We start from the raw sequence: 72,089 nt of genomic DNA, 5'->3' as shown, positions 1-72,089 counted from the left end.
GTTCACAGATTAATGTAACCACGAGATACACTCCTGCAAATGTGAAATGCTGGTACGTTAATAACCGGTGTAAGAGCCAGAATGGTGAATGCGAGCATGCAGACGTGCATACATTGCGACGTCAGTTAGTGGTCGGTCAACACAGGGACAGTTAATGCTGTCTGTGGATGACGCTGAAGTTGTCGCCCAATGACGCCCCATATGTGTTCAACTGGAGACAGATCTGGCGATCGGACAGGCCAAAGCAACATGTCGACTCTCTGTAGAGCATGTAGGGTATATAGACTAGCATTATCCTGTTGGAAAACACCCCCTGGAATGCTGTTCACGAATGGCACCACAACAGAACAGGTCGAATCACCAGATTTATGTACAAATTCGTAGTCAGAGCGCGTGGGATAACCACGAGGTTGCTCCATATGAAATCGCACACCAGACCATAACTCCAGGTGTAGGTCAAGTGTGTCTTGCACATAGACAGATGGGTTGAAAGCCCTCAATTAGCCTCCTCCTAACAAATACATGGCCATCATTGGCACCTAGGGGCAAACAGATTTCAACAGAAAATAGAACAGGCCTCCACCCCGCCCTCCAAAGAGCTGAAGACGCAAATGGTGGTGGTTTGGCACCAGTGGAATGGACGCTACAGGGCGTCTGGTTCAGAGCTGTCCCTAAGCAAACGATTTGTAACAGTTCATTGTGCCACTGTGATGCCAACTACTGTTCATATTCACTTCTGCAGATGCAATACGATGCGCCAGAGCTATGCGCCGAACACGAAGGTAGTGCCAAGTGCCTGTCCGGAGCCCGGTATTCTTGATATTGTACATTTGCGTGACCATCGTTGCCAGCAGTCATGTACAGTGGCTACATCCCTGCCAAGTCTTTCTGTAATATCGCAGATGGATCATCCATCGTCTTGTAACCCTATCACACGATCTCGTTTAAACTCAGTGAAGTGTTGATAATGGTGTCTTTGTCGCCTTGAAGGCACTCTTGACTAACATCAACTCACCACATCCAGTGTCAAAGCTAACTAACGCTCACACCCGTTACAGCGTGTGTTTCAAGCAAACCTGATCTGCATCGTCATAGTGGCGCTTCCAGTATCACTCTTGTACGACTGATGCAGAGTTTGAACTGACGTCGTCTTTCAGATGTAGAAAGAGCCTACCAACTTTCGTTTATGTCGCACAACTCCTTCTTGATGCTGCGATTTTTTTGCCACCACTGTGTGTGAAAAAAACATCAGCTTTTCTTCTTTGAATTCATAACATTCTTTCGTCTGAAACTTGACCGGAACAGGTGCTGACCACAAACATATTTGACAGAGGCATGTCATGAATGAGATGTGTCAGCAGTGTCTTAGACCGGAGGAAACTTGCAAGTTTGATGGGTAGAAAAGAAACTGGCGATGAAAATACTATACTGTAGGGAAACCCGTATAACAAGTCTTCAGGTTTTGCTTCTTGTCAGCGTAGTGCAGCCTAGCCTGCTAGTTAACAGACTTGGAGAACGGCACGCCAAGAAAGAGAGATTTAAAAAGTCTTAGTAAGTGCCCCCAAGGAGTTGGCTATTAAACGGAACTACGTCGTTGGATGCAGCCGCTGGCTCCGTTCCAGCGAGCCAGGACGGGTGAGACTAGGGGAGCGTTGCCCTGCTAGCAGACGTGTGGACGAATAAAAGAAAGGCATTTACGATCATATTAATGTCTTTCTACAAGTAACATTAAAAAATCTCACTTATCTCGTATCACTCTGCCAGGAAACAGAAGTTGTCAACAGGAAAGGATCCGCAGTAAGCTAAAAGTTATCATACAACTGAGAACTGATTATATTTTGTTTCCATCTTAGGACTGTCACTTTCTCTTATATGTATGAATGACCTTTCATAAGTAACAGTGCCCGAAACCAACACATATTTATTTATTTATTCCTTTTATTGCAGACGATCAAATGATCTGCAAAAAAAAGATGAAAATCCCATGAACCATGGACCTCGCCGTTGGTGTGGAGGCTTGCGTTCCAGAGTGGTACACATAGCCGTACCGCAGCTGCAACCTCAACGGAGGGGTATCTGTTGAGAGGCCAGACAAACGTGTCGTTCTTGAAGTGGAACAGCAGTCTTTTCAGTAGTTGCAGGGGCAACAGTCTGGATTATTGACTAATCTGACCTTGTAACATCAACCAAAACGACCTTAGTGCGCTGGTACTGCGAACGGCTGAAAGAAAGGGGAAACTACAGCCCTAATTTTTCCCGAGGGTATGTAGCTCCACTGTATGGTTAAATGATGATGGATACGTCTTAGGTAAAATATTCCGGATCTCCAGACGGTCACTACTCAGGAGGATGTGGTTATTAGGAGAAACAAAACTGGCGTTCTATGGATCGGAGCGTAGAATGTCAGATCGCTTAATCTGACAGATTGGTTAGAAAAATGAGCAGGGGAATTGACAGCTTAAAAAGCTAGCTCTAGTGTGAGTTAGTGAAATTCGGTGGCAGGAGGAACAGAATTTATGGTAAGTTGAATAATGGGTTATAGATACAAAATCAAATAGGGGTCATGCATGAGTAGGTTTAATAACGAATAAAAAGATAGAAATACGGATAAACTACTATGAAAAGCAGAATGAACACGTTATTGTAGCCAAGATAGACACGAAGCCCACAGCCATCAAAGTAGTACAAGTTTATTGCCAACTAGCTCCGCAGATGATAAAGAGACTGAAGACATGTGTTACGAGAAAAAAGAAATTATGCAGATAATTAAGGGAGAAGAAAATGTAATAGTGATGGAGGATTGGAATTCGATAGTAGGAGAAGAAAGAGAAGGAAAAATAATGGGTTTGTAGGAACTGGGGGAATGGTATGAAAGAGGAAGCCGCTTAGTAGAATTATTCACAGAGCACAATTTAATCATAGCTGACACTTGGTTCAAGAATCATGAAAGAAGGTTGTACACGTGGAAGAGATCTAGAGACACCGGAAGATTTCAGATTTATTATATAAAGGTAAGACAGAGATTTCGGAACCAAATTTTAAATTGTAAGACGTTTTCTGGGGTAGATGTGGACGATGACCACAATTTATTGGTTATGAGCTGTAGATTAAAACTGAAGAAACTGCAAAGAGCTAGGAATTAAAGTAGAAGGGACCTGGATAAACTGGAAGAATCAGAGAGTTTCAGAGGGATTAATAGGGAACTATTGACAATAACAGGGGAAAGGAATACAGTAGAAGAAGAAAGGGGAGCTTTGAGAGGTGAAACAGTGAAGGAAGCAGCTGATCAAATAGTTAAAAGGACGAGGATTAGTAGAAATCCTTGGGTAACATAATAGATATTCAATGTAATTGGTGAAAGGAGAAAATATAAAAATGCAGTAAATGATGTACGTGAAAGAGAATATAAACGTCTAATAAGTGAGATTGACAGGAAGTGCAGAATGTAAGGATTTAGACTTGTGTATCGCTAGGGGAAAGATAGATGCAGCCTACATGAAAATTAAAATACCTTTGGAGAAAAGAGAATCACCTGTTCGAATATCAAGAGCTCAGATGGAAAACCAGTCCTAAAAAAAGAAGGGAAAGCAGAAAGATGGAAAGAGTATATAGAGCGTCCATACAAGAAAGATGATCTTGAGGGCAATATGGAAATGGAAGGGGACGTAGATAAATATGATATAGGAGATATATGACACTACGTGAAGAATGTGACAGAGCACGGAAAGACCTAACTCGAAACAAGGCCCCAGGAGTAGACAACATTCCATTGCAACTACTGGGAACTTGGGAGGGACAGTCATGACATAATTATTCCATCTGGTGAGTAAGATGTATGAGACAGGCGAAATACCCTCAGACTTCGAAAAGAGTATAATAATTCCAATTCCAAAGAAACCTGGTGCTTTTGAAATTGGTGCTACAGAAGAATTAGATGGGTAGATCACGTAGCTAATGAGAAGGTATTGAATGGAACTGAGGAGAAAAGAAATTTGTGCACAACCTGACTAGAAGAAGGGGTCAGTTGGTAGGTCGCATTTTGAGACATCAGGGGCTCCCCAATTTAGTGCTGGAGGGAGCCGAAGGAGGTAGTAAAAATCATAGACGGAGACCAAGAGATGAATACAGTAAGCAGATTCAGAAGGATGTAACTTGCAATAGTTACTCAAAGATGAATAGGCTTGCACAGGATAAAGTGGCGTGGAGAGCTGCATCAAACCAGTCTTCCGACAAAAGAGAACAACAACAAACATTGCACTAAAAAGTAATAAGCAAGTATACTTTTATAAAGCACTGTTGATGAAAGTTTCGTGGACGTTAATAAAGAACTTCCTAACCTAAGCAGTTCAGTACCTGTAAAACGTCTCCTCCTGGTATATCTCTAAAAGCTGACAGAAGAGATTGAGAGTCTTGAGTTATCAGGATTACACCTTGGTGATAAATTGTGTTGCAGGAGCATATCAGAGAATTGCAGAAGCACCTGAAGAAATATTTACTTGCACTGCGAATGTTGTACGACATAGGTGAAATAAAAATAAAAAAGTTATCGTACTTTGCTGACTTTCATTTCATGATGTGATACAGAATCATTTCTTGGGGTAAGAATTCAAGACACGTTAAAGGTTTCCAAGTTCAAAAGTGAGTAGTAAGATTTATTTCTGGTGTAAAATCGAGAAAGTCCTCCAGTCACCTGTTCAAGAAACTGGGGACTTCCTGTTTTGTCGTTTTCATATTTCGCACACCAGTTGCTATGAAACATCACTACTGCTGTCGCACTAACTCCTGATTTTATGTAACCTCTGTTGTAAACGTATGTTCATTTGGTGCCTGCTTTCTTATTTTCTTTACGTAAGTGCTGTCAGTCTAACGAAATAATTGTTGCCAAACTAACAACTGTTCATTTCCGCTCTCTCAGTAGGTTGACTGTTAGTTCGTCAACCTACTGCCTGTGTGAGTTGCCGGAACGTCAGAATTGTGGCTTGAGTGAAGGAGTATAACAAGTATTGAACTGAGGAAAGTCAGGTAACTGCTTTACGCCATGGGACATATATAGCTCCTTCAACAACCGCCTCTTGGTACACCTAGAAATGCTAAATAGGATATAAAATAGGTATCGGAAACTGTCTAGTACTATTACTTTTCAATTAGAGACAATAAATTGTAGAAATTTGGTGGAGTTGAAAGAGAAGTTCATTAACATCAAACGGAAAGCAGTAGTATTACCCGAAATAACAGAGGAAAAACAAATACTAAATAGAATTAAAATAGAGAAATGCTACTACGGAGAAAAACAGTAAAGAGGAAACGTATGAGCAGGCTTTATTGTAGACATCATTGCTTTGATAAAATACAGATTTAATGATAAAAGTGTTATTTTTTTAAAAAAAGTTCTCTTATGTGCGGCATTGGCCATCTCCGCTATCATACGCAATGATTCACACAAAACGATCGTTCCTTTTGTCCTGACTTTGGATTAGAACCAGATGCTGATGTTCTTTGTGAGATTCCACAAATAATACTAATAATACTGTTTTGGAAATAAGCGAAATATATTTAATGGAACTCGTTCAAGACTGCGCGCGAATATTCTTTCGGTTCTACGAAGCGAAGTGGGATGTCTAGAAAAACCGTTGGCATTCGAAACACCTTCCATTCGTCTCGGAATGGATGAATACAGTCCTGCATGATTTTCAAGGGACTCTCATACCATTCTTCCTGCAAAACAGTGTCAAGTTTAGGTAACTATGATGGAAGTCGATAGAGATCACGCACCCGTCTCCCTAAAATAGACCACAGAATCTCAATAATACTGAGACCTGGCGGCTGTGGTGGCCAAAGGAGATGTGACAGTTCATCCTCGTGCTCACAAAACCAGTCGTAGACGATGCGAGCAGTGTGAATTGGGGTCCTGTCGTTCTGGAACACAGCACTATCACTCAAAATATGATAGAAAACCCAAAGAGATTCTGGTCGTGTGTAAAGTACACCAGTGGCAAAAAAACAGTCAATACCGTCACTACGTGATAGAGATGGAAATGTTGCCGATGATGGTGCCTCGAAAGCGGAGTTACTAAGTACAGTTTTCCGTAATTCCTTCACCAAAGAAGACGAAGAAAATATTCCATAATTCGAAAGCAGAACAGCTGTTAGCATGAGTGACATAAAAGTAGATATCTTAGGTGTTGCGAAACAACTCAAATCACTTAAGAAAGGCAAGTCTTCCGGTCCAGATGGTATACCAGAAGGTTCCTCTCAGAGTGTGCAGACACAATAGCGCCTTTCTTAGCAATCATAAACAATCGCTCACTTGACGAAAAGTCTGTTCCTAAAGACTGGAAAGTAGCACAGGTCACACGAATAATCAAGAAAGGAAATAGGAGTAACCCTTTGAATTACAGACCCATATCACTCACCTCAATTTGCAGTACGATTCTGGAGCAATGACTTATTGATATATAACCACCACGGACTCAGAAAATATCGCTCTTGTGCAACACAGTGAAAGGTCTCTGTTGGATTCCTTTCATGTTAATTTCTTAAATGTGTTGTCATTTACGGCATAAATTACTCTTCTAAATTTACTGTGGTGTTTCTGAGTATCTGGGAGGAGACTGAGCAATGAAACGCGTTACTTTTACACATAAACAAGAACGATCTGTCACACTACTACACTTTAAAACACAGTTTATATGTAATTCATGTCACACAGTCTCATACGGAACCTACATCCGCTTTCTTTTATATACTGTATATGATAAGATACTGTCATCCCCCTTCCTTTCTGTGTGAGAGGATGATGTATTTCTGGTTGCATGCTGGATGGTAGCAGACAAGCCTGTCTGCTAGAGAACTGTAGGACCAACGTCGGAACAGGTAGCTACGCTTTCTAAAAGCAAAGAGGTTTCTATCCTTAGTATGGTCCCTTGTCATGTTGTTATAGGAAGCTGCCCCTCTGGTCACTTCCGTTTTGTATACGGAAGCACCCTTGGTAGGAGCCCAGGTCAGTCTGTCCCCGGTGAGCGTCTGAAGTGGTAAGATCTCCGGCTAAGCGCGTGTCTGTTAAGTCCGTAGGACAATGGATTTCTTAAGATCAGCCTAACTGAAAATTTAATCACCTTTATTTCAGGTTTAGCTCTAAAATATATAATGTTATCTTAAATTGCAACGCAGTGTAATTCGAGTGTGAAGTTCAGAAAATATTCCGGTAGTTGCTTTGTCACTGCTTTGTGAGTAAAGTGGAACCAAGTGTTGATCAGTAACTCTAACTAAGATCATCAATCTTAAATGCAAATGTGCGTGAGATAATAACGTCTCGTCTTGACAATATTTTTGAATATAGCAACTTTTCTTTACGTTCAACCCACGTGGGGTGTACTTTATGAGACCAGTACCACGTGCTTATACAATTGTTTGACCCATTAGGTTAATAGTAAGACGATAGTAACCAGTTCGAAGTTATTCTTTTGTAAATTGCTTTTCGATCTAATGTATTTTAATTATCAAAAATTATTGTAGAGTTACACTCTTTCTGTAAACAAAGTTGACCACTTGAAGCATATGGTGTAATTATCAAAGTAGCCCTCAGCTATTATTTTCGGGAAGATTTTACGGAGAGTTAGTATGAATTTAGTATCCCAGTGAGTGGTAATTACATGACGGACAGGATTGCGCTACGAACGTAACTTCTTTGGGTGAAAATTGAATCGGTTGGTTGTGGTTAATTTCCTCTTGCATATGTTTCAACGTTCTTCGTGTGTTATTTTATGAATGCAGTGTTGTATGCAATCTCCCAATCTTGGTTCCATATTTGATGTGTTCCGTAAGATTACAATGTCACATTTTCACAATCCTAAATAAGACACCAGTTTAGTTATGAATTCAGTTTAGTATGTTGAAATTTCAATGGTCAATGTTAAAATAAATTTCCAAATATAAACTGATTTTTTTCTTTCTATTTAAATTCTCCTTTTTATATATATAACCCCGTTGTCGTATGACTATTAAAAGATTATAATTAATGTTAGTCTGGTTGGGAATTTGGTTAACTCCCTCAGATAGCTCACAGCTTTTAACCCACTTTTATGGTCTTGAATAGCAGCACCGCTTGCAGAACAAATTAAAGCAATAACATTACACATGGCGACCCTGTTATGTGATTCCGCTAGACTCTGGAATCTCTGAAACGTTAGATTGCGAGCGTTGTATAATCTTAATTTTTTTCCCTGCGGCCGGCCGCGGTGGTCTCGCGGTTCTAGGCGCGCAGAACGGAACCGTGCGACTGCTACGGTCGCAGGTTCGAATCCTGCCTCGGGCATGGATGTGTGTGATGTTCTTAGGTTAGTTAGGTTTAAGTAGTTCTAAGTTCTAGGGGACTAATGACCACAGCAGTTGAGTCCCATAGTGCTCAGAACCATTTGAACCCCCTTTTTTTTTCTCTCTGCAGCGCTCAAACAACTTCTGCGTTGTTTCTGAACAGACTTTCATAAGATTCACGGCGCTGTTGAGTGGCGTTGTGTTGTTTGTCTTGTTTTGTTTGCTATATTCGTGTGTTTTATATGTATGTGTTTTTTTTTTCTCCCTTGTAAATTGCACTGACTTCGATCAAAGATATAAATTTGTTTTTGAGTGTGAAAAAGTGCGTACTAGGTTGGGTACCTTTCGTGTGACTGTCGTAATTTTTGGGGGATACATTTATTTTCATTAGTGTGTTGCGTACCGGGTATAAATTGAACTAATGCAGACACGTAGCCAAGCTAAAAGTAGGCGGTCCAACAACTTAAGCAACATGGACCAAGGGGATAATTTGATTTCGAATATTAGCGCGTCGGACGGTTCCAAAAATGCATTGGGGAATACAACAGAGATAATGCAAAACAGGACGAACGGGCTCACATCAGAGCCAGAAATTAATTTGCCTCCAACTAACCAAATTGATTTGGCAGAACTCATCAAAGCCTTATTGCAACAAAATAAAGAAAACGCTGAGAAATCTGAAAAATCGATCCGGGAGCTAGGCGAACAAATGACGCAGAAAATTAAAAAATCGATACGCGAGCTAGGCGAACAAATAGACGGCAAACTAATCCAGCAGACAAATAAAGTCGACAAGTTGATGCAGAGAGTGTCCGATGATATCTCACAAAGAATAAACAATCTGGCAAGTGAAATAAAAAGTGATATTATGAAAGAATTAGGCCGTTAATTTGAACAAATCGATAATCGTCTGCAAGCCTTAGAACAGGATAAGCGGAGTCGCGATACGGAATCGAAAGGGAGCGAAGAACAGCTACTTAGGAATTTCCAAGCGCTGAGAGAAGAATGCCAAAGTAAGCACCAGCAGGTACTTTCCCGGGTCCAGGAGGCGGAAACGCATTGTCCGCGTTCATTAGCAACATAGTAGCGGACAACAGTCAAGCGATTCCCGCACTCGAACAGGAAGTAGAACAATTGAAGCAGGCTGGGGCGGAGGACAACAGACAAATACATGATAAGATTGCGGCATTAGCGGACATCGTAGGCACGATGAAGGTGATGGAGAGCGATAACTATACTACACCGGTAGTGGACGCAGAGACCGAAGAAGTGCGTTCGCTTCTTAGATTTCAGAAGGGAGAGTTCGAAGTGAACAGGCGACACAAAGCTGTAACAAGCGAATTACAAGAACGCGTGGCGCATCTGGAAAGCCGCATGGGGTGTGATTCCGAACTCGCAAAGAGCACTAAAAATAGCTCTACGAACAGTGCAGAGAGGGACTCCGGCCACGAGGAAGATTTTGACGACAGGGAAAAATGTATTTTGAGGGGCAGACATGAGAAAAATAGGAACATACAAGGGCCTCGCCGGGAGGAAATGCGGGTATTTGATTTCAAACATTTCCTCACGGTGAGAAAGTTTGAGATATTTCGAAATTCGCAAAAAAGAGTACATCCACGATCATGGCTCGAGCAATTTGAGTTCTGTCTTCCCCCCCAACTGGGCAAGTTCACATAAGATAGAATATATGTGTGGCTATTTGGAAGGCGAACCGGCGATTCGCATGAGGGCAGCGCGTCATTGCAACTCCACTCGGGAGTTTCGACAAGCCTTTCTGTCCGCCTATTGGTCGGAAGCGGCACAAGATAGGGTCAAGCATGGCATAATTATGCTGCCAAATTTGAACCAATTTGGTTTCGGCAGCCCAGCACACCTATTTGACCACATGCTGCAGGCGAATCAATTTCTATACGATCCATACGGGCCTGCGGAACTAATTAGGATATGCATCACCAAATTGCCGATGCACTTGCGCCACGTCATTCTCGCGGGCCGATGCAAAGAGGGCGTGGAAACGTTTAAGACACTTCTCCAAGAGTTGGAACACAATACAGCAGAATGCCCGCCTAATCAGGCACAAAGTTATTACGGGACACAGCAGCGTGACCGCAGTCGTGGCCGTATTACTAATCAAAGGCGTGACTGGTCGTCGCGACGCGAATGGAACATTAATCGGGACCAGCCGTATAGAAACTGGGGTGACAGTCGCGAACACAGGTGGAACAACGGAAATGATCGAAGACGTGGACAGGATCGTGAACGCAACAGGTACGGCAACCAGTATCGATACTACGCTGAACACGGTGGGAATAGGACTGTAGGCGGAGCACCAAATGATGTTGAAATTCGGCCGGCTAATCCTAGACATAATCCAGCAAATTGAAATGAACAAAACCGGCAATGACAAATGATAAGCGCAGAAGACGCCCAATTGGAACAAATGAGCGACAATGCAAATGAGAACATAAGATATATAGAGAGGGAAGATATTAGAGAGGACGGCGAGGAGAATGAATTGATTAGTTTACATTTGTAACCCATGCATTTTGAATAATATGTTGGTAAAAATAATCATAAAGATGTTTCTATGTGATTGATGGAAGTGATCTTTTTAGTTTTTTTTATTTTCTTTCCTTGTGCAATTAGGATTTAGGTTGGTTCAAATGTGAAGATAAAAGATTTCTTTGTGAAAGAGTGAAATGCTGTTTATGGTTTTTTGTGTAAATTGAAAAGAGTCGCTCCTAAGAGAAGCAAGATCTGTGTTGAATGAATGCAAAACTCAGGGGAATATCCGATCTATGGGTATTGTGGGTGTGGCAAACCCAGGTTCCCAGCTGTTAGTAGCCGTGTTTCCGATTTTCTGCTTTCAGTGCTACTATCTATCTATTACTATTCTATATCTGTCAGTATAAGTGAGGATCTCTTACTACAGTATGCGTGCTGTATGAATATTTTAAGATAGGAGAACTCTGAGAAAGGAATGAGTAAGTTCAGAATCTTCAAAACAAGATGCGATAATACGATTGTTTAACATTGGGTTCCCAATATGCGATGATATGTTAATACTGATGATATATGTCTTTTTTGTTCTTTATAGCTGAGTATGTAAAGTGCTGTCTGTGGATTTCGTCAGTATATTGATTCCCTTCAAGGTGAAAGAAGAATTGTGGTTTGTGTAATTTACCTGGCCCTGAAATATTTTGTGGTAGTCAAATACGAGCAGTTTTTCAGCAAATGGAGAATGGAACAGAAATATGGATCCTTTCTGTAGTCTTGATTGATGTTGATCCAGAGCCTGAAAACTTATTCTGCGTTAATAGTTGTCCCAGTTGTTTATGTATTTTGCTGATGCTATGAGCATTACAGCTTACTGTTTTCGCTAGTGCGGGATGCACTGCAGCCTATATGAGTTGAACTGAAGAAATTTCCCTCTTGAAGGTAGATGAAGATTAAATAATTTTGATTATGGGACCGAAGGAAAGCTTGGTTTTATTATGTAATATAACCTGTAGGATAAAAATTTTTTTTACCCTTCTCAGAGTCATCTGCGTTATTAATTCTTGTGATAACGTAATTTTAGATGAAAATGTCTTACTGTTTTATGTATAAACATATGAGTATGATAAATGTATAATTGCGAGTCTCTTATCAGGTGTGTCAACTGGTATAAATGTTTTGGCGTGTAAATAACCATTGTTCTTTTTACTGTGTGTGTTTAAGGAAAGTTTTCCATATTTATCATGTGACAAGACATATGCCACGAGCGTCAGGAAGAGGACGAATTAGAACTATGTTGTAGTGGTATAAACACTGTGTTGGAGTAGCATTAAAGTAGCTTGTTGGATTAACTAGTAGTGGATTGAAGTAGAATTTTGAGTAATCCATGTTTATGCGTAGTTATTTTGTAGTATAGACAACAGGTGTGCATGTGTGTGTGTGTAAATAACATGTGAACCCTATGCTGTCCTGACCTATACTTCCACATGGCATAATCCTATTCATTTTAGTGAATTAATAAGTAGAATTTGATTTCTTAAAACGCAAGTGAACCACATTAGTGATTGTCAGTTCATTTAATTTTTATTTTTATTCTGTCAAATCATTTCACTTTTATTTTTTTTTTGTATTGTCAAGTCATTTAACTTTTATTTTTATATTGTCGATTCATGTAACTTTTTTATTTTTAAAAAAAGTATAAGTTTCACTTTTGTTCTTAAAAATTGTGAAAGACAATACTAAACGGTATTATGTGTGACATTTTGTAGTCACATAACTATGATGAACAATTTCTGTGAATGCAGTTGAGAACCTGAAAGTGAACCGGCTAAACTCTTACGAGACAGCGGGAGCAGCGAGGAGGAGGGTTTCCCAGCAGGACACACTGTCAACCGGGCCACTTCGGGAGCGCGGTCGACAACAAAAGAAGGGTACGCGGCAAACACTTTCCCTTGCACCCTAAGCTAATGGCCGGCCTCACCAGTGCAACCCTCCGTGGAGGCGATGACCTGAGATGGCCGAGCGGTCCACCGCGCGGAAATCCATCTGCTGGCAACGCACCGCGACGACACGGGCGCGGTGAAACGACAAATGACAGGGGATAAAGGGGCGAGGAGCCTTTTGACAGGTACTGTCCAGAGAAACTTGCAGACGTCAACGACGCCTATCGACATTTCCTGACGGATGCCCACTGTCAAGTGACAGTAAATCATAGTTCGATGTTCTCTGGTAGCTAAGGGTGGCACAAAGATGAGCCATTAAGTGTCATCCTTGCCCAGGAATATCAGCCTGGCGTGTCAAACGAGGATACCGCATGAATTTGACAACACAAACATGGAACCAAATCAAGATGTACGTGACACGGGCGACCAAGAGAAACTTCACGAGAGGGCAGATGGACAAAAATCCCTACTGACAGCTGCGGCGACGAACCCCCCCCCCCCCCCCCCCCCGCCCCTTCTTATATTGTGCCTCGGAACAGTGGAACTACTGAGTGTGATTATACAGTTGTTAGTCCAATGCATATACGTGTGTTCTGTCAGAGAAACTTTGACTCGTGTGTTTTGCAGGGGTTCGATTTATTGGTGTTTATTAGACTGACTCTTGTATTTTTCAGGTGTTTTATTTATCGGTGTTTTTTTAGATGTTGACTATTGTACTTTCAGAGCTGTTTTATTGATAAATGTTTGTTCCTGTGTGAGGTATTAGATCTGTGATATTTTGTTTCGTAAATTCATTCTCATTGAACTGTGATCGTACAGCCTGTGCAAGTGGCATATTTATAGTGAGGAACCCCTTAAGGGTAACAATCACATTGTTTGCTAACTAACTGAAATATAGTAGAGTGATTAAATTAGTACCACAAAGTTATTTTAATTCTACAAATTATTAGTTTTATAAGTCATAAATTTTTTTGCGATAACCACTTTGTAAAGCATATTTTTTGTCGTATCTTTTTTTTTTTTTTTTTTGCTTTTGCGGATTGTGCATTGAAATGTTCTGCTTTTTAATACTGATGTTATTTTCATATTTTTTAATTGCTGTGGCACCTTGGCTATTTTCATAAATTTTACTTGTTAATAAACAGTCATAAATTTTCCTGTGATCAGTTGGCTCTTGCAATGAGTAAATACTGGTGAACTCCATAAGGGTAACAACCAGAAATTGTTTTCATATTAATGACACAGGAACCATTGTTTTTACTTGCTGACCAAATTAGGTCTGCACTATCTTTTAAATAGGTGTCACAGATTGTTTTTTTTTTCTTTGGAATTGGTAGATTCTAAAGATGTGTTGAAATTATTGTGTTTTAGCAAGCAGCTGGTGACCTTTTGCCTTTTCTTTACATTTTTGGTTTAAATTGGGTGTGAGAAGCCTGCTTGGGAATGTCCTAGCATGGCCAGAAAATTCCCTGCACAGTCTTTTCCCGGAGCGTTGGGGTTATGAAAGGTCTCTGTCGGATTCCTTTCATGTTAATTTCTTAAATCTGTTGTCATTTACGGATTAAATTCCTCTTCTAAATTTACTGTGATGTTTCTGAGTATCTGGGAGGAGACTGAGCAGTGAAACGTGTTACTTTTACACATAAACAAGAACGATCTGTCACACCACTACACTTTAAAACACAGTTCATAAGTAATTCATGTCACACAATCTTATATGGAACCTATATCCGTTTTTTTATTTTACTATATATGATAAGATACTGCCATCCCCCTTGCCTCCTGTGTGAAAGGATGAATGAGCAAATGTATTTCTAGTTGCATGCTGGATGGTAGCAGACAAGCCTGTCTGCTAGAGAACTGTAGGACCAACGTCGGAACAGGTAGCTACGCTTTCTAAAAGCAAAGAGGTTTCTATCCTTAGTATGGTCCCTTGTCATGTTGTTATAGGAAGCTGCCCCTCTGGTCACTTCCGTTTTGTATACGGAAGCACCCTTGGTAGGAGCCCAGGTCAGTCTGTCCCCGGCGAGCGTCTGAAGTGGTAAGATCTCCGGCTAAGCGCGTGTCTGTTAAGTCCGTAGGACAATGGATTTCTTAAGTTCAGCCTAACTGAAAATTTAATCACCTTTATTTCAGGTTTAGCTCTAAAATATCTAATGTTATTTTAAATTGCAACGCAGTGTAATTCGAGTGTGAAGTTGAGAATATATTCCGGTACTTGCTTTGTCACTGCTTTGTGAGTAAAGTGGAACCAAGTGTTGATCAGTAACTCTAACAAAGATCATCAATCTTAAATGCGAATGTGCGTGAGATTATAACGTCTCGTCTTGACAATATTTTTCAATATAGTAACTTTTCTTTATGTTCAACCCACGTGGGATGTATTTTGTGAGACCAGTACCACGTGCTTATACAATTGTTTGACCCATCACGTTAATAGTAAGACGATAGTAAACAGTTCGAGGTTTTTGTTTTGTAAATAGCATTTCGATCTAATTTATTTTAATTATCAAAAATTATTGTGGAGTTACACTCTTCGTGTGTGGTAATTACATGACGGACAGGATTGCGCTACGAACGTAACTTCTTTGGGTGAAAATTGAATTGGTTGGTTGTGGTTAACTTCCTCTTGCATATGTTTCAACGTTCCTCGTGTGTTATTTTATGAATGCAGTGCTGTATGCAGTCTCCCAGTCTTGGCTCCATATTTGATGTGTTCCGTAGGATTACAATCTCACCTTTTCACAATCCTAAATAAGGCACCAGTTTAGTAATGAATCAAGTTTAATATGTTGAAATTTCAATGATCAATGTTATAATCATCAACAAAAGCAAAACGAGGATAATGGAATGCAGACAAATTAAATCGGGTGATGCTGAGGGAATTAGATTAGGAAATGAGACACTTAAAGTAGTAAAGGAGTTTTGCTATTTAGGGAGTAAAATAACTGATGATGGTCGAAGTAGAGAGGATTATAAAATGTAGACTGGCAATGGCAAGGAAATCGTTTCTGAAGAAGAGAAATTTGTTAACATCGAGTACGGAGTGTAGCCTTGTATGGAAATGAAACATGGACGATAACTAGTTTGGACAAGAAGAGAATAGAAGCTTTCGAAATGTGGTGCTACAGAAGAATGCTGAAGATTAGATGGGTAGATCACATAACTAATGAGGAGGTATTGAATAGAATTGGGGAGAAGAGGAGTTTGTGACACAACTTGACAAAAAGAAGGGACCTGTTGGTAGGACATGTTTTGAGGCATCAAGGGATCACCAATTTCGTATTGGAGGGCAGCGTGGAGGGTAAAAATCGTAGAGGGAGACCAAGAGATGAATACACTAAGCAGATTCAGAAGGATGTAGGTTGCAGGAGATGAAGAAACTTGCACAGGTTAGGGTAGCATGGAGAGCTGCATCAAACCAGTCTCAGGACTGAAGACCACAACAACAACAATGTTAAAATAAATTTCCAAATATAAACTGATTTATTTCTTTTTATTTAAATTTTCCTATATATATATATATATATATATATATATATATATATATATATATATATAATTTTCCTATATATATATATATATATATATATATATATATATATATATATATATATATATAGGAAAATTATATATATGTGTAACCCCGTTGTCGTATGACTATTAAAAGATTATAATTAATGTTAGTCTGGTTGGGAATTTGGTTAACTTCCTCACATAGCTCACAGCTTTTAACCCACTTATATGGTCTTGAATAGCAGCACCGCTTGCAGAACAAATTAAAGCAACAACATTACAACAGTTATTCCCATGAAGTAATGAGTGCTGTCGACAATGGATCTCAGATCGATTCCACATACCTAGATTTCCAGAAGGGTATTGATACCGTTCCTCACAAGCTACTATTAATCAAATTGCGTGCGTATGGGGTGTCGTCTCAGTTGTGTGACTGGATTCGTGATTTCCTCTCAGAGAGATCACAGTTTGTAGTGACACACGGTAAATCATCGAGTAGAACAGAAGTGATATCTGGCGTTCCGCAAGGTGGTGTTAGAGGCCGCCTGCTGTTCCTGATTTTTTTAAAAAATGGCTCTGAGCACTATTGGACTTAATATCTGTGGTCATCAGTCCCCTAGAACTTAGAACTACTTAAACCTAACTAACCTAAGGACATCACGCACATCCATGCCCGAGGCAGGATTCGAACCTGCGACCGTAGCTGTCACGCGGTTCCAGACTGAAGCGCCTAGAACCGCACCGCCACACCGGCCGACGTTCCTGTTTTATGCAAATGGTCTAGGTGATAATCTGAGCAGCCCCCTTAGATTTTTTGCAGATGTAATTTACCGCCTAGTAAAATCATCAGACGATCAAATCCACTTACAAAATGATCTAGAGAGAATTTCTGTATGGTGCGAAAAATGGCAATTGGCACTAAACAAAGAAAAGCGCGAGGGCATTCACAAGGGTACTAAAAGAAATCCGATCAATTTTGGGTACGCGATAAATCGCACAAATCTAAGGGCTGTGAATTCGACAAAATATCTAGGAATTACAATTACGAGCAACTGAAATTGTAAAGAGCACATCGATAATATTGTGGGGAAGGCGAAACAAAGACTGCGCTTTGTTGGCAGAACACTTAGGAGATACGACAAACCCATTACACTTGTCCGTCCTCTGCCGGAATATTGATGCGCAGTGTGGGATCCTTACCAGGTAGGATTGACGGAGGACATCGAAAAAGTGCAAAGAGGGCAGCTTGTTTAGTGTTATCGCGCAATAGGTGTGAGAGTGTCACTGATATGATACGCGAGTTAGGGTGGCAGTCTCTGAAATAAAGGCGGTTTTCTTTGCGGCGAGATCTATTTACGAAATTTCAATCTCCAACTTTCTCTTTCGAGTGCGTAAATATTTAGTTTACGCTCACCTACGTAGCGAGAAATGATCATCGTAATAAAATAACAGAAATCAGAGCTCGAACGTAAGGATTTATGTGTTCCTTTCTCCCACGCCCCATTCGAGAGTGGAATGGTAGAGAAGTAGTACGAAAATGGTTCGATGGACCCTCTGCCAGGCACTTAAGTGTGAATTGCAGAGTGACCATGTAGATGGAGATGTAGAAACAAAGACTGTAGTTTAGGACGGACCTCATCAGCCAAAATGATCGCATAATCCATGACAGTAACGCGACGTTGCAAAGTAACCTTGGGCGCCATGCAGTACCACGTCATGGCTCCCCAAATCATCACCGAACCTCTGCCAAATTTCACTCATCATCATCATCATCATCATCATCATTTAAGACTGATTATGCCTTTCAGCGTTCAGTCTGGAGCATAGCCCCCTTATAAAATTCCTCCATGATCCCCTATTCAGTGCTAACATTGGTGCTTCTTCTGATGTTAAACCTATTACTTCAAAATCATTCTTAACCGAATCCAGGTACCTTCTCCTTGGTCTGCCCCGACTCCTCCTACCCTCTACTGCTGAACCCATGAGTCTCTTGGGTAACCTTGCTTCTCCCATGCGTGTAACATGACCCCACTATCTAAGCCTGTTCGCCCTGACTGCTAGATCTATAGAGTTCATTCCCAGTTTTTCTTTGATTTCCTCATTGTGAACACCCTCCTGCCATTGTTCCCATCTACTAGTACCTGCAATCATCCTAGCTACTTTCATATCCGTAACCTCAACCTTGTTGATAAGGTAACCTGAATCCACCCAGCTTTCGCTCCCATACAACAAAGTTGGTCGAAAGATTGAACGGTGCACAGATAACTTAGTCTTGGTACTGACTTCCTTCTTGCAGAAGAGAGTAGATCGTAGCTGAGCGCTCACTGCATTAGCTTTGCTACACCTCGCTTCCAGTTCTTTCACTAAGTTGCCATCCTGTGAGAATATGCATCCTAAGTACTTGAAACCGTCCACCTGTTCTAACTTTGTTCCTCATATTTGGCACTCAATCCGTTTATATTTCTTTCCCATTGACATTACTTTCGTTTTGGAGATGCTAATCTTCATACCATAGTCCTTACATTTCTGATCTAGCTGTGAAATATTACTTTGCAAACTTTCAATCGAATCTGCCATCACACCTAAGTCATCCGCATATGCAAGACTGCTTATTTTGTGTTCACATATCTTAATCTCGCCCAGCCAGTCTATTGTTTTCAACATATGATCCATAAATAATATGAACAACAGTGGAGACAGGTTGCAGCCTTGTCTTACCCCTGAAACTACTCTGAACCATGAACTCAATTTACCGTCAACTCTAACTGCTGCCTGACTAGCTTTAATTGCTTCCAAAAGTTTGCCTTCTATTCCATAATCTCGTAGAACAAACAATAACTTCCTCCTAGGAACCCGGTCATATGCCTTTTCTAGATCTATAAAGCATAGATACAATTCCCTGTTCCACTCATAACACTTCTCCATTATTTGCCGTAAGCTAAAGATCTGGTCCTGACAACCTCTAAGAGGCCTAAACCCACAACTAATACTCGCACTTTCCTTTCAACAATACCTGAGAAGATTTTGCCCACAACGCTGATTAAAGAGATACCTCTGTAGTTGTTACAATCTTTTCTGTTTCCATGTTTAAAGATTGGTGTGATTATTGCTTTTGTCGAGTCTGATGGAACCTGTCCCGACTCCCAGGCCATTTCAGTTATCCTGTGTAGCCATTTAAGACCTGACGTTCCACTGTATTTGATGAGTTCCGACTTAATTTCATCCACCCCAGCTGCTTTATTGCACTGCAATCTATTGACCATTTTCTCCACTTCCTGAAATGTGATACTATTTCCATCATCATTCCTATCCCATTATACCTCGAAATCTGAAATATTGCTGATCGTATTTTCACCTACATTGAGCAACTCTTCAAAATATTCCCTCCATCTGCCCAAGGCATCCACAGGATTCACCAGCAGTATATTTCACTGTTGGGACGAAAACTCAGCCAGAAGCTGTAAACTTTTTCCATTGCTCCATAGCCCAGGTTTCATTGCTTCGGTGCCATATCAGTGATGAGTGCTTTTGGAATTCTTTGTTTCTGGGAATCCCTTCGTGTTGCTTTGGTGCCGATAGGGTTCGAAAGTGCGGCATTCAGTTCTGCACTGACTCTTCTAGCTATCGTCCTCTTAATTTTCGTCACAATCCTCTTCAATGACCATCTCTCACGATCACTCAAACACACTTTCGTCAGGCTTAGCGGATGACGATTTTCCGCTTTCGCCGTATGAGGTATAAATGTTCGATATGGTGCCTCTTCAAGCACCAAGCACTTCGGCTACCTTCACGCGCCGTACGAGTACTGACAATCTGGCCACAATCGACTTCACTTAGCTTCGACACAATGCTCTCCCGGCTACACATATCTCTTTCCGACCAGCACTGGCACTAGAAACGTACTATGGATATTGCACAGGCGCCGTTCGTGATCAAATACGGCAGCGAAAACTGCAGGCTTCGCTAGCATCTGCATTTATGTTCATGCCTGCATTTCTCGCCATCGTTGCATATTTTGTCCAGCCACTGCATCATTCCTGGCGTCGATGTTGTGACGTCCTCTTTCCTGTTAGCGAAACCAGAGCCTGTTTCCGCATCACATAAAATACGGCTTTGTAGATGTTCCAGATGACGTGTTATCTTTCTGTAATCCATTTTAGCGGTTTGCTGGCCTAATAATTTGCGACCTTCCCGTGAGTGCAGTTGTTTCTCATACCCTGCTGGTAATAAACACGCAAGAAATTCTGACAGTAAGCAGCACTTTCCAGAGGAGTTCTGTGACTGTGATCAAGAAACGGCCAATGAAAATACCTCCACTGAAGCTGTGGCAGATTGGCCGAAAGACCTGTATGTTGAAAGATTTTTGTTAATGCTAGACGGAGTTCGGATAATCGGCATCCTTCGCAAATTATTGGAGACGAGTCGTATATCCTCTGGGGTGAAAGTGATATTTTAAAGTTTTTTAACATTCTGTGTTGGGAGTCGCTTACCCGACAAGATCAACAAAATAAATTAAAAAACTAAACTCTTTCAGAATAGGCCATGAAGGCCCAACGGCACCGTCCGGCCGCCGTGTCATCCTCAGACCACAGGTGTCACTGGATGCGGATACGGAGGGTCATGTGGTCAGCACACCGCTCTCCCGAGCGTATGTCAGTTTATGAGACCGGAGCCGCTACTTCTCAATCAAGTAGCTTCTGAATTTGCCTCACGAGGGCTGAGTGCACCCTGCTTGCCAACAGCGCTCGGCAGACCGGATGGTCACCCATCCAAGTGCTAGCCCAGTCGAACAGCGCTTAACTTCGGTGATCTGACGGGAATCTGTGTTACCACTGCGGCAAGGCCGTTGCCAACAAAATGTAGAAAAACTTCAAGAATCGTAAGGCCGTTTTTGTGTGTGGGTGTGCTGAGTCATTTCCCGGTTTTATAGGCCAGTCTCCTGTATTGATGCGCTTTCACACGCTTGGTACGGAGAGGCCACACATCAGAGCCTAGAGCCATCAGCTGGCTGGAGGTGGTGTTTATTAAAAATAATGGACTTGGAAGGATTTAACCGAAGCCAATAAATTACATTAGTTCCAATGTAAATTTAAAGAGTATGGTTGTTGTGTGACTTTTTACCTGGTGACTTTGAACTGTTATCCAGTTTTGTCTTTGTAGGAATTATAGGTAGAAATTGCTAGGAGTCCGCTGGAGGTACTGACTGTTAGCAGTCGAAAACGTTTCGAGGCTAGATTAATGAAAAATACTGGATTGTAAGGCATGCCCTGGAAAGATAAACTCTCAAATTATAATTCAGTAGTGGTGAAGAGTAGGCTGAAGTTTAAGAGACAAGCCAGGAAGAAACAATTGAAACGTCCCCTTTGTAAAATTTATACAAGACTGTGCTTAAACTGACACACAATATTTTTAGCGCAACACAATCTGACTTAAGTGGGATACGGAAGTACTAAAATTTGAAGAGATAGACTTGAAATTCTCTGAGGCTGTAGATACTGCGCTAGAGAATAGTTCAGTAGACAGTTCAACGGAAGAGGCATCGAGATCTCTAAAAAGGGCAGTTACAGGAAATGGAAACAAAAACGTAGATGCAAGGGAAAAAACTGCGAAGAAGCCATGGGTACCGAAGAAATACTTCAGTTGATCGATAAAAGAAGGCCGCGCGGGATTAGCCGAGTGGTCTTAGCCGCTGCAGTCATGGACTGTGCGGCTAGCAGCGGGGGAGGTTCCAGTCCTCCCTCGGGATAGGTGTGTGTGTTTGTCCTTAGGGTAATTTAGGTTAAGTAGTGTGTAAGCTTAGGGACTGATGACCTTGGCAGTTGAGTCCCATAGGATTTCACACACATTTGAACATTTGATAAAAGAAGGAAGCACGAAAATGTTCAGGGAAATTCAGGAATACAGAGACATAAGTCACTTAGGAGTAAAATAAATAGGAAGTGCAGGGAAACTAAGGACAAATTGCAGCATTAGAAATTTGAAGAAATCGAAAAAGAGTTGATAGTCAGAAGGGATGGCCAAGCATATAGAAAATTCAAAACAAGGTGAAGGTTTAGAAGCGAGGGTGGTAACATTAAGACTGCAATGGGAATTCCTCTATTAAATGCAGAGGAGAGAGCGCATAGGTGGAAAGAGGACATTTAAGGCCTCTACAAGAGGGAAGACGTGCCTGATAATGTGATAGAAGATGAAATACGAGTCGATAGGGAAAGATATGGGGGATCCAATATTAGAAACAAGTTAAAGGAGATTTGGAAGACTTAAGATCAAATAAGGCAGAAGGGACAGGCAGCATTCCATCAAAATTTCTAAAATCATTGGCGTAGGTTGCCACAAACCGACTACTCACGTTGGTGTGCAGAATGTATGAGACTGGCGGTATACTATCGGAAGAACATCGTCGTCACATTTCCGAAGATTGCATGAGCCGACAAGTGCGAGAATTATCGCACAATCAGCTCATGCGCCCAAGTTGCTGACAAGAATAGTATACAGAAGATTGGAAAAGAAAATAGAGAGTATGTCAGATGCTCAGTTTGAGTTTAGGAAACGGAAAGGCACCAGGGAGGCAATTCTGATATTGCGGTTGATAATGGAAGCAGGCCTAAAGAAAAATCAAGAGATGTTCATAGGGTCTGTTTACCTGCACAAAGCGTTCGGCATTTTCATAGGCTGTAAGACCTTCGAAATTCTGAGAAAAATAGAAGTAAGCTTTAGGAAAAGAGAGATAATATACAATAGGTACAAGAACCAAGAGGGAACAATAAGAGTGGGAGACGACGAACGAAGTGCTCGGATAAAAAAGGGTCTAAGACAAGGATGCACACTTTCGCCGCTACTGGTCAATCTATGCATCGAAGAAACAACGATGAAAGTAAAAGAAAGGTTCAAGAGTGGAATTATAATTCAAAGTGAAAGAATATAAATGATAGGATTCACTGATAACGTTGCTGCCCTCTGTGAAAACGAAGAATTACAGGATCTGCTGAACGGAATGAACTGTCTAATGAGTGCAGAACATGGACAGAGAGTAAATCGAAGAAAGACGATAGTAATGAGAAGTAGCAGAAATGAGAACTAACATCAGGATTGATGATCACCAAGGAGATGAAGTTAAGGGCTACCTAGGCAGCAAAATAACCAGTGACGGATGGAGCAGGGAGGATATCAAAAACAGACTACAACTGGTAAAAAGAGCATGGCTGTTCAAGAGAAGTGTGCTAGTATCAAATATAGGCCTTAATTTGAGGAAGAAATTTCTGAGAATGTACGTCTGGAGTACAGCACTGTATGGTAGTTAAACATGGACTGTGGGAAAACTGAAACGAAGAGAATCGGAGAACTTGAGATAGGATGCTACAGAAGATTATTGAAAAATAGGTGGGCTGATAACGTAAGGAATGAGGAAGTTCCCCGCAGAATCGGAGAGGAAAGGAATATGTGGTAAGTACTGACAATGAGAAGGGACAGAATGATAGGACATCTGTTAAGACAACAAGGAATAACTTCCATGGTACCCCAGGGAGCAGTATAGGGTAAAAACAGACTGGAATACATCCAGCAAATAACTGAGGTTGTAGGTTGTAAGTGCTACTCTGAGATGAGAGACGTTGGCACAAGGAAGACGAAGAGGAGATTTGTGTTTAACGCCCCGTCGACAACGAACATTAGAGACGGAACACAAGCTTGGATTACGGAAGCATAGAGAAGGAACCATTCCGACATTTGCCTGAAGCGATATAGGGAAATCACGGAAAACCTAGCTGGCCGCTGTGGCCGAGCGGTTTTTGGTGCTTCAGTCCGGAACCGCGCTGCTGCTACGGTCGCAGGTTCGAACCCTGCCTCGGGCACGGATGTGTGTGATGTCCTTAGGTTAGTTAGGTTTAAGTAGTTCTAAGTCTAGGGGACTGATGACCTCATATGTTAAGTCCCATAGTGCTTCGAGCCATCTGAATCAATTGAACGTAAAACCTAAACCAGGATGAACGGACGCGGGTTTGAACCGTCGTCCTCCCGAATGTGCTCACCACTGAGCCACTTCCCTCGGTAGGCTGGCACAAGACAGGAATTTGAGCAAAGCCGCATCATACCTGTCAGAAGACTGATGACAAAATAAATAAATAAATAATAAATATGTTCATACACCAATGTGAGACTGTGAGGATGGCCGTCTTTGGGATGTTGTTCATTTCGTACATGACATTCCTAACTTCTTCGGTCTCTGTGGTACATTCGTATTGATGACACCATTTCTCGTCACCCGTGATGACTTTTCCAGAAAAGAACTGACCGCGCTTTACACTTCCATCAAGTCGTGGCAGGCGTCCACACGTCGTTGTGTTTTGTCCCGAAATCGACGTGAGCGGTACAAACTTCACCACTTTTTTCCCTTCTTCAAAACATTCTGAAAAATATCTTGAACACTTGATTTGTTGATGTTCAGTTAGTTGCTCGATTGCCATTTGTGACGCAACAACGTTGACACATTAGGGTCGCACGCTCGCTACTTAAGACTGCTTGCTCACAGCTGACTGGTCGAATGCACATCTGTTGCCTACCGCTCTTCGTTCAAGCTGCCTATGTAGTTACTGCGCTGACGTTGCTTATACGCCAGGAATCAATACTTTTGGACTAACGGTTTTCCATTGCAGTGGTTGTATCAGGGAATCTTTCTCAACGCGTTTTTATAGCTTTGGGACATTAAGCACTGATTCTTGAGCACTGACAGGATGAACCCTGCTTGCGGATCAGAGCGAGATAGGCGACTATATTTGACAGTTTTTGAACTATAGAGGTGCCGAGCAATGACACAAGTTCGCTGAAAAACTCTTCGTATAGTCCGGTAAAAATTACGTGATAACTGACACTTCACGCATTGCAGCTGGTTTCCTGCACCCAGATAGCTCAACGTCACGCCCGGACCGTTCGCCGTTGCCAAACTGTCACAACTATGAGTTACTTCCAATGCCTTATCTGGGATTCTTTCTTGATGTGTTTGGTTCCCGAATCATGGGTCTGGTCCTTTTGTTTCGTATTTCATCATACATGATAACCACACGAAAAACAAAAGACACACACACACACACATGTAAACAGCAATGATAAGGAAATACACACGTTTCATATACAGCACTAACCAAACACTACTGGATCGTTCCGCACAAGACGCAATTCAGCAGCATTTATACAGTTACTACAAATACAGAGATCAGCTGACATTACATAAGCTTCGCACGACGTTGCCTGAAGCCGAATTTTTGAACGCTGTCCAATTAATCGTTGCGACTGGGACGCCAGAGTTATAAATTAATTTTTTTTCAGTGTAATGGAGTAGAGTAGTAGTGAGCGCATAAACTTGAGGTGTAGAACATCGAAGAACCGAATCTCGTCAAATGCAACGAATTTATTTGTTTTTCTACATCTAATCACTTTTACTCAGTTAATTGGGTTAAAGTTTTTTTCTAATTCTTTTCCGCCACTTTTTCACCGTCGTCCTTTTTATTTTATTTTTCTTCCTATTATTCTTTTTTCTTTTGGAATCTGCTTGTGTCGCCTACCATCTGCAACCAAGTGCCAAACCAGGACTGCACACCGGTTGCTAGAGCGGCATCTGGTGTAGACAGTGTGAGGATGGTTTCAGATAACCAAATGCAGCGAGAAATTACAGTTTGCTTTTACTGCTAAAAGTGAAATTTTGCTGCGGAAAATGGCTATGCAAACAAACATATTGTATTATGAAATTTTTCTGTCTTGAGTTTGCTCTTAGAGTCTACCCTTAAAACCTGTGAACAAAGCGATTGTCAATTTAGTTCTGCTGCTGATTACTGATCGCCGTTTTCGCGGATACATTGCACATTATGAGGTTACAGTTCGATTGGACATGAGTTTAAATTCAGCATTACATTAACCATCATCTGCTGCAGGTCAGTCATTCGTTACTTAAAATCAGCTCTTGGCAGCCGCTTCCAACACAGCTTCGCTTTAGAAATTAACAGCATTTGTGAAGTGACCACAGTATTGGGACAACAGCGGTACCACCCCACATTCCATTGTTGCCAGATGTATCCATGATGGTGGCGATTACGTCATCCAAGATGGCGGCGTGTAGACTTGGCAAAACCGCATGACATCATCCAAGATGGCTGCTATGACATCATTCAATACGGCGGATTTTGGCGGGAAGTTTGAATTTTAGCAGGAAAGTGCCACGCCCCCTCCCCTCCCCACCCACAGAAAAATGGCGGAAGTTCACATTTTAACAGGATAATGCATCACACCACAGTTATCTATACCAACCTAAGAAAATCGCAGGAAGATAGGTCACCTGGCCTACCTCCACTAACTTAAGTCACCTGACTTCACCTCCTCCTAGGAAATGGCGCTAAGTTTGAATTTTGCCAGTAAAGAAAGGTCACTTGGGATTTCGCTACTAAACTAAGAAAACTGCTGGAAAGAAAGGACACTTGGACTAACCTCAGTCACCTGAACGCCACCTCTTCCTAGGAGCCGGCAGCAGATGTGGCAATGCTGTAGCAGCAAGTGACAGACATCAATTATCAAGGAATTTTAAACAGACTATAGTTAATCTTCGAAACAATACATGACACAATATGTCTTCTGTAGGAAGGGTATTTGGATTCTGGCTGTAGTTATGGAAAGGCTTCTTGCATTACCTTGAGGCTCCTACTGCGAAGACTTCAGTGGCACAACACTTTAGGCAAACTCATGAAGCTCTTCAGTGGCACAACACTTTAGGCGAACTCATGAAACTGTGTACAGATTGATGGCTGTTGGAAACAATGCTCGAAGACTTAGACAACACTATGATTAAACTCAGTGGTCAAAATGTTAGTTGCTCCCTTCAAAAAACACACAGGTCGTTTTGGAGCGCTGTGGATCGTATAGTATTCATAGGAACGATCCTATCTGTAAATCATATAAGTGAATTGGCGCTAAACGCCTGTTTGTCATGGCGTGAAATGGTGAGATACACGGCTAATGGAATTAGTGCAGTAAGGTGTCAGAAAGGAGTTGTAATGTTTCAACGCACCCTTGACCATACCCTGAATAAAGTTGTCCGCTTTCTTGGTATACCGAGTACTATCAAATATGTCTACGTGATATGCAGTTGCCACTCCCTGTCAAGTGATACGGCGTAATAAAAGGGATCGTAAAAAGCACCTAACTCGTGATGAGTGTCGCGCCTCGTCATTGACGGTCGGTTTCAAACCAGACAGGAATCACTGCTGTGATGGAATGCAGATGTTCATCTCAACCAGTTTCCAGGAGGACATTGCGAAAGGATCTGTGTGCAATGGCCATTTGGAGTCAGGAACCACACGAAAGGTCATTTCTGGTAGCGTGACATAAAGTTGCACATCCTATTTAAAGGTTTTTTTTTTTTAATTACCGCTACCAGTCACAGATTTCGTCAACTATTGAATTATTTATTTAGCGACATTTTGCGAGGGTTGTACCTCATCTTCAGGCTAAATGGCATCACAAAAACAACTTTACAATAAGGTCATACTGATGTTACATAGTCTTTTCGTAAATGTTGTGGTCATCCTGTGGAAGAAGGGAAAACTTAGTAAGAGGCGATGTCACTTGGGAAGCTGGACTGATGTTTGCACGAAAATGTCTTTGTGTGCCACGCCAGAAGAACGGTGCGGTTTTTGAATGCGGAAGGAGTGTCAGGAAATGACATTAACGCTCGAATGTCTGATGTGTATGGAAAACACAGTTTATCATATGCGCGTGTGTTTGCGTGGAATGAATGATATCAAGAGAGTCGGATGTCATTAAAAGACAGCTGACGAAAAGGACAAACTCATTTTCATAGATTCATGTTCCATGAATAATTTACTCTGTAAATCGTAATGATGTGGAACGAGTCATTTTACATTCACACCTAAATTAATTCGTAAATGAGCTTCATGCTGAACATTCTTTTGTTTGAGTTAGTAATTCCTACCCAGCACCACCTTTCAAACATTACAACAATAGAAGTTAATTCCATGGAATAGGAGGAGTTGTTAAGAAGAAACTTTGTCAATTTGTTTTCAAATTTTACTTTGCTGTCTGTCAGACGTTTTATATCACTGGGTAAGTTACTATAAATTTTAGGTGCAGCATAGTGCACCCCTTTTTGTGTAACGGCAACTTTAATGTGGAGCAATGAATGTCATTATGTTAATTATTGCTCCTTTTGAACTACACTGGATTATTTACAACAAACGTCATAAGGGAATACATATACTTTGAAGCAGTAGTCAGCCCAATTCCTTACAGAGATGTCTACAAGATGACCGTGTGTGAGCACCGCATTTTATTCTTACAGCGCTTTTTTGAGCATTGAAGACTTTCTTACTTAAAAATGAGTTACCCCCAGAACGATATTCGAAATAACATCACTGAATGAAAATATATAAAATATGGCAACTAACTGATTTGTCTCTCCCCAAGACTTGCGATGATTTTTAAGTGCAAAATGTGGCTGAACTAAATTTTTTAGAAGTTCTAAAATATGCTTTCTCCCAGTTCATCAGTATAGGCACCTAAGAAAATTAAAGTTTCCACCCTATGTATTATTTCCACACCATGTATTACGCTTATCTTTAGTGTAGTATCCGGAGATGTGCAGAACTGAGTACATTGCGTCTTTTTAAAATTGTGGGTGAGACTATTCCGAGAAAACTAATCAATGATCCTTTAAAGAATATCATTTACCTTTTCTTCTGTTTCTATTTGTATGTTTGTATTGATTACAAACTACTGTCATCTGCAAAAAGAACTAATTGCCGGCCGCGGTGGTCTAGCGGTTCTAGGCGCGCAGTCAGGAACCGCGCGACTGCTACGGTCGCAGGTTCGAATCCTGCCTCGGGCATGGCTGTGTGTGATGTCCTTAGGTTAGATAGGTTTAAGTAGTTCTAAGTTCTAGGGGATTGATGACCAGAGTAGTTAAGTCCCATAGTGCTCAGAGCCCTTTGAACCATTTTTGAACTAATTCTTCTTGTTGTGACTTACATGGAAGATCGTTTACGTATATGAGAAACAATAGTGGACCTAAGACTGAATTTCGTGGAATCCCATCCGTCATTTCTCCCCATCAGTTCTCCGGTTACATTAATTGAATTACTAAGTACAACATTCTGCATTCCACTGGTTCTATTTGACATCTATACCATCAATCCCATAAAATCTCAATACCGACATTTTCACAATCAGACGCCTTAGATATCTCGCAAAAAATACCAGCCGGCGCTATTTTATAACTTAATGCTTGTAAAATATGGTAACTGAGTGTGTAAATGGCATTCTCGGAAGAGCAGTTCTTCTGAAATTCAAATGTGATTTGCTGGGGATATAATTGTTGCTCAGGTGAGATACTGTCACCTTCTCAAAAATTTTGGAGAATGATGTCAGCAGTGAAACAGGTCGGTAGATACTGACACCTTTCTTAAAGAGGGGTTTGACAACGGCATATTTAAGTCTCTCTGAAAAAACTGCCTCGAGTGATGCAGTTCCTCTTGTAGATAAGACAGGGTTGATTATATGGGGACAGATCTTTAGTATTATATTGGAAACACCACAAAATTCATTTTTGAGAGACTGTATAACAGTCTTAATTTCAGAAGATGTGGCGTTTTATTTGTGCCGGCTCGATGGTGATGGTTGTCCCAGTCTGGTTGACATGGAACACAGTGCGTCGATCGCGACGACTCCGATCTGTAACTGTTAAAAACAAACTCCTCGCTTGATTTATTAGTTTCAGACACTATCTCCCATAGACTGGTATCAGCGTATCGATGGAGCAGCACGCAGCACTGTGTAAGCAGCCCTTGTTTAAAGCTGAAGCACTGGTGTTCGAAGTCTGTCGGTCTTCTTTCTTCGAAGCCACAGAGACTGCACCACTCGGTACCGTAGCAACTCCCTTGATCTGAAACAATTAACCAAATATGCTTCGCTTGTTCCCGACAGGCTGGTAAGCTTACGCGAACTTGATAACTGTAGTTCTTATGCCCGGTTTGCAAATGAGTGTTCAGACGCAGATAATAGAATATCTTGAATTATAAAGTCCATCACTCAAACCGATGCCACATCATAGTTCTGCGAGGATGTTGATTTATTAATTAATATAGCGTCGTCAATGCGTCGCTACAGTGTTAATTCAACAACTAATACGACGTAATTCCAGAGATAAAATACGTACAGAAAGCGTCGTCACTAAACCACCTTTAACTTCTGCATTCTCTCAAGAAATAGTTAATTTCACAATCACACAGTAAATTTCCATTAAATGACGTAGCCGACACGAAGCATTAAGGTTATATTGGAGTTTACTGAACTTTGTAATTATTCAAACCTGCACTGAAAACACAACGATGAGTCATTCAGGGTCTTGAATCAATGTGCATCAGCGATTCTGACATTGACTACAGCTTCCGACATCACCGCGTAACTGTAAGTTCTTCGTGATGGCGTGTAGCTGTTTCCTACACAAGGAACAGGAGTTTATGTTGGCGGTAGGTATATTGCTCTGTCCTTTGATGTTCGTGACAATCACAGATCACGAAGGCTAAGTCCCAGTATTAATCAGGTATCACACGATTTACTTTTCTTTCACACTGCTCCGTTGTGTGGGTAAACCGAAAAAGTTATTTTACTTCTGTTCGAAATTCTGACTAGTACGTCAAGTCGATAATGGAAAACTTTTAAAATGTCAGATCAGTTTGAAACAATCTAGTAGCGTTCAAGAGGCTTCCTACTATTGCGACGTCTACAAGAGAGACTGAATTAACATCTCCATTGTAGTGTTACATTGTAGTCGCAGCGAACTTACAGCTCGATGCGGCTACAACTCTATTCTTGGATAAATGTTATCTGTGGTTTATTTATGGTCTGGGCTTTAACCTTCGTAAAGAAACTATTTTGAATTATTTGTTTAAAGTTTCAGGCTTCGTATCATCTGATAGTCTTTCATTTAGTCCTTTCTTTATAATAAACGTTATTAGTTACATAGTATTCTTGTTAGTCAAACTTGCAATGGCGTTAATTTTTTGTTTTCAGTAGCTCCCGTCAATGTCAGAATAACTAATTTTGCTATTTCTTTGCCGGCCGCGGTGGTCTCGCGGTTCTAGGAGCTCAGACCGGAGCCGCGCGACTGCTACGGTCGCAGGTTCGAATCCTGCCTCGGGCATGGATGTGTGTGGTGTCCTTAGGTTAATTAGGTTTAAGTAGTTCTAAGTTCTAGGGGACTGATGACCACAGATGTTAAGTCCCATAGTGCTCAGAGCCATTTGAACCATTTTTTGCTATTTCTTTTGCTACCAAAGGGCTTTCATTAAGGGTTCCATATTTGGGGTGTTACAAAGAGGATGTTGGTGATACGTGGTGACATTACCCCTTCTGTCACTGCTGCTGTGGATGCTGCCAACAGGAAGAGATTCGGTTCATATTGGGGCATCAGTTGTACCGATCACGTCATTATCACAGAGCATCTTGCGTTCCGGAAAATCTGTGAGCGGTGGCTTCCCCACATCCTAACGGAAGAGTAGAAGTTGAACAGAATGTCGACATCACTGCAGCACGTGGGACAATATCATGTTGAAGAATACCGTTTCCTGTCCCGTACTGTCGAGGGAGGAGAAACACTGAGTCACTTTGCGCGGAGAGCAAGCGTCAGACTCAAGAATTGACTCACCCCCACCAAAAAAGCCCAAAGGCGTGCACGTCAGCTCCGGGAAAGTCATGACCTGTTTCTTTGGTGCAAGGGCCTGCTGATCATTGACTTTCTGGAACAAGGGGTCACAATTAAACGCACAGCGGTATGTGGACACTTTACAAAAACTGAAGCACGTCATCAAGTACAATCACCCAGGAATGTTGACGGAGGGCATCTTTCTACTGCATGGTAATGCCCGCCCACATAGTCCCAAGATTATTTCGACTACGGTGCAGAAGTTTCGCTGGGAAGCCATTATCATCCTCCATATTGTCCCGATCTCTCCCTAAGTGTTTTCCATATTTTTTGAGCCCTGAAGAAAACCAGTCGTGGCCATCGATTTGATGCGGACGATGTGGTGCACGCCTGGATACAATCGCGGTTCAGTACGCAACCGTAAACATTTCTCGATAAGGGCATTGACCTTCTTGTCTCACAGCGGGATAAATGTATGAACAATTATGGCAATTACTTTCTTTTTTTCCATCCGACTCGTTTTCGTTTCACTTCGCCTGATATTTTCAACCCTTCCAACCGATGATTGTTACAGTAACAGTAGGAAACAAAATAACAGTATTTTTAAATACAGAATTAATAAACTTTCTTTATTATTGCTTGTATACTCAAACGAAGAACAAAACAGAAAAGCGTCGTTCACTGGGATACCTCACGAAATAATACAGTTGCCTATTTGGGAATAGCATTAACTTCTTCGCTCGTTTGTGCCTACTCTTTCCGAAATATAAGTGTTTTATCATACGAAGAACTGACCAAATAAAAGTGTAGATAAAAGTACCGAACTGTTGCTAGTCATGATACAGTGCCATCCACAGAAATCTTAGTGCCTCGATATCAGTAGGTTTTAACTCACGCATGACAAAAGATCATCTAAATAAGCTGCCACAACGATTGAGCTGGTGCAAACAGCATGCAGATGTTTGCAGAATTAGTTCTTCTGCTTATTCCTAATTACGCCGACACAGTCGCCACATTAAACACAAATGTCACAACAGCTTCGATAGCCTTGTATGTAGGAGAGAGAGACAGAAAGAGAGAGAGAGAGAGTGAGTGAGAGAGAGAGAGAGAGAGAGAGAGAGAGAGAGAGATAGAGAGAGATTCGTAAGTCTCCTTTGCCAACCCATTCTATTGGCAAAAATTTCCCACTGCTTGAGATTATGCACCTTGAGGCCGCACAGTGAGAGCAAGCAAATTATGTAAACAGCCGCTATTACTGGCAGTTTGTCTAAGATTTGCTTAACTGCCAATCTCTGTCCGGCTTAAAACTCCTCATGACTTACATAATATTTCCTAATAACAGGACAGGATCAAGTGGTATAATTGATTTTATTCAATCTCATCAAATTCTGATTATGACGTGGTTAAAGTGCACAAAAGATGTACCGATTCTGACGATCAGCTTTGATTCTGCGTGATGCTGCTTGCTACACATGAAGCTTTAAATTTCTTTCGAGTTGATCAGTTTCGACACAAACGGAGAAAATTTAACCCAAACTTCTGGATGTCATTGCATTATTGCAATGGTTTTCAACATTTCTTAGTTCGTCGCTCCCCTGACCAATTATGCTGCTTACGTGACTTCCCTGTAGGATATCTTGTAAAAACTAAAATAGTAAATATAAAAATTTGCGAATAAAACAGTTCTCACCTCAGTGCGACAGCTGAGCTTGCTTCTTGTAACACAGCTTGTCAAATCCTGTCATCAAATGAGAGATTCATCTACCCTAATTTCCTTCTGAACACAAAATCTTGACCTTTACTTGGTTTTAATGACTGACACTGTCGAAACTCCACTCTCACAAAGATAGCAGGTTGCAAAATCAATTAATAGCTTCAGTGCTTTCTTGCCTAAGCTTGGAAATTATTTTCTTACTGTATACCAAAATGTCGGCAGTGTCATTGATAGAAATTTCACTATTAATAAAGAATCTGATGAAAGTTCTATCAACCCTTCTTCTTCCGTGGTGCTGAATTCAGAAGGAGAATCATTAATGAAGGGATTCTGAACTCACTGAAACCTATCACAAACTTCAGGAAAATATTTTTCAAAGTGAACATGACGTTCAGATGAAAGTTCTTCAATTGCAGAAAAAATTCTGCCGTAACGCTTGACTCAATGTTTATAAAATGCTACAAACACGGACGGTAGTCCAACTCTCCTCTGTCGTTCATGTTTCTCTTCCAAAGAACAATCTTCTTTTTGAAAGCTGAAATTTTGTCAGTTAGCTGAATGAAATAAGTTTCACTTCCTTACAGAGACATAGTCAGTGAACTTAACTTCTCTAATGCATTACAAAGAATGTGACCTTTAATAGAAATTTAGTATCTAGAAAGCACCTATTGCTAATACTCATACGATTTTCTGCTTCCAGGTAAGAACAGACTTATTGTCTAAGTTCAAAACTGCGCGATAATGCACTTCCGCTGGAAAGCCAAGGAGCACTGCTATACTGTAATAGATATCGTGACACATTTATCTAAAAGCTGGTCCTCCTGCTTAGCTGGGTGGACCGGCGCGGTAGCTCAACGTGTTTGGGCAGAGAGATAGCTGCCCTCTGTAATAAAGATAAACTGAGTGAATAGATTAACTCTGAACTTTAACATGCATAAGAGGACGTCCGCCCCCGAACAAACACAACGATCAAAATGAGATTTTTTTGAAGAAAAGATGGTAACGTGCTCGTCTCCCATGCAACGGCTTCGATTCACAACCAGATTGGGGATTTTCTCCGCCCGGGGAATGGATGTTGTGCTGTCTTCATCATTCTATCATCCCCATCACCGGCGCGCAAGTCGCTCAGTGGGGCATCAACTGAAATAAGACTTGCACTTGGCGGCCGAACTTCCCCGGATGGGGCCTTCCGGCCAACCACGCCATACGCTCATTTCATTTCATTGTGTCTAAAAGCTTCAATAAGGTTCGCCACAGTTATGGCAGTTCGCAGTACTTGATGCAGATGAACGCTCAAATGTTGCGAAGCAACATGTTGCGAAGCTCTAACGCCCCGACATGGATCGTGCACCATCAGTACACACACCGTCACAGTGTGCCCATTTAATTCGATTTTCTGTCACGATGTTGTCCAATATTTCGAATAAATCTTTGCCTGTCGTACCTGCATATATTTCATTGTGAAAATGAAGATCTTCCTTCATTTTGTTATGTTTGTCATCAACAAATCGCACATAGCAAATTAAATGACCATATCTGTTGTTATCACTGACCTCATTAAGCTGCAGACCAAAATCCCTCCCTCTAAACAAACAATTAGTAACCCAGAGGAGACCGAGCGAGGTGGCGCAGTGGTTAGCACACTGGACTCGCATTCGGGAGGACGACGGTTCAATCCCGCGTCCGGCGCTCCTGATTTAGGTTTTCCGTGATTTCCCTAAATCACTCCAGGCAAATGCCGGGATGGTTCCTTTGAAAGGGCACGGCCAACTTCCTTCCCGAGACCGATGACCTCGCTGTTTGGTCTCTTTCCCCAAACAATCCAATCCAATCCAATAACCCAGAGAAGACAATGTTGGCGCCGCGTAAAACTGGCTCTAGCATTGATAACACTGTGCAACAATGAAAATGTAAATCGAATGAAAATAGCGAATTCCTATCAGTTCAAATGTGCTGATCGCGAATATCACAAAGACAATTCAAAATTAGCTCTAGTTTTCATTTTACACTGTTTTATTATGGTGAGATAATTATACACGGATTTTTACGTTAAGTTTAAAATCAAATATTATAATGGTTTGTCAAAGTCATAATAACTAATAACAATGGATTATATTATTGTCCCTGGTCTTACTTGTGTGCAATATTTTAGAAATATGCATTTTAATACCAGTTTTAGTGATCTTTTCGTCTCCCTTCTCTTCAGCTTCAGCTTCAGTGACTTTATTAATGCATGTAATAGTTTTTGCACATTTGTTTTCAGATTAACTACCAGTTATTCAAGTTGACTGCTACTGAAGTGAACAAAAATACCACGAGTTTGTATTAACAGTGATGACACATTTTTCTATGTGTGTGGAAGAGTGACATTTGCTTCACAAAAACAGCAAATAACTCTATTGATTAAAAAAGCTTACAGTTGTTATTTTGGGTTCAAAGTAGGTGATCAGGATAAACCCTGGGCTCCACATGTGATCCGCAACACCTGTGCCAGCAACCTTAGGAATTGGATGCATGGAAAAGGACGTTCAATGCCCTTTGCAGTGCCCATGATCTGGCACGAGCCAAATAACCATGTCAGTAACTGCTACTTTTGTGTGGTTCCTCCTGTCAAGAATGGAATATCAAAGAAGAAGAAGCGGACAGTGATATAGCCTATAATTCCATCTGCCATACGTCCAGTTCTAAATGGGGAGGGATTGCCAATACCTGAACCACCGACAGAGTAAGAGATTACTTCTGCTCAATGTCCTGAACCATGTACATCACAAGATCCAGAGTTTCTTCCAAATATATCATCAACCAATGATCCCCAAAAATTGTCTCAAAATGAGTTAAGTGATCTCATTAGAGATTTGGTGCTCTCTAAAGCTAAGGCCGAGATTCTAGCATCAAGATTGCAGCAGCACAATTCTCTGGAAAGCAATGTAAAAGTTTCAGTGTGCCACAGAAGAGAGCAACAATTCACTCCTTTTGTCAAAATGCAAGATAGTCTTGTGACATATGTCGACATAAATGGTCTAATGAATGCTCTCAGAATTAATTAAAACCCTGATGAGTAGAAACTGTTTATTGATTCGTCAAAGTTGAGCTGAAAAGCAGAGCTTTTACATATTAGTAATGAACTTCCTTCTATTCCAGTTAGGCATAGCGTGCATATGAAAGAGTCATACCAAAACAAGAATTTTACTAGACGCTATCTAGTATAATGACTCTCAATGGCAGATTTGTGGTGACTTGAAAGTGGTTGCACTGCTATTAGGTATGCAGTTAGGGTATACTAAATATTGCTGCTTTCTGTGTGAATGGGATAGCCGAGCTCGCGCATCTCATTACAGTAAACATGAATGGCCCACCAGAAAATCTCTTATTTTTCCTGTTTTTTAAATAATATACTTCATGCTCATACCTGCTTTACTTTCAACGAAAACTACTTCATTTCCAACCAAAACTGCATTTAATACTCGCAGACCTCTCTTACTTCAACAGTTGTATCCACACAAAAATCCATCCAAGCATGCTATCTATATTTATACTTTCAACCAGTGTTTATACTTCCATATTTTTCGTACCGTATCATTTCTTTTCAAGGAAATCCTACTTAAATTTATTGTCACAATAACCTAAATACATCTGTTCATTTCCTCTTTCAAAATAATAGTTCCTCATTATACTTTTTGGCCAGAGCTTTTCCTTATAGCTTCTCAATGCATTTATTCCCAACTCGTCACAACTCATTTTCTTATATAGCATGCCCCCTCTTAAGCTAATTTAAATATACTGAGCTCAGATACATAAAGTAGAGAATGAGGCAGTGCAGCAGCACAAAGAAATTAACACAAACGACAATGACAAAAATGCATATCTACATTAGCAAAGCAAATGCAACATTACAACTAATATAAGGCAATTTGCAGCAAACAACAACAATAAATCAGCGGTAAAACTGGCTTAGCACGGTGATACAAAGTAAAATTTATTAGCACATTGCCTGACAAATAGCAGCAGCAAACGCAATAACTTATACAGAAACATGACGAAGCGGAAGTAGAAAACATATTACAGTAACGACAGCAATGCAGATAAGGGAAATATATGTACAACTTACAATAGCTTGTGTGCATCTGTGAACATTAAAACTATGCAACACACCAGCACAAGAAACAAGATCTATACTACCCCTCATGTGAAATGCAGTGATTCTATGGCACATCTTAACACTAACTTGGTGCACGACTACAACTTATTCTACCAAAGATTTTCAAGTTCTTGAATAGAAAATTACACTCCTGGAAATTGAAATAAGAACACCGTGAATTTATTGTCCCAGGAAGGGGAAACTTTATTGACACATTCCTGGGGTCAGATACATCACATGATCACACTGACAGAACCACAGGCACATAGACACAGGCAACAGAGCATGCACAATGTCGGCACTAGTACAGTACACCTTTCGCAGCAATGCAGGCTGCTATTCTCCCATGGAGACGATCGTAGAGATGATGGATGTAGTCCTGTGGAACGGCTTGCCATGCCATTTCCACCTGGCGCCTCAGTTGGACCAGCGTTCGTGCTGGACGTGCAGACCGCGTGAGATGACGCTTCATCCAGTCCCAAACATGCTCAATGGGGGACAGATCCGGAGATCTTGCTGGTCAGGGTAGTTGACTTACACCTTCTAGAGCACGTTGGGTGGCACGGGATACATGCGGACGTGCATTGTCCTGTTAGAACAGCAAGTTCCCTTGCCGGTCTAGGAATGGTAGAACGATGGGTTCGATGACGGTTTGGATGTACCGTGCACTATTCAGTGTCCCCTCGACCATCACCAGAGGTGTACGGCCAGTGTAGGAGATCGCTCCCCACACCATGATGCCGGGTGTTGGCCCTGTGTGCCTCGGTCGTATGCAGTCCTGATTGTGGCGCTCACCTGCACGGCGCCAAACACGCATACGACCATCATTGGCACCAAGGCAGAAGCGACTCTCATCGCTGAAGACGACACGTCTCCATTCGTCCCTCCATTCACGCCTGTCGCGACACCACTGGAGGCGTGCTGCACAATGTTGGGGCGTGAGCGGAAGACGGCCTAACGGAGTGCGGGACCGTAGCCCAGCTTCATGGAGACGGTTTCGAATGGTCCTCGCCGATACCCCAGGAGCAACAGTGTCCCTAATTTGCTGGGAAGTGGCGGTGCGGTCCCCTACGGCACTGCGTAGGATCCTACGGTCTTGGCGTGCATCCGTGCGTCGCTGCGGTCCGGTCCCAGGTCGACGGGCACGTGCACCTTCCGCCGACCACTGGCGACAACATCGATGTACTGTGGAGACCTCACGCCCCACGTGTTGAGTAATTCGGCGGTACGTCCACCCGGCCTCCCGCATGCCCACTATACGCCCTCGCTCAAAGACCGTCAACTGCACATACGGTTCACGTCCACGCTGTCGCGGCATGCTACCAGTGTTAAAGACTGCGATGGAGCTCCGTATGCTACGGCAAACTGGCTGACACTGACGGCGGCGGTGCACAAATGCTGCGCAGCTAGCGCCATTCGACGGCCAACACCGCGGTTCCTGGTGTGTCCGCTGTGCCGTGCGTGTGATCATTGCTTGTACAGCCCTCTCGCAGTGTCCGGAGCAAGTATGGTGGGTCTGACACACCTGTGTCAATGTGTTCTTTTTTCCATTTCCAGGAGTGTATGTTCATTCCCTTCCAAGTGCTCTTTTTTAAGAATGTGCATCATAAAATTATTATTTGATGGATCTTATTCATGTGACATCCAGTTCTAAAAATTATATAGTTGTCGAAACTTCCTGGCAGATTAAAACTGTGTGCCCGACCGAGACTCGAACTCGGGACCTTTGCCTTTCGCGGGCAAGTGCTCTACCAACTGAGCTACCGAAGCACGACTCACGTCCGGTACTTACAGCTTTACTTCTGCCAGTTCCTCGCCTCCTACCTTCCAAATATTACAGAAGCTCTCCTGCCAACTTTGCAGAACTAGCACTCCTGAAAGAAAGGATATTGCGGAGACATGGCTTAGCCAAAGCCTGGGGGATGTTTCCAGAATGAGATTTTTCACTCTGCAGCGGAGTGTGCGCTTTGGCTAAGCCATGTCTCCGCAATATCCTTTCTTTCAGGATTACTAGTTCTGCAAGGTTCGCAGGAGAGCTTCTGTAAAGTTTGGAAGGTAGGAGACGAGGAACTGGCAGAAGTAAAGCTGTGAGTACATGGCGTGAGTCGTGCTTCGGCAGCTCAGTTGGTAGAGCACTTGCCCGCGAAAGGCAAGGGTCCCGAGTTCGAGTCTCGGTCGGGCACACAGTTTTAATCTGCCAGGAAGTTTCATATCAGCACCCACTCCGCTGCAGAGTGAAAAATCTCATTCTGGAAACATCCCCCAGGCTGTGGCTAAGCCATGTCTCTGCAACATCCTTTCTTTCAGGAGTGCTAGTTCTGCAAGGTTCGCAGGAGAGCTTCTGTAAAGTTTGGAAGGTAGGAGGCGAGGAACTGGCAGAAGTAAAGCTTTGAGTACCGGGCGTGAGTCGTGCTTCGGTAGCTCAGTTGGTAGAGCACTTGCCCGCGAAAGGCAAAGGTCCCGAGTTCGACTCTCGGTCGGGCACACAGTTTTAATCTGCCAGGAAGTTTCATATCAGCGCACACTCCGCTGCAGAGTGAAAAATCTTATTCTGGAAAATCCCCCAGGCTTTGGCTAAGCCATGTCTCCGCAATATCCTTTCTTTCAGGAGTGCTAGTTCTGCAAGGTTCGCAGGAGAGCTTCTGTAGAGTTTGGAAGGTAGGATGCGAGGAACTGGCAGAAGTAAAGCTGTGAGTACCGGGCGTGAGTAGTGCTTCGGTAGCTCAGTTGGTAGAGCACTTGCCCGCGAAAGGCAAAGGTCCCGAGTTCGAGTCTCGGTCGGGCACACAGTTTTAATCTGCCAGGAAGTTTCAAATCAGCGCACACTCCGCTGCAGAGTGAAAAATCTCATTCTATATAGTTGTCAATAATTTCACAACCCAAACATTGCCAACAACACCCACTCTCATTTTACATTTCCTTGCATCTCACTTTACAATGCATATCCTACCAACACAGAGTCTCCACTAAGAAGAACCTGTCCATACACTTCTCTATCCACTCGGTAACTGCTAGTCCTTCCAACCACAGAATCTCTTGCCGAGGGCGTAGAGCGCTGTCAGTGATTTTAACACAGTCTACAGCACCGCCAACATACAAACAGGCTACTTACAATGTCACACCTATCTCGAACTATGCAGTTCAACAGATGCCTCCCGTCGTCATTTTCCAGACCGACCCCATTATCATGCCGATGTCAGTCCATTTCTGCATGAGACGTTTCCTCAGCATTGGTTGGGAAGGAGGGGTAACATTGCCTGGCGCCTATAGTCTCCCAATCTGACTCCGCTGCATTTCAGCGGATGGCGGTTTGTCAAGATTTTTTACAGAACAAGGTTCGAGACCTGGTATATTTTAGACAACGGGTCTAAGCTGCAGTAGAGACCATAACACCTGCAATGCTTATGGACATGTGGCGAGAAGTGGAGTAGCGTTTCGATATCTGTCAAGCTTCGAACGGTGCCCACATTGAACTGTCCCAAAGAGCATAATATCGATTGAGCTGCTGTATATGATGTTGGACAAAGCCCAGACACTCTATACACTCGTATGTAGAGCGTCAGACGCTAGTCTTTGGTCATCTTTAACTGTTGGAGCTGCTGACATGTTACGTAAATTACGTAATAATGGAAGTTACCAATAATAAGAAACAAGCAGAATGCTACGTACAGAATAAAGCAAACAAGACGTATACATGTGGCGTAATGTCGTCTCATAGCGTCCTACCACTCGTAAAGCCACGTAAAACAGTATCTTCGTCGGCTAAATAAAGAAGTGCTTATTTATGGATTCCTCCGTCACTTCTTGATGGAACAATTCCACATTGAGGGTTGAATAACACCTAGGTGGTTTTTTGTTCTACTGATTTTTATTTGTGTGAACTAGTTTTCGGCTTATTAGGCCATCTTCAGATAACTACTGGCTATTGTTTACAAGGAGCTTGTGTTCTTACGAACTAAACATTCTGGACTAAGATACAACGCACTTACATACGATCTTTAGTTGTGGTATTGTCTTTTGACTTTTTGTCCTGTAAAACTGTTCTTTAACATAATAAATCTCATTTTATGGTTTGTCAGTACCATGTATGATAACTATTAGAGTTATTTAGAATACACATTATTACAAAATTAGCAAGTTTTGGTATTTGTTGCAAACATTTGCACTGGACACTAATTGTTAGTTGTACGTGAGTGATGCTTCCTTTGGGGGTACATTTTTTTATTAGAAAAATTGTGCATTATTATATACCAAATATTAGATTGTTACAGTTAGGAATGTACACATATGAGTGATATTACACAATACTGGGATGTGTATTTGTTTACTAACTAGTGCACTATTCCATATCTAGGTAAGCTATCAGACAAACTAGCTGAAACTCTGAAATCCCAAAACTATAAAACATCATTTTATATAAGAGGCACTACATCTAATCTCCTATTCAATAGCAAGGACAAAACAGATAAACTAAGCAACAAAATAACCTGCACTAAATGCAGTAAACTGTACATTGGTCAAATGGGCCAGGCTATATCAACAACGCTGACTGAACATGAACGTAGCTGGAGATTAAATAAATCAGACTCCACCTTTGCTGAACATGTGCTCAAAGGAGGACACAAATATCTAACACACACAGAAGTGATACATATAGCCAACAAAGGTAGAAAATGCAGCCTACTAGAAGCACTTGAAGTTAACAAACACTTAGCCCTAAATCCCCAGCTGGTTCTAAATGACCAATTACAACTGAGCACATCACTACTCTTAAACTTTACGCACTAATGTAAGCCTGGTTCACACCTCAATATAAAGTAATATCGCTTATGTGTTTACATTCCTAACTGTAACTCAACTGTAACAATGTAATACGTGGTATATATTAATGCACAACTTTTCTAATAACAAAATGTAACCCCCAAAGAAAACATCGCTATTGTACAACCAACAATTAGTGTCCGGTGCAACTGTTCACAACAAATACCAAACATTTGTAATTTTGTAATAATGTGTTATCTAAATAATTATAATAGTTGTCATACATGGTACTGACAAACCATAAAATGCGATTTATTATGTTAAAGAAGAGTTTTACAGAACAAAAAGTAAAATGACTCATTTGACAATTCCAAAGACAATGCCACAACTAAAGATCGTATGTAAGTGCGATGTATCTTAGTCCAGATTGTTTGGTTCGTAAGAACACAAGCTCCTTGTAAACAGTAGCCAGTAATTATCAGAAGATGGCTTAATAAGCCAAAAACTAGTTCATACAAATAAAAATGGGTAGAACAAAAAACCGCCTGAGTGTTATTCAACCCTCAAAGAAGTACTTAATTTTAGTGCAAAGGTATTCATATTTTATTATTCAGCAATTTTACTAGAAACTGAAAAATACCGGTGTAATACCTGTAAAAAGAGATAAAAACATAGAACTGTGTACTGTGATATGAGTAGAACGTCACTTAAGACAGTAAGCTGGAAGCTGAATTATTCTTGTCGTGCTGTGCAAATACCAGGTGGCTGGAGCAAAGTCATGCTCGACTGCCAGTCAGCAGATGGTGTGAGAAAGCCAGCCTGTCGCCTCTGCGTTAGACAAGCATACCGCACGTAACTTTCCAAGGCGGGTGTGTGACACCTGCGAAGCGCTCGTTGAACTGGACAACGTTCATCCTACCCTAACCGCGCACGTCTGCTGAGCATGACTCGAGAGTTCCATGGCTTTTTGCAGTGATTAGTAGCGAAACAGTGTCGGCAACAGGTCTTCGTCTTTCACGTTATAATCAATACCCCTGCAATTATCAAAGTCATCGTCACCCATTGCACACTTACTGATAAATAAAGAACTTCTCTAGACTTTCCCGTGCAGCATGATCTCTAGCTACATGTATATATCATGCTCCTGTAAGTTTTCTGACTGCTTTGACACAACTTGTATTAGGTATTTGTCTTGGTCTTTCTTCATTTCTTGGAATTCAACAAAGAAGTTCTTTGGTTCTTAGAGCAACGCTATACCTGTGCACCCCCTTTTTATTTTCATTGCCGTCATAATTACATCTTCCACGACGGGCAGTAATCTGATCGTCACTAATCTTCATAGCAGACAAGATCAAGTTCTTTCTCTTAAATCTGTCCACATTTAAAGGGAACTGTGATTCATTATGACAAATGGAAAGTTACTCAAAGTCTTTCTACACTCATGCTCATAAATTAAGAATGATACTGATACATAGTGAAACAATGCTCTGGGGGCGGTTTGTGGGTTTAAATCCCCTCGGGGCATGACCATGCGGTGCATTTGACCTGCGGTAGTTGTACGGTGGCGCTGGCAGCAGCCCACATACGCAGAGCTGTGTTGATGCATGTCACAGTACGCTGCAGTGAGTAAGTGTGCAGACGTTTTCAGACGTGTTAATGGCGACTGTGTGTTGAAAATTTCTCAAAGAACACATATTGATAACATTATAAGGGGTAGAATACTAGGGCGACTGGAGGCTGGTCAAACACAGCAGGTCGTAGCACGGTCCCTCCGTCTGTCAGAAAGTGTGATCTCAAGATTATGGCAACGATTCCAGTTGACAGAAAACGTGTCCAGGCGCTACAGTACGGGACGTCCACAGTGTACAACACCACAAGAAGACCGATATCTCACCACCAGTGCCAGCGGACGGCCATGGAGTACTGCAGGTAGCCTTGCTCGGGACCTAATGCAGGCACACAGGCTGTGTGTCCAGACACACAGTCTACAGACGACTGAACAGACATGGTTTATTCGCCCAGAGACCTGAAAGGTGTGTTCCACTGACCCCTGCTCACAGGAGAGCCCGTAAAGCCTGGTGTCAAGAACACAGCACATGGTCATTGGAACAGTGGTGCCAGGTTATGTTCACAGAGGAGTCCAGGTATAGTCTGAACAGTGAATCTCGCCGGGTTTTCATCTGGCGTGTAACAGGAACTAGATACCAACCCTTTAATGTCCTTGAACGGGACCTGTATAGAGGTTGTGGTTTGATGGTGTGGGGTGGGATTATGATTGGTGCACGTACACCCCTGCATGTCTTTGATAGAGCAACTGTAACAGGTCAGATGTATCGGGACGTCATTTCGCACCAGTATGTCCGCCTTTTCAGGGGTGCAGTGGGTCCCACCTTCCTCCTGATGGATGGTCACGCAGGGCGCCACCGAGCTGCCGTCATTGAAGAGTACCTTGAAACAGAAGATATCAGGCGAATGGCGTGGCCTGCCTGTTCTCCACACCTAAAGCCTATCGAGCACATCTGGGGTGCTCTCGTCCGACGTTTCGCTGCACGTCTTCACACCCCTAGGACACTTCAGGAGGTGCGACAGGCACTGGTGTAAGAATCGGTGGCTATACCTCAGTAGCTGCTCGACCACGTGATCCAGAGTATGCCAACCCGTTGTGCGGCCTGTATACGTGTGCATGGTGATCATATCCCATATTGATGTCGGGGTAAATGCGCAGGAAACAGTAGCGTTTTGTAGCACATGTGTTTCGGGACTTTTTCTCAACTTATCACCAATACTGTGGACTTACAGATCTGTGTCGTGTGATTTCCGTATGTGCCTATGCTATTAGCGCCAGTTTTGTGTAGTGCCACGTTGTGTGGCACCACATTCTGCAATTATCTTTAATTTATGAGCATGAGTGTACATTTCCTTAATATCGTCAAACGAAGATACTTTTCTGACAATTGTATCCTCAGTAAGTCACTTGATACTACTATGTCGGATAAACAGTCCATCTATTTTGAGACATTAAACTGAATATTATGTTTGATTCGGCACACCCGGTGTTACTTTAGTTTCAGTTGGCCATCCGCCATCCAGTATAGCGTAATGGGTTGTATCAGTCTGATACCTACAGATTCCATCATATATCTCCGAAGACAATCTGCATGATCTTGTCTTGGCTTGTAGTCGACGATGTGGTACAGTAGCGAACGATTTTCGGCAATGTACTCTACATGGAAGAATCCCGGAGATACTAAAAGGTATCAGATAGATTATATAATGATAAGACAGAGATATAGGAACCAGGATTTAAATTGTAAGACATTTCCAGGGGCAGATGTGGACTCTGACCATAATCTATTCGTTATGAACTGCAGATTAAAATTGCAAAAATTTGGGAATTTAAGGAGATGGAACCTGGGTAAACTGACCAAACCAGAGGTTGTGCAGAGTTTCTGGGAGAGCATAAGGGAACAATTGACAGCAGTGGGGGAAAGAAGTACAGTAGAAGAAGAATGGGTAGCTCTGAGGGATGAAGTAGTGAAGGCAGCAGAGGATCAAGTAGGTATAAAGACGAGGGCTAGTAGAAACCCTTGGGTAACGGAAGGAATATTGAATTTAATTGATGAAAGGAGAAAATATAAAAACGCAGTAAATGAAGCAGGCAAAAAGGAATACAAACGCCTCAAAAATTAGATCAACAGGAAGTGCAAAATGGCTAAGCAGGGTTGGCTAGAGGAAAAATGTAAGGATGTAGAGGCTTATCCCACTTCGGGTAAGACAGATACTGCCTACAGGAAAATTAAAGAGACCTTTGGAGAAAGGAGAACCACTTGCATTAATATCAAGAGCTTTTATGGAAACCCAGTTCTAAGCACAGAAGGGAAAGCAGAAAGGTGGAAGGAGTATATAGTGGGTCTATACAAGGGCGATGTACTTGAGGAGAATATTATGGAAATGGAAGAGGATGTAGATGAAGATGAAATGGGAGATATGATATTGCGTGAAGGGTTTAACAGAGCACTGAAAGACCTGAGTCCAAACAAGCCCCCGGAGTAGACAACATTCCATTAGAACTACTGACAACCTTGGGAGAGCATTCCTGACAAAACTCTACCATCTGGTGAACAAGATGTATGAGACAGGCGAAATACCCTCAGACTTCAAGAAGAATATAATAATTCCAATCCCAAAGAAAGCAGGTGTTGACAGATGTGAAAGTTAACGAACTATCAGTTTAATAAGTCACAGCTGCAAAATACCAACGCGAATTATTTACAGACGAATGGAAAAACTAGTAGAAGCCGACCTCGGGGAAGATCAGTTTGGATTCCGTAGAAATGGTGGAACACGCGAGACAATACTGACCCTACGACTTACCTTAAAAGAAAGATTGAGGAAAGGCAAATCTACGCTTCTAGCATTTGTAGACTTAGAGAAAGCTTTTGACAATGTTGATTGGAATACTCTCTTTCAAATTCTGAAGATGGCAGGGATAAAATACAGAGAGCGAAAGGCTATTTACAATTTGTACAGAAACCAGATGGCAGTTATAAGAGTCGAGGGGCATTAAAGGGAAGCAGTGGTTGGGAAGGGAGTGAGACAGGGTTGTACCCTATCCCCGATGTTTTTCAATCTGTATGTTGAGCAAGCAATAAAGGAAACAAAAGAAAAGTTCGGAGTAGGTATTAAAATCCATGGAGAAGAAATAAAAACTTTGAGGTTCGCCGATGACATTGTAATTCTGTCAGAGACAGCAAAGGACATGGAAGAGCAGTTGAACGGAATGGATAGTGTCTTGAAGGGAGGATATAAGATGAACAGCAACAAATGCAAAACGAGGATAATGGAATGTAGTCGAATTAAGTCGGGTGATACTGAGGGAATTAGATTAGGAAATGAGACACTTAAAGTAGTAAAGGAGTTTTGCTATTTGGGGAGAAAAATAACTGATGATGGTCAAAGTAGAGAGGATATAAAATGTAGACTGGCAATGGCAAGGAAAGCGTTTCTGAAGAAGAGAAATTTATTAACATCGAGTATAGATTTAAGTGTGAGGAAGTCGTTTGTGAAAGTATTTGTATGGAGTGTAACCATGTATCGAAGTGAAACGTGGACGATAAGTAGTTTAGACAAGAAGTGAATAGAAGCTTTCGAAATGTGGTGCTACAGAAGAATGCTGAAGATTAGATGGGTAGATCACATAACTAATGAGGAGGTATTGAATAGAATTGGGGAGAAGAGGAGCTTGTGACACAACTTGACTAGAAGAAGGGATCGGTTGGTAGGACATGTTCTGAGACATCGAGGGATCACCAATTTAGTCTTGGAGGGCAGCGTGGAGGGTAAAAATCGTAGAGGGAGACCAAGAGATGAATACACTAAACAGATTCAGAAGGATGTAGGTTGCAGTACGTACTGGGAGATGAAGAAGCTTGCACAGCTTAGAGTAGCATGGAGAGCTGCATCAAACCAGTCTCAGGACTGAAGATCATAACAACAACAGCAACATCGTGGATTATTTCCACCTCAGGCCCTATAGTTTCATAAAGCTCCAATATGTGACAGCGCTATACGTTGCCTTTAAAATGGCGTCTGTAACGAAGGTGCATTCCAAGCAGAGAACTTTCGTTGAGTTTCTTTTTGTGGAAAGCCACTCAGTCGTAGATATTCATAGGCGCTTGCAGAACGTCTACGGAGACCTGGTAGTGAACAACAGCACGGGTGAGTCGTTGGGCGAGGCATCTGTCATCGTCGCAACAAATTAGCGCAAACCTGTCCGATCTTCTGTGCGCCGACCGGCCACACACAACTGTGATTCCTGCGATGTTATAACGAGCGGACACTATCATTCGAGGTGACTCCAATCTGTTCGTCTCCACAAAAATGCGAACAAACTCCTTCTTCATGACAATGCAGGGACTCACACAACTCTGTGCACCAGAGAGCAGTTCGGAAAGCTTCACTGGACTGTTCTTCCTCATCATCCCCACAGCCTGGATCTCACACCCTCCGACGTCTATTTCTTTGGCCAATGAAGGATGCAAACCGCGGGAAGCAGTACGTAGATGATCGGGAGGTTAGTGATGCAGCAAGATGTTGGCTCCGACATCGACATGTATACAAAAACTCCTAGTAAAGTTGTATACGGCTGTCCGCCCCGATAGCTAAATGGTCAGCGTGGCAGACTGCCGTCCTAAGGGGCCTGGGTTCGATTCCCTGCTGGGTCGGGGATTTTCTCCTCTCAGGGACTGTGTGTTGTGTTGTCTTTATCATCATTTCATCCCCATTCGACGCAGTTCGTCCAATGTGGCGGCGAATGTAATAAGACCTGCAACAAGGCCGCCGGGTCTGCCCCTAAGGGGCCTCCCACCGAATGACGCCAAACGCTCATTTCCATCATCAGTGTACGGTTGTCCCACTGAACGCAGATTATGTTGAAAAGTAAAGTTTTGTAGCCAACAGAATGGGAAATAACATGGTGTATTGGAATCTTGAATGAAGCCAACAAGATTTCAGTTCAAAAATGGCTCTGAGCACTATGGGTCTTAAATCCTGAGGGTATCAGTCCCCTAGAACTTAGAACTACTTAAACCTAAGTAACCTAAGAACATCGCACGCATCCATGCCCGAGGCAGGATTCGAACCTGCGGCCGTGGCAGTCGCGCGGTTCCAGACTGTAGCGCCTAGAGCCGCTCGGCCACTCCGGCCGGTCAAGATTTCAGAAAAAATGTGTTGCATTACTTATTGAACGCCCGTCGTAATTACACTTCTAAGGTTTTAGTTAGAGTCGCCCTCCTACATTAGATACAGTTCTTCCGCAAAGTTTATTCGGAAGCTGGTTGAGACGGGTTCCTGTCTGATCTGAAACCGATTGTGATTGACAAGGCGCAACACACGTCTCTGATCCTTGTGGTGCTGTGGCGGAGCAGTTCTAGGAGCTTCAGTCCAGAACCGCACTGCTGCTACGGTCGCAGGTGCGAATCCTGCCTCGGGCATGGATGTGTGTGATGTCCTTAGGTTAGTTAGGTTTAAGTAGTTCTAAGTGTAGGAAACTGATGACCTCAGATGTTAAGTCTCATTGTACTTAGACCCATTTGAACATTTTTGATCCCTGTCCTAATCTTTTCATGGCTACTGTTCTTGCGCTGTCTTACATGACTGTGAGGGCCACTCTACCTCTTTTAGACACGGAGGGCAGTCTTAACTGACAAACAAGCAAATCGGACAACTTCGCTGACGCTGTGGTCATGGGTACGTCCAAATACGACAGCTCCTTTCTTCCATTCTGTCACGTTTGCGCACTGATCTGCGCTCATCCCATACAGGTGCTGTCATATACATACCATTCAATTGCCATGAATTACATCACTGCTGGAGGGTCACATGATCGCCTGGTACCAGTTCTGCACGACCTACAGCTCTGTGTATCGACCAGAGTTATGTCTTAATGATCTGGCTAATGTATTTTTTAATATATCATAAAAAACACAAAACACGAAGAAATTATCCGAATGGGACGGGAACCGGAACATGTGCTGTACATGTACAGACAAACAATTATTACAATTTCGGAAAAACTGGATGATTTATTCAAGAGAAAGTGCTTCGTAAACTGAGCAAGTCAACACTGCGTGGTCCACCTCTGGCCCTTATGGAAGCAGTTTTCGGCTTAGCCTTCATTGACAGAGTTGTTGGATGTCCTCCTGAGGGATCTCGTACTAAATTCTGTTCGACTGGAGCGTTAGATCGTCAAACTCCCGAGCTGGTTGGAGAGTGCTGCCCATAATACTCCAGATTTTCTCAACTGTGGATAGATCTGGTGACCTTACTGGCCATGGTAAGGCTTGGCAAGCAGTCAGGCAAGCAGTATAAACTCTCTCCATGTGCGGGCGGTCATTATCTTGCTGAAATTTAAACCCAGGATTATCTGCCATGAAGGGCAACAAAACGGGGCGTAGAATATCGTCGAAGTACCGCTGTACTGTACGGATGCTGCGGAAGACAAGCATAGGAGTCCTGCTATGAACTGATAAGGCACCGAGACTATCAAGCCCGGGTGTTGAGCCGCATGGCGGGCAAAGTTAGGTTGGTATCTGGGGCGTTCCCAGACTCGCCTCCGTTGCTCATTGGGGCTGAGTTCGAAGTGGCACTCATCACTGAAGACAAGTCTACCCCAGTCAGTGAGATTAAGGTCGAAGACATGGATGGAGTTGCCCCAGGCAGCGGCCGGTATACCAACCTGACTGTCACGTGGCATACAGCCTGAGAAGCGGGACTTATGATTGGGTGGGATTTCCTTTGATAGCAGGACCCCTTTGGTTGTCATCCGCGGCATCCTTACAGCACAGCGGTACGTCGACGATACTCCTCGCGTCGTTTTGTTGCCCTTCATGGCGAGTCATCCTGGTTTTACATTACAGAAAGATAATTCCCGCCACGTACGGCGACTGTTTCTACTCTTGTCTTTTGTTCTTGCCAAACCCTACGTTTACCAGTAAGGTCGCCGAATCTCTCCCCCAATTAAGAAGGTTTGGAGCATGATGAGCAAGGCCCTCCAAACATCCCGGGATTTTGAAATTTCCTGACAGATTAAAACTATGTGCCGGACCGAGACTCGAACTCGAGACCTTTGCCTTTCGCGGCCAAGTGCTCTACCAACTGAGCTAGCCAAGCACGACGCACGCGCCGTGTTCACAGCTTCAGTTTTGCCAGTTCGAGTCTCGGTCCGGCACACAGTTTTAATCTGTCAGGAAGTTTCATATCAGCGCACACTCCGCTGCAGAGTGAAAGTCTCATTCTGGAAACATCCCCCAGGTTGTGGCTAAGCCATGTCTCCGCAATATCCTTTCTGCGGGAGTGCTAGTTCTGCAAGTTTCGCACAAGATCAAAATGGTTCAAATGGCTCTGAGCACTATGGGACTTAACATCTATGGTCATCAGTCCCCTAGAACTTAGAACTACTTAAACCTAACTAACCTAAGGACATCACACAACACCCAGTCATCACGAGGCACAGAAAATCTCTGACCCCGCCGGGAATCGAACCTGGGAAACCGGGCGCGGGAAGTGAGAACGCTACCGCACGACCACGAGCTGCGGACTCGCAGAAGAGTTGCTGAGAAGTTTGGAAGGCAAGAGACGAGGTACTGGCAGAATTGAAGCTGTGAAGACGGGTCGTGAGTCGTGATTGGGTGGCTCAGTTGGTAGAGCACTTGCCCGCGAAAGCAAAGATCCCGAGTTAGAGTCTCGGTCCGGGACACAGTTTTATAATCTGTCAGGAAGATTCATATCAGCGCACACTCCGCTGCAGAGTGAAAATCTCATCACGGGATTTTGACGATCTAACGCGCCAATTGGAAAAAATTTGGCGCAATACCCGTGGGGAGGACATCCAACAATTTTATCAGTGAATTCCAAGCCGACTAATTGCTTGCATAATGGTTTGAAGTCGACCAAGGCGTTATTAATTTGCTCTGATTGTGAGGCTTTTTCTCTCGAATAAATCATCCGGTTTTTCTGAAAGTGTTCTCGTTTGTTGTCTGCATATGTATCTCATGTCTACCGGTTTTCGTCCCATTCAGATAATGCCTTCGTGGTGCGTCGTATTTTGACTAAGAATGTATTTTATGAGATGAGGTTATTTTTCTGTCTTCACCCATTTAAGTTCAAAAACGTATGAAAAGCACCGCATTTCATCGAAAGAAATCAAACTACTGTTGATGGTGTTGGGACAGCAACCAGCCACAAATTTACTTTCAGTTCCTTTATTCAAAGGGCTCCGTTACCGGTTTCGAATCGTTATGATTCTTCTTCAGACGGTTTACATGCTTTTCGTACAACATGTGGTGCGTTTGTTTACAGATTAACTATCCTAAAATATAAATAATACATAATTATAAGTACGCCACACACAGACGGTTGAGTTACAGGTGTTCATTGGATGTGACTTAAGTGAAATGTTAGTTTGGAGTGTTTGTTTTCATAACATTTGTCCAACATTCTTATCGTTGCACACGTAAATTTTTCTTACTGAACACTTAAGATTTATCACTTAATCAATAAAAAAAACGCACCATATGTCGTAAGAAAAGCATGTAAACCGTCTGAAGATGAACATAACGATTCGAAACAGGTAACGGTACCTTTTGAATAAAGGAACTGAAAGTAAATTTGTGGCTGGTTGCAGTCCCAACACCATCAACATTTGTCTTCAAATAACAGCCACGGTCTCCAACCGTGTCATCATATGACAAAATTGCAATTGATACTAATATTGTTCTCCAACCATGTATCATATGACAAAATTGCAAATAATACTAGTATTGTTCGTACGGATTTTGTAACGAAACGTTCTTATTATAGCTCCTATCTGTGATTTTCCTTCTGTTGTAAAAAGCTCGACGTTCAATAAGAATATCTGTCTTAGTGGAAGAATCGTTACGCAGTAATTTGAGTGAACTGCTGTAGAATTTCTACAATTCCCAATGCAGGTCCTCATACACTGTTTCTGCTGTTTAATGATCTGGTCGGAAGCTTTTGCTGGAGGGATAATGCGCCTGATCTCTCATGTCCATGGCCTCGTAAGGGAGCGGCAGCTGTCTGATATGTTAATGCATCTTCATTAACGTCCTCCACTAAAGATACTCCTGTAATGGCCTCGAATTGGGGTCGTCGAGCGACACTGCATAAATAGGAGTGCATTAGGCAGTCGGCCATAGAGGCGAATGGACGATCACGTAGTAATTCTCGGCGTTTGGAGACGACAAGCTGTTTAGCCGGCGTAACACTGAGGCTCCGCCTAATCAAAAACACTCCATAGCCGCCCGCCTGTTGCAGCTGCACGCTAGGTAAGGCTCAGGCCATCAGTGGTTAGTTAATTACAATGCCTGACAGAAAAAGCGAAACACCAAGAAGGGAAGGACGATACGAATTGAAACTTTACCAGTTGAAAGAGTATGCGATTCTATTTTAGTGATCGCAAAATCGAGACAAATTCACAAACAATTTGGCAGTACAAAGTCACTCATCAGTTTGACGTTGCCTCCTGTGGTTCGGATGCATGCACTGATATGGTTGTGAGGAGAGTGACAAATCAGGTGCTCCCTCTCCTGAGGCAAACTGGCCCACAGCTGTTGCAGCTGGTCTTTAATATCATGGACATTGGCACAGCATGAAGTTGACACCCGAGCTGGTCCCACACACGTTCTATTGAGGACAGATTTGACTATCGTTTTGGCCACGAATGTTCCTCAGCACCACGCACACACTTTATAAAGTCACGTGGCATATGTGGACAGCACTGTCCTCTTGAAAAATGGCATCACGATTCTGTTGCATGAGTGGTAACACGTGAGAAGCAGAATGTCCGTCACGTACTGTACTGCTGTCAGAGTTCCCTCAGTCAGTACCACCTGTGACCTGAAGCCATACTGGATGGCTCCCCGTACTATGAGACAGTGAGTAACACCTCTGTGCTACTCCTTAACATTAGAAGAATGTGACCTCATCCTTCCCAGATCGTCGCCAATTATCGCTTCCCGGTCAGCCACCACTCTAAATGTAGCCGGTTGTGTTTTGAGGTTATACACTGAAAACCCAAAGAAACTGGTATCCTGCCTAATACCGTACAAGGTTCCCGCGAGCACGCGGAAGCGACGCATTACGACGTGGCATGGACTCGAGTAATATCTGGAATAATGCTGGGGGCAATTAACACCATGAATCCAGCACGACTGCTTGTAAATCCGTAGAGTACGAGGGGGTGGAGATCTCTTCTGAACAGCACGTAGCAAGGCATCACAGATATGCTCAATAATGTTGATGTATGGGGAGTTCGGTGGTTAGCGAAAGTGTTTCCACTCAGAAGAGAGTTCCTGGAGCCACTCTGCAGCAGTTCTCGAAGTGTGCGGTGTCGCATTGTCCTGCTGGGATTGCCCAAGTCCGTTGGAATGCACAATGGACATGAAAGGATCCAGGTGATGAAACAGGATGCTTAGCTTAAGTACGTGTCACTCGTCATAGTCGTATCAAGAAATGTCAGGGGTCCCATGTCACTCCAGCTGCACACGCCCCACACCATTACAGCGCCTCCACCACCTTGAAGAGTCCTCTGTTGGCATCCAGGGTCCATGAATTCAGGAGTTGTCTCCATACCCGTACACGTCCACCCGTTCGATGCAATTTAATACTAGACTCTTCCGACCAGGCAACAGGTTTCAAGTCATCAACAGTACAATGTCGGTATTCACGGGCCCGGGCAATGTGTACAGCTTTTGAAACTTCCTGGCAGATTAAAACTGTGTGCCGGACCGAGATTCGAACTCGGGATCTTTACCTTTCGCGGGAAAGTGCTCTGCCAACTGAGCTACACAAGCACGACTCACGACCCGTCCTTACAGCTTTACTTCTGTCAGTATCTCATCTCCTACCTTCCAAACTTTACAAAAGCTCTCCTGCGAACCCTACAGAACTAGCACTCCTGAAAGAAAGGATATTGCGGATACATGGCTTAGCCACAGTCTGGGGGATGTTTCCAGAATGAGACTTTCACTCTGCAGCGGAGTGTGCGCTGATATAAAACTTCCTGGCAGATTAAAACTGTGTGCCGGACCGAGACTCGAACTCGGGACCTTCGCCTTTCGCGGGTTTAAGTGTTGGTCCGGCACACAGTTTTAATCTCCCAGGAAGTTTCATGTCAGCGCACACTCCGCTGCAGAGTGAAAATCTCATTCTAGCGTACAGCTTTTGTCGTGCAGTGATCAAGGGTACACGAGTGGGCCTTCGGCTCCTAAAACCCATATCAATGAGTTTCGTTGAACGGTTCGCACGCTGACACTTTTTGATGGCCCAGCACTGAAATCTGCTGCAAGTTCCTTAAGGGTTGCACTTCTGTCACGTTGAACGATTGTCTTCAGTCGTCGCTGGTCCCGTTCTTGCAGGAGCTTTTTGCGGCCGCAGCGATGTCATAGATTTGATGTTTTATCGGGTTCCTGATATTCAAGATACATCCGTGAAGTGGTTGTACGGGAAAATCCCCACGTCATCGCTTCCTCGGAGATGCTGTGTCCCATCGCTCGTGCACCGACTGTAACAGCAGGTTCAATCGCACTTCAATCTTGATAATCTGCCATTGTGGCGGCAGTAACCGATCTAACCACTGCGACAGACACTTGTTGTCTTATATAAACGTTGCCATCCGCAGCGCCATATTCTGCCTGTTTACATATCTCTGCATTTCAATACACATGCCTAAACCAGTTTCTTTAGCGCTTTATTGTAGATGAACATTACAAGTGCTTACAAATTTTATCGTCTTCTTACCTCGTGAACATTAATTTCCCCGAGTCTGTGTCTGGTTCCTCCATTGTAGATTATCTGCAGCCTAACGAGGTATGTGTTACTGCCTAAGACTCTCACGCTAGACAAATAACAACACAGTTACACTCAATTCTTTACAAAGAAACAAAATTGTAAGTAGTTCTGTATAATACACAACCTGATCAAAAGAGCGTAGACACCCATTATTGACTATTAATAGGGCGTGTGTCCACCCTTCTCCTTTACGACGGTTTTGACAGGGACACCTCGAATGAGCTGTCTGAATGTCTGTGGCGGAATCGCAGTCCATTTTTGCTCAAGAGCCGAAGCCAGAGAAGGTAGTTATGTTGGACGCTAGGGTCTGGAGGGAAGTAGGCGTTCTAATCCATTAGAAATGGTATTCCACTGGGTTCAGTTCGTAACTCTGGACAGGCCAGTCAATTTCAGGAATGTTAAAATCGTAGTAGTAGCAGTAGTAGCTTTATTCATAAAAATAGTTCCAATGGCTCCAAGCACTATGGGACTTAACATCTGAGGTCAACAGTCCCCTAGAACGTAGAACTACTTAAACCTAACTAACCTAAGGACATCACACACATCCATGCCCGAGGCAGCATTCGAACCTGCGACCGTAGCAGCAGCGCGGATCCAGACTGAAGTGCCTAGAACCGCTCTGCCAGCTTTATTCATCCGCAGATCTGTTTACAAGGATGTAGGACATGTTAAAGTATTTACAAATTTAGATCAATTTACAATAAGCTAATTCGTATACACATATATTTACAGACTTCTAGTTAGAAACAATCATTAGATTTACACTCCTGGTATACAATACTTTTTTTACAATGCGACATTGTTCACTAATATACCACTATCAGTCACTGCACACACTGTACACACATTGTTTCATAACATTTCACTCACTACACACACACACACACACACACACACACACACACACACACACACACAGGCACACTGGTGATCTCTGGGCCATTTTCTGTACCTCAACTTCCCATTTGCTATCCTGAAAAACTGAGTCAGCACCCCTCCATAATGAGCGAGATGTTGAGTTCAGAAAGAGGAAGCTATGCATAGCTTGGGAGTAAGTATTTCTAGAAAGAAAAAAAAAGAAGGAAAAAACATAAAGTAAAGGTGTTATGTAGATAGTTGGATATTTTATAATCATTATTATTACTATTATTATTTATTTGTTTAACATTTTTATCTAACCACTGACCCGTTTTAGCTAAGTAATCCTTCAATGTATAAAATGTATTGCATAACAGGTATTTTAGCTACCTTTTCAAATAAGTGTATTTTTGCAATTTCTTTAATCTCTTTTGGTAATTTATTTTACAGTTTTATTCCTTGGTAGAAAATGCTATTTTGAGTTTTATGTTTCTTTTTTCTTGGTAAATGTAAGTTGATTCTATCTCTTGTTGCATGGTCATGGACAGAGGTGTTTGTGCAGTAATTACCAATGTTATTTTTGATGTGTCCAACTGACTGGTAAATGTATCACATGGAGCAGTTAAAATCCCCTGTGTTCCGATCAGATCTTTTGGTAATTGTTCTTATGGCTCTTTCTGGATTTTCTGCATTTGTTCCCCAAAAAAGAATGCCATAGATAAGAATTGAGTGTACATATCAATAATATGCAACTAAAAGACACTGCATGTTAAATACTGATGATAGGATTCCAAGGGCATAACATGCTGATGACATTCTGTTTGCAAGTATCTTTGTGTGTTCACACCACTTCAACTGAGAATCAATATTCATTCCTATAAATTTTGCATTTGTTAGTCTATAGAGGTGCCATCTACATTTAATTTAACTTATTGACCAATTATAAACTTCCTTGAGAGCTTCATTTGCTTTCTCGGCAAGGAGTCCACAAACCGTTGTCTCACAGATGCTGGTTTATGACAGGTTACATTGACACGCTCGTACAATCATTTTCTCCGAATTGTTCCTCTGCTGTAAGTTGCTCATATCATTCCGCAATTACCATTTTCTTAAGTGCAATAAGGAACGACACCATATCCACGAAAACCACCTCCATATCGTAACACCTCCTCGTACTCCGTAGTTCAGTGTTGGCACTACACACGATGGCGGGTAAGGTTCTTCAAGCTTTCGCCAAGTCCAAACCCTTCCGTCGAATTGTCATCCACTGGCTGTGTCGCTTATTACTGACTACACGAATGTGCGGATGATGAGAAACTGCTGGAATATTGTATCCTATTCATTTCAACTCCCTACCCACTACCATTGTGCTCGCTGGATCGTGTAATGCGCCAAATCATCTTCTGGTCGGAAAAAAAATAACGCATCACTTGTTTGTATCGCCTCAACTTACTATCGGCTTTTATGTGCTAGAAGAATGAAGAGATTAAGTTGTTTATATACTTTTCTTAAAATTTCGTGTAAAAATGTTGTAGATATGTGACGCTTGATGATCTAAAAAAAACTGTATTCTGTCAAGTCAGCGAGTTTGCAACGACCAGCCGACTGTTGAATCGCAGCGTGTAGCAGAGATAACAACTGCGATGCAGCTGGCCAATGTATACGTTTGCCGGCGACTGCAGAGAAGAAACACTTACTGTTGAAGGGAGAATTACCGTGATATTTTTGTTCCCAGAGAGCGGTTGTTGGCTCGTCCTTAAAGAATTTGAGAAGCAGTAGTATAGGAGTATTCTTCGAGTGGTGAGCCTCCGAGAGATTATTTCAAGAGTGTCATGAGATCGGCTCACACGTACAGTACGTGGTCGTCTGCAATGGTGATAGAACTCAAATATGTTCAAAGCGTCTCTAAGTCGTTTAGAAAGATATTTTTAGAAGATTATCGGCTTGTGTAGAAAAAGTGATTATTTCGATGATTTTGGTAGAGCGTAGACTCTCCAGGTATAGGAAAAATCTCCGACTTACTGAACTGTGAGATTAGTTTCTCCTAATTGTGATTAATGGTGCTTTGTGTTGTTTAATATCCACGCGATGTAGGCTAACAGTATTTCAATATTTTTGTGAGATTCCCCGTTGGATGGTGTATGTGAAGGGAAGCGTTCACGCGAAGTCGTTTAGCTATTTTGTCGTTGAGGATTAAAGCACGCGCTAAGGAATAGTAGCATTGCATTGTATTATTGTGGTTTTATTGATGTACGCAAGCACTAAGAAGTGTTGACATATCGATATTTGGTTAGGATTTATTGTGTGACTTCAGCGTGAGCGCGGCAATATAATAAATTCTAGAAATCTCGTCGCATGCACTAAATGTGTAGTCTGTATTAAGGAGAACGGTCGTCCTACGTAATTGTTATTTATTGAGAAACAATCGGAAGTTTATTGAAAATGTGGTAGCTTTTCTCTTGTGCCTAAACGACTAATCAAGAACCATTTGAAAGGGTATCGAATGCTGTGTTTTGAGTTTTAAATATTAGTGGCTTGCGGAAGTCAATGCCTGAAGTTTCTGAGGTTTGCCTGATTATTTGAAATTCATATAGCTGAAAAGTGGTGGTGACACTCAGGTTTCTTGTTTTATTTTTTTATTTCTTTTCCGCTTAGTGGGGTTTTGAATAGAGAACCAGAACTCGTAAAATAAAACACTGCCTTGTACCTGTAAATGATTTAATTGCAGGAAATCAAGAAAACAGTTTTAAACAGAGTCGGTACCTGTTTTGTCCTTTATTCCCAAACTATTACAAGAAAAATAATCAAAGATTATGAATAAAGTAAATCCAAAGGCCAGTAAAGTAAAAGACTGGAATATTGGTAAAAGCAAAGTTCAAAGAAATTAAAGACAAGGAATAGTACTTTTCAGTTAACGCCCTGCAATGGAAAGAAAGATAGTTAATCTTTAGAGACTGAAAGTAAGTTTTACGTGTTATGGAAAAGGTTAATTTCCAAGAATGATTGCCTATCGAAGAAGCTGGGTCCAAACGATACATATCGAACGTGCAATCGTAAATCGATCATGCGACTCTGGCGGGCGTTATGAGAATGTTTACGTTGGTCACTGCCATAGGGTATTGCGTTCTGCGCATGTTGTCAACATTAAACCAAGATTGTCACGGGTTTTCGGGACTTCGATGTGCGTGTGTGCTTTCTGCAGCATTTGAAGTTTATAATATCAAGAATTTTTGTTGTGTTTCACCGCTTGTTGATAGTGTAATAGCGAGGGTGAATTACTGTTGTTGCTACGGATGCAAAGAAAAATATGTGAAAGGAGGGATAGTAACTTTTCTTGGGTACATACCATGTAGATCTAATTATAGTTATCATTTTAGTAAGAGACACTGTATACGTTCAAAAATTTCGAGACGCCTTATAATTAGGGCTTGATTCTGTAGACCTATTTTTCTACGATTTTATGACTATAAAACAGATATTACGGCTCGTACAAAGGCTTAAAAACAATTTCTTCCTCTCGTAAATTTGCTAGTGGAACAGGAAAGGGAAAGGTGTGTTGTTTCAGTAAATACTATCTTCCATGCATTTATCAGTGACTTGTCGATTATGTATATAGATTACTCAACCTACTATTTATTTAATAAACTGGGAGCAAGTACTTAAAATGCGTTAAATAAATACCTCAAAGTGCCACCATTAAGAAAAATTGTGCTTTAGGTCGTAAAAACGAGAAAATAAATACGCAGAAATACAAGAAAAAAGGACGAATTAGCAGGGATATAATCGCTAATGTGTGGCAAATTCGGTGTTTTTCGGACACTTGCAGAAGTACTAGCGTACTGTCAAGTCGTTTTGCAGAACTATCACTGCAAAAATGTACGTCAGGCTCTGTAATACTATAAAGTGCCGTATCATACCGAAAACTACCAAAAATCGAGTGCATCTGAACTATGACACCTATCGCAAAGAAATAGAATGTAATATCACTTGCCCTTAAAAGTTACGTAGCTCGTTTATTCCCGGTATCAAATGGATACTGTTAATATGCCTGCGCAACATATATAAATAATCCACGTCAGGTACGAAAAGAATCCGTCTGTACTAGGGATGTAGTGACATTCTAAACATACAGGGCGCTATACGGACACACACACACGACGTCCCGAGATCGCGTGACCAGGCCGGCAATGTATGTTGACAACACAAAATCTGTTCTGCGCATGCGAATACTCACTCCAGAGATATTTAGTCTATGGTCACTACAGCAACGACAAAAGAAGAGCGTTACAAAAATACTTGTAATTGCACAGGAGACGACTTACCTTATTCGTCGTTGGTGTTGTCGTCATGTGAAAGTCCAATACCGTGGTCTGGATGGATAATTTGGAAGTCTAACCATGTATTCTTCCTGATACTCGTTCGTTTTTCGCACTGTCCGCAATGAAATTGTAACGGTATTTCAGCATCGTAACTGTTCTTACGAAGTTTTACATACTTCACACCACCACAGTCTACACAGTCTTTCCTTGTCCGGTAGTACTCCATATTTGCTACAGAAAGTCGACCAATTTTCTACGCTACATAAACATGGAATTAAATTCTTCAATGTGAGACAATCCGCCAAAGAAAGGTCAAGAACACCAGACATCCCACTCACTAACGACATAAATCGTCTGGGTTTCCCTAGCAACTCACAAATAATTCGCGGAGGTATGTAATTTAAGCAAGTAAGGGGACGACGGAAAACAGATAAAAATGACGATCACAAATAATTGGTCACAACGCTCGCCATTGGTGTCGCATATTCGATTTCCGATCGCACGTTCGATATGTATCGTTTGGACCCAGCGATTTCGACAGGCAATCATTCTTGGAAATGGAAAAGTGATTAATTATAAATGAAAAGCAATTCCATTTAATTCTGAAAGGTTGAGATTAACGTAATAGTTTATTATGATAAAAGTTCAATAGAGCCAAGGATATTGTTGCAGCAAGGCGCTACTTACAGAAGTTATCGTTGACTGACAACGAGACATAAACAGTATAAAATTATGTCTTTGCCTTGCGAACGTACTCTCCGATTTACGTAAAAATGTATAACGTTCACAATGATTGTGTGCATACACGATTCTTCGTTGAAGCTTTAAAAGCGGAGAAACTACAAGAGGAAACGGATCTATATGACGTATTCTTCAGTTATATACGACAGCTATCGTTTCTGGTACCTGCGTTGTTGAGATACTTTGATTGTGTTGACACAGTATACAGAGTGAGCTTCACTCTAGGATGCTGTTAATGGTAAAGTAAATACATTATTCCTATGCCCGTAGACTCTCGCATTTGGTATTTTTCTGGTGACGGATACTAGCTTTGGTGGTAGTGTATCTTTCGAATCTAGTGAACGCTAATAGTCAGATGCATTGTTGTAATTAAGATCCAGACAGCTACCACTCACCCCATTATACCACGAAAAGTGTTATTGTGTCCATCCTTCAAAACAATGGCTCCAAGCACTATGGGACATAACATCTGAGGTCATCAGTCCCCCTACTTAAACCCAACAAAGCTAAAGACATCACACACATCCATTCCCGAGGCAGGATTCGAACCTACGACCGTAGCAGCAGCGCGGTTCCCCTACTGAAGCGCCTAGAACCGCTCGGCCACAGAGACCGGCTGTCCATCCTATCGCGCATAGTAATGTCGTAACGAGCTGTAGTGTAATTTATAGCGTGAGAAGCTGAATATCAAATTTTACCTGACGTCGTTGTGTTAGTACAGATGATTACTTGAAGTCACGCCGATTAAGTCGTTGAGTGTAGACAAGGTCTTGTCAGGACAACTTATTGTAGTATCACAAAAGTGAGCTACATTGGTCGACGTTGCTTTTCGCCTATGTATTGCAATGCCTGTTCGTACAGTATATCTCCCACGAGTTATGGTATCTTAGGGAAACGCAGTACAAAGTTAGCGTCAGTGGTATCTAAAGGGTGAGGCAGTACAACCGTTGGTAGGAGTTTGGAACTCACGAGAGATTTCTTCCGTTGATTTTATGCGATTTTTGCCGCCAACCTCCGCAATGTTCGATGGTCCCTGTCCCTCAGTGCACGGCATCTGCCTGGTTTTGGTTTAGCTGTGACTGTTCATTCGCGTTTCCGCTTGACCGTCACATTACCAACAATCCACTTGGGCATCATTAAAGGGCGCTAAATGTCCGCGATGGATTCGTAACTCAGGTGACATGCAACGATTAGATAACGTTCGAAGTCACTTGCTCTCTAGGCGCGACTGGTTTTGTTGTTACTGTTTCTCTACTGAAATCACACTCCGCAGCTGTTTTTATACTATCAGGGTCGCCTCTCGAAGAATATTATAGTGTAACAGGAAATGGTGCAAAATGGTTCAAATCTTATATCTCTGACAGGAAACAAAGGGTGTTATTAGGAAAGAGGCATGCATCAAGCTATCAGGCATCATCCAACTGGGAACTAATTACCTGTGGGGTCCCAAAAGGTTCCATTTTATGGCCCTTACTTCTTCTTGTGTATATCAATGATCTTTCATCAGTAATATTACCAGAAACCAAGTTCGTTTTGTTTGCCGATGATACAAACATTGCAATAAATAGCAAATCAAGTGTAGTCTTAGAAAAGTCAGCTAATAAAATATTTGTGTACATTAATCACTGGTTCCTAGCCAATTCTTTGTCACTAAACTTTGAAAATACACACTACATGCAGTTCAGAACTTGTAAGGGGTGTTCCACGAGTATATGCCTCACATACGATGACAAGCAGATAGAAGAAGTGGACAGAGTTAAATTATTGGGAGGAGCACACCACAGAACTGCTGAAGCGCCTTAACAAATCTCTATTTTGCAATGAGAATTGTGGCAGAGATAGGGGATATAAAAATGAAGAAGCTGGCATTCTATGCCTGGTTTCATTCCATAATGTCATATGGGATTATTTTTTGGGGCAATTCATCAAGCCAAGCTAAAGTTTTCCGGGCACAAAAACGTGCAGTAAGAGTTATATGTGGTGTGAACTCAAGAACATCTTGCAGAAGCCTGTTTAGGGAACCAGGGATACTAACAACTGCTTCCCAATATATTTATTCCTTAATGAAATTTGTAATTAAAAAAATATCACTTTTTCAAACCAACAGCTCAATTCATGGAATCAATACTAGACATAAGAATAATCTTCAAAAGGATTTAAAGTCATTTAGTCTCGTACAAAAAGATGTGCATTATTCAGGAACACACATTTTCAATAACTTGCCAGCAGCCATAAAAAGCTTAACAACCAATGAAATTCAGTTTAAGAGAAGACTAAAGGATTTATTCGTGGTCAACTCCTTCTACTCCACTGATGAATTTCTCTGTAGAACGAACTGATATATATAACTTCTGCACAATTTGAGTGCAGTAATGTGTTCATTGTGAATAAGTGTCAGTGTGTGTGCGTGTGTGTGTCTGTGTGCGTGTGTGTGTCTGTGTGTGTGTGTGTGTGTAAGTACAATCTAACTTCTGCACCAGTTCAGTGCAGTAATGTGTTGATTGTAAATAAGTATTTAGTAGTTGTATTACACTTTTATTACCTTATAAATAAATAAAAGAGTGTATTTTATTTTAAATTCAGTGCATTAGTATTTGTAAAATGATTCTGTCATATAGCGTTCATTAAAAAATGACGACCATGCCACTTGGGACCTGTGGAATGGTACATTAGCTTATTTGTTTGAGTTGTAAATATTTGTCATGTAATGTTGTTTTTCTGACATGTTCTACATCCTGGATTACTTCCTCACTACGGATAAATTGGAATGAAAGTAAATCTAATCTAATTTAATCTAATCTAACATGTGGTAGTTAATTCTGCATTACATACGGTGTCCGAGTACTTTTGATTAGGCAGTGTGATGGTGAGGCTGTTAGCTCATAAATCAAATGTAGTACAAGTCCGCTTTGAGAGATACCGTAGTGTATCCTGGGAACGTAAGTGTCATTAGTAAGAAAAGTCTTCTACTTGAGTACACGTCCTTTTATCCGGTCTGGCCATGGTATGCAACGACCTTCACGCAACGAGAGGGAAGTGGCTGAAAATACAATTACATTAACATTCATATTATGACCAAGCGACCAGGAATGTGTACACTATTATAAATCATGAGATTACATACATTAAACCTTACTGCATCCACGCTACTGAGGCTTTTAGCTGAGCACTGTCAGAGCATTACAAACGGCAGCAGGTATAATAAGTTTCTAGTGATAACATGCACAAACAAGTCGCAACTGTAGCAGCAGTGTAAATGTGGTTTTAGCTTTGCGGCAGAAACGAGTTTCATGACTGCTACCACCTGGCAAGACAGCATACCGCGCCTGTTATGTAACATATCTTCAATTCATCAAGCTAAAATGAGAAGTGGGTGCTGCCAAGGCTGGAAACTTTACCACGGCCTCCTGGGGAGTGAGCATTAAGACGGTTGTACTGGAAGTGATGGAGAATCCTTCGCAAATGGTACGTTGTGCGCTAGCTCCGATCCCCTCCCCCCTCCACTCTGCCTACTCTTACCATTATTTCTACTATCCGTTTGCCTTAAAATCATGTTTTCTTTTGTCTGTGTGTTATCTCGATGGCAGGCTAGTATTTATATTTTACAGACTTTAATTTTAAGTGTTAGTGTAATACAGCAATTGTCTCTGCTCTCTGGTATGCTGAGGCACTATTTGGCGCAGTGTTTGCTGGATATTTCCTGGACGAATCGTTCGTTATATGTCCTTGCTGCTCGCGGAAGCCCAACTACAGCGACTTTCCGTCCTTCTGCGTGGACACTTCCAAGAATTTCCGTGTCTTACACATGCATCCAGTGCATCCAGTATTGTGAGCCGCTTTGTCACCCCGCCCCCCCCCCCCCCCCCCCCTCCATGAAGCATGGACCTTGCCGTTGGTGGGGAGGGTTGCGTGCCTCAGCGATACAGATAGCCGTACCGTAGGTGCAACCACAACGGAGGGGTATATGTTGAGAGGCCAGACAAACGTGTGGCTCCTGAAGACGGGCAGCAGTCTTTTCAGTAGTTGCAAGGCCAACAGTCAGGATGATTGACTGATCTGGCCTTGTAACAATAACCAAAACGGCCTTGCTGTGCTGGTACTACAAACAGCATAGTGAACGCATTATTGTGGCCAAGATAGATACGAAGCAGACACCTACTACAGTAGTAAAAGTTTATATGCCAACTAGCTCTGCAAATGACGAAGAAATTGAAGAAATGTATGACCAAATAAAAGAATTTATTCAGATAGTGAAGGGAGACGAAAATTTAATAGTCATGGGTGACTGGAATTCGGTAGTAGGAAGAGGGAGAGAAGGAAACGTAGTAGGTGAATATGGACTGGGGCAAAGAAATGAAAGAGGAAGCCGCCTGGTAGAATTTTGCACAGAGCACAACTTAATCATAGCTAACACTTGGTTCAAGAATCATAAAAGAAGGCTGTATACATGGAAGAAGCCTGGATATACTGACAGGTTCCAGATAGATTATATAATGGTAAGACAGAGATTTACACCAGGTTTAAAATTGTAAGACATTTCCAGGGGCAGATGGAGACTCTGACCACAATTTATTGGTTATGACCTGTAGATTAAAACTAAAGAAACTGGAAAAAGGTGGGAATTTAAGGAGATGGGACCTGGAGAAACTAAAAGAACCAGAGGTTGTACAGAGTTTCAGGAAGAGCGTAAGGGAGCAATTGAAAGAAATGGGGGAAAGAAATACGGTGGGAGAAGAATGGGTAGCATTGAGGGATGAAGTAGTGAAGACAGCAGAGGATCAAGTAGGTAAAAAGACGAGGGCTAGTAGAAATCCTTGGGTAACAGAAGAAATATTGAATTTAATTGATGAAAGGAGAAAATATAAAAATGCAGTAAATGAAGCAGGAAAAAAGGAATACAAACGTCTCAAAAATGAGATCGACAGGAAGTGCAAAATGGCTAAGCAGGAATGGATAGAGGACAAATGTAATGATGTAGAGGCTTTCTCACTAGGAGTAAGGTAGATACTGCATACAGGAAAATTAAAGAGACCTTTGGAGATAAGAGGACCACTTCTGTGAACATCAAGAACTCAGATGGAAACCCAGTTCTAAGCAAAGAAGGGAAAGCAGAAAGGTGAAAGGTGTATATAGAGGGTCTATACAAGAGCGATGTACTTGAGGACAATATTATGGAAATGGAAGAGGATGTAGATGAAGATGAAATGGGAGATACGATACTGCGTGAAGAATTTGACAGAGCACTGAAAGACCTGAGTCGAAACAAGGGCCCCGCAGTAGACAACATTCCATTGGAACTACTGACGGCCTTGGGAGAGCCAGTCCTGACAAAACTCTACCATCTGGTGAGCAAGACGTATGAAACAGGCGAAATACCCTCAGACTTCAAGAAGAAAATAATAATTCCAATCCCAAAGAAAGCAGGTGTTGACAAATGTGAAAATTACCGAACCATCAGTTTAATAAGCCACAGCTGCAAGATACTAACACCAATTCTTTAGAGACGAATGGAAAAACTAGTAGAAGCCGACCTCGGGGAATATCAGTTTGGATTCCGTAGAAATGTTGGAACACGTGAGGCAATACTGTCCCTACGACTTACCTTAGAAGCTGGATTAAGGAAGGGCAATCCTACGTTTCTAGCATTTGTAGACTTAGAGAAAGCTTTTGACAATGTTGATTGGAATACTATCTTTCAAATTCTGAAGGTAGCAGGGGTAAAATAAAGGGAGCGAAAGGCTATTTGCAATTTTTACAGAAACCAGATGGCAGTTATAGGAGTCGAGTGACATGAAAGGGAAGCAGTGGTTGGGAAGGGAGTGAGACAGGGTTGTAGTCTCTCCCCGATGTTATTCAATCTGTATATTGAGCAAGCAGTAAAGGAAACAAAAGAAAAATTCGGAGTAGGTATTAAAATCCATGTAGAATAAATAAAAATGTTGATGTTCGCCGATGACATCTTAATTCTGTCAGACACAGCAAAGGACTTGGAAGAGCAGTTGAACGGAATGGATAGTGTCTTGAAATGAGGATATAAGATGAACATCAACAAAAGCAAAACGAGGACAATGGAATGTAGTCGAATTAAGTCGGATGATCCTGAGGGAATTAGATTAGGAAATTAGACACTTAAAGTAGTAAAGGAGTTTTGCTATTTGGGGAGCAAAATAACTGATGATGGTCGAAGTAGAGAGGATATAAAATGTAGACTGGCAATGGCAAGGAATGACTATTAAATTTTCGTCACCTTTCACTATCTGAATAATTTCTTTTATTTGGTCATACATTTCTTCAATTTCTACATCATCTGTAGAGCTAGTTGTCATATAAACTTTTACTACTGTAGTACGTGTGGGCTTCGTATCTATCTTGGCCACAATAATGCGTTCACTATCCTGTTTGTAGTAGCTTACCTGCATTCCTATTTTCCTATTCATTATTAAACCTACTCCTGCATTACCCCTATTTGATTTTGTGTTTATAACCCTGTAGTCACCTGACCAAAAGTCTTCTTCCTCCTGCCACCGAACTTCACTAATTCCCACTATATCTAATTTTAACCTATCCATTTCCCTTTTTAAATTTTCTAACCTACTTGCCCGATTAATGGATCTGACATTCCGCGCTCCGAGCCGTAGAACGCCAGTTTTCTTTCTCCTGATAACGACATCCTCCATCCCCGCCCGGAGATCCGAATGGGGGACTATTTTACCTCCGGAATATTTTACCCAAGAGGACGCCATCAACATTTAATCATACAATAAAGCTGTATGCCCTCGGGAAAAATTACGGCTGTAGTTTCCCCTTGCTTTCAGCCGTTCGCAGTACCAGCACAGCAAGGCCGTTTTGGTTAATCTTGCAAGGCCAGATCAGTCAATCATCCAGACTGTTGCCCCTGAAACTACTGAAAAGGCTGCTGCCCCTCTTCAGGAACCACGCATTTGTCCGGCCTCTCAACAGACACCCCTCCGTTGTGGTTGCACCTACGGTACGGCTATCTGTATCGCTTAGGCATGCAAGCCTCCTCACCAACGGCAAGGTCCATGGTTCATGGGGGGAGATGATGGTGCATATGCTTCATTAAAAAAATGGGAGCGATAGTAATGTAATTGGTTTAAACTAAACCTGGAATATGACAAAACATTCGACAAGGAAAAGCTTTAAGTTCATGTGAAACTTGCTGTTTAACCTAGAAGGGGCTGTCAGATGAACACGGTACAGATGAAAGAAAGAAAGTAAACTTTATTATTTCAAAAGTAATCGCTATAACTGGTAATACATTTATACAACTGTGAGGCAAGAACGTCAATGCCTTCGTTGGAAAAGTTTTGCGGTTGGCTACGCAATCATGATTGTACCCAGGCGTACTCCTCTACGTCCGATACAAATCGGCGGTCACGAATATCATTCTCCAGGGCTCCAGAAATATGGAAATCGCATGGGGAGAGATCGAGAGTGTATGGAGGATGTGTAAGGGCATCTCAGCGAAATTTCTGCAAGTACTCCAAACAACCATGGGAACAGGTGGCTGAGAATTATCCTACAACAGAGAGATGCTGTCCGTCAACATTCCTGTGCGTATGACTTGATGACACGCTCCAATTTTTGCAGTTTCCACGTACCGTAGAGCGTTAATTGGGGCGCGTTGTTCCAGGAAGTCATTGAACAGTGGGCCCTTTCAGTCATAGAAAAAGGTCATGACTTTCCCGGAGCCAGCTTGCCTGCTGTTTCGACTATTCCGCAGAAGTTTCGCTGGAAAGCCCTTACACATCTTCCACGCAGTGCCTATATCCCCCACATGAGAAGAAGACATTCATTGCTGTCGATTTGCTTCGGACGGAGGGGTGCGCGCCTGGGCACAATCATGGTACCGTAGGCAATCCTAAACACTTTTCCAAAGTATTGACCGTCTTATCTAATAATTGGATAATGTATTAATAGTTATGTCGATTACTTTTGAAATAATAAACAGTTTACTTACCATTTTTCACATCTGCCTCATTTTAACATGACTGTTACTCTTGGTATCGCGGTAGCGCTCTCGCTTCCCCTGGGTTAGATTCCCGGCGGGGTCAGGGATTTTTCCTGCCTCGAGATGACTGGGTGTTGTTGTATCGTCTTCATCATCTTCATTCATCCCCATTACGGTCGGAGGAAGGCAATGGAAAACCACCTCCACTAGGACCTTCCCTAGTACGGGGGTGCGGGTCTCCTGCATCGTTCCCCTACCCTCTGTCACGGAGTATGGGACTTCATCATCATCGTTCCTTATAAATGCTCGACTGGGTTAAGGGCTGGGGTATCTTTTGGTGGGGGAGAGGGGGGCTCCGTCACGGAGTATGGGACTTCATCATCATCGTTCCTTATAAAAGCTCGACTGGGTTAAGGACTGGGGTATCTTTTGGTGGGGGAGAGGGGGGAGCATAAGCCACGGTCGGAAATTCACTTGAGTGTTCATAATGCCACTTGTGTGCAGCGAAAGAGCGGTGACACGTCCCACTATCTAGTTGAAACATGGCTTCTCCAGAAGGGTACTGTTATTCCACGAAAGGTTATAAATGGTGTGCAAGAATGCCGGGATAAAATGTGCCTGTCACTGGTCTCTGCAGCTAGGCAATGGGGCCTCATAGTGACTCTGGAACACAGCTGAGCCACTGTCTTGTTGACATGCCGCGTGTGTAGCTCCATTGGGATACGCCGCGCTCTCGCGCACTCGGTAGCTCGATACAACTGGAATTGGAATTCACCAGACCCTGCTACAGTCTAACCCTGTTCCATGACCTTGTGGCGGTGATCGCTGATCTATAGGAGTCGTTGAGTCATGTGTCAAGGTACAAGAAAAGTGACATGTGTAGTTCGCCAACTGCTGAGGCCATATATGGTGGATTTTCCTCCGTACATTCCATGTAGCAAGGGTTCCTGACGCGCCACATTCAAATCGGTAGCGATCTCAAAGTTGAGCGTTCATCTGTGGAAGCTACGTGACGCCGGGAGTCAATCACTTGTGGCCATACATTGACTAAGTGCGAAGTGCGATCGCTACGGTCGCAGGTTCGAATCCTGCCTCGGGCATGGATGTGTGTGATGTCTTTAGGTTAGTTAGGTTTAAGTAGTTCTAAGTTCTAGGGGAGTGATGACCTCAGAAGTTAAGCTCCATAGTGCTCAGAGCCATTTGAACCATATGAACTTACGTGAATGGGAACATTGTCTCAGAAAATCTGACTTCTTGTGTAAACTGCTAAATGTCGTGAATCATGCGTCTTCCACCGAGTATCATGTTCAAAGTCGCTTAACTCGCGACGCGCTGATACTCCACAGCAGTCTGTGACAGACTTCAGAGATCCTGTCTACAATCGCGATACAGTCCACATCCAGCCGCAAAATTCGGGTGTTATTCAAGGCGCATCTTCAAGTGGACCAAATCTTCCTGTGACTTTTAACCGCTCACAAGGAAGTGGATGACCTAGAACGCTCAGAACAGCACGAAAACGTGCTTATGACGCAGATCGTTCATCCCAAAAACTGCGGTATGAGGGATTTGCGTGCGAAACGCAGCTGTTGTCTGCTAGTGTCATTCGATGGTGTCATGATGGAATTGCACTAACAACTACTTAAATCTAGTTGTATGGATAGCATAGCTGCAGTAGGAGGCCATTGTGTCCTGTAATGTGGTGTGTACATCGTTATCGTGGGACGATGAACGATCTTTGGTTTTGTAATCTAACTACGTGAAAAACTACAAGTACAGTTATATGGTCCTCATTACATCATCAGCCTTCACTCTGTGCCACATAACGAACTTTCGTCACCGAAATATAAGCTAAAGTTGTATACGATTGTAAAAAATCGGGTTATGATGTTGACATACGAATATCATCGTTCGAATATGTAATCGGAATGGCGTTTGATATTGAACTGCTTGATGCAAGACTTAAGTTCAGTATGAAAAAGCGGCATTAGTCAGATTTGCATACTGTTCTGTTCCACTTAGCTTTGAATAGTTCACTGAAATCAGACACCTACACTCTGAAGACTGACACTGTCATGTTAGAAAATTTGAGAAGTACGAGATCTGAGATATAATAGTAACAAACTGAAAAATATTTAATAAAGTCAAAATTCAAACGAAATAGAATGGAAATCTGCATTCACCAATATCGTGTACTTCACTCACGTCTACGGCGATGAAGATAGGTTTGCACTCTATGGATATACGAGCGTG

This window comes from Schistocerca gregaria, chromosome 5 (genome assembly GCF_023897955.1).
Source record: "Schistocerca gregaria isolate iqSchGreg1 chromosome 5, iqSchGreg1.2, whole genome shotgun sequence".
Classification (NCBI taxonomy): domain Eukaryota; kingdom Metazoa; phylum Arthropoda; class Insecta; order Orthoptera; family Acrididae; genus Schistocerca; species Schistocerca gregaria.
The sequence above is the reverse complement of the archived record's forward strand: the minus strand, read 5'-3'. Positions refer to the sequence as shown.